The 72089-nt window shown below is 36.3% G+C and overlaps 1 pseudogene across 1 annotated transcript; it reads right to left on the reverse strand.

Annotated features, from left to right (window-relative positions):
• Positions 1-23600: 23600 nt before the first annotated feature.
• Positions 23601-26525, reverse strand: LOC308635027 (holocytochrome c-type synthase-like; annotated as a pseudogene). Its single transcript has 2 exons — positions 26496-26525; positions 23601-24289 (listed from the first exon to the last, which is right to left on the reverse strand). The product of its transcript is annotated as a holocytochrome c-type synthase-like (transcript).
• Positions 26526-72089: the final 45564 nt, after the last annotated feature.

Genomic DNA, 72089 nt, shown 5'->3' on the forward strand with positions numbered 1-72089 from the left:
TTCCTCTGCTAAAGTTCCTTCCTATCATCTATTAATTTATATTTGATTGGCTCCTTATGTAATCTTTTTTTGAGGGGGGTCTACCTGGGAACTGAATTCAGGAGCACTCCATCGCTGAGCCACATCCCCAGCCCTATTTTGTATTTTATTTAGAGACAGAGTCTCACTGAATTGCTTAGTGCCTCACTTTTTGTAAAAAAAGATAATATACAGAACAAACTGCGTCTATCCCTATAAATCAAACCTAGCTTTGAACCCTCGATTCTCCTGCCTTGACATCCTGAGCTGCTGAGAATACAGGTGTGCTCCACTGTCCTGGTTCTTTATGTAATCTTGTCCTTCTTTCACCTTTCCTTTATTTTACTCTAGCTTCTACATGTAGGAGAAAAACATTTGACCTTTGAGTTTCTGAGTTTGGCTAATTTCACTTAGCATGATATTCTCCATTTCTATCCATATACTGGAAAATGCCATAATTTCATTTCTTTTAATGGCTGATTAGAACTCCAATGTATGTATATACCACAATTTCTTAATCCATTCATCTATTGACAGGCATCTGGTTTGATTCCATCATTTGGCTATTATGAATTTTGCTGCTATAAACATTGAGGTGGCTGTGTCACTCTAGTATGCTGATTTTAGATCTTTTGGGAAAATACTCAGGAGTGACATGGCTGGGTTATATGGTGGTTCCATCTCTAGTTTTTTGAGGAATCTCCAAACTAATTTCCAGAGGGTTGCACTATTCTGCAATCCCATTAACAATGTACAACTGTGCTTTTTTCCCCCACAACCTCACCAGCATTTATTTTTGTCATATTCTTGATCTTTGCCATTCTGACTAGAGTGAGATGGAATCTTAGTGTAGTTTTGATTTGTATTTCCTTGAATGCTAGAGATGTTGAACATTTTTTCCTTGTATTTATTGTTCTTTCATGTTTCTTCTATTGAGAAGTTTCTGTTTAATTCTTTTGCCCATATATTGATTGGGTTATTTGTTTTTTGAGTTCTTTGTGTATTCTGGATATTAATCCCCTCTCAGAGGAGTAGCTGGCCAAGATTTTCTTCTGTTCTTTAGGCTTTCTCTTCACTCTCTTAATCATTTTTTTAGCTATGTAAAAGCTTTTTAGTTTAATGGCATCCCACTTATTGATGGTTCATTTTATTTATTGTGCTTTTGGGGTCTTGTTAAGGCAGTCTGTGCCAGCACCTACACGATGGAGTGTTTACCCTATGTTTTCTTCTAGCAATTGGAATTTTCTGGCCAAATCAGTGACTTTCATAAAAATATACTGTGGAAAGAAGTAAGAAATAAGAAATAGGAAGGAGGGGAAGAAAAGATAATTTACAGAACAAACTTCATTCATCCCTATAAATCAGTAGATCATGTACCCACAGGTCAGACTGCTACAGCGGAATTTGGCCTCATTTTGCTCATCTTGGAGATGGTGACAATTTTTCGGACTGATGCCATGTTATGCATTTGGAAGAATGATTGCATTATAAAACCCATTCCAAGCTTCCCACTGCTCCAACAACATAAATAGTGAAGAATGTTTAGACTGATTTAAAATGTGAATGATGGAATTCCAATATAATTGAAGTCCTCTACCACTCAAACATCCCCCAAGTAGTGGTCATCTGCCTAATTAACCTCTTTATGTTAGGTTAAAAAAAAGAACCACTTTTCTTTATAAAACTATGCAGTATTCAACTTAGGGCACTATAGAAACTCTAGGCTTAGCATCTGACCAAGGCTTTAGTACTCCATTTCCAGAGAGATATGGCTGACAGTATACTCTGAATGATCCTCTGAACTAAAAATTAAAACCCAGATTAACATTGAAAACACTCCCACTGATTTAAATGCATTACTGAGCTGGCTCTAAATTAAGGCATGTGCAGAACCCCACAGGAATCCTGGGTGGTAGGAGAATACCAAATCCCACTTATGTCCTCAAGGTGTGGCTGAACCTGGTGATGTTATTTCTGCTCTGATAACTGCACAAGGTTCAGAGGACAGAAGATAAAGCTGAGGTCTACCCCTGAGGGGACAGTCTAGTAAGAGGACCCCTAGTATCTGGAACCCTAAAGGCTATAGTCCTAAGGTAAGGAGGAAGGAGGTGCAAACCCTGATATTCAAGAATCAGAAATGAAACTTACCTGTCTCCACTTTGAACTGAGGGCAGGAAACATAAATCCTTGTCCTCCCCTGGAGAATTTGTAAGCACAAGTCTAAATTCATCCTTACCTGGTACAGAGTACCTGAAAAATTTGGGCTGAAACTTTAGTTGACAGTGGCTGCAGTTTGGTGACACTGAAAAAAGCAGGGACAAATCTCTAGGGGATTTCAACTTCTACTCAGTCCTCAAAGAATTCCCACACAGTTAACTTTCCAGAACAATCAGGCAAAACTCCCAAAACACTCAAGAAAAGACATCATGGGTGAAATTCACCAGAAACATAAACAGACACAAACTCATAAATACTTCAGATGTAGAAAATATCAGACACAGAATAACTCATGTAACATATTTGAAGTGAATATAATAATTGAAATAAAAAAACTCTACTATATTTTTGGTAGCAGATTAGACATGTCTGGTGATGGAAAAAAAACTAAATGGAAGACAAATCCAAAGAAATGAATAAAGAAAGAAGAAAAGAAAAATGGGGAAATGAAAAAAAAAGGATGAGAAATGTGAAGAGGCTCAGAGGCAAGGGGTAGGGGGGTGAAGAAAGAAGGTTTGACATGTGCCGATCTGAATTTCAGGGAGAGATAATATAGAGAACATGGAAGAGGCACTACTCAAACAAAGAGCCATTGAGAGACATCAACTTTAGATACTGGAAGCCAAATGAAGTTCAAACCGGATAAATTTTTGAAAACTCACATTAAAACCAAGGAAAAAATTGAGTATCTTAAAAGCAGCCAAAGGAAAAAGATAGATCATTTACAAAAGAAGTGTCCTTAAACTGGCTGCTGATTTCTGAACACTGGTAACCTGATTTTCATCAGTATAGACTGGTTTTGCCTGTACTTGAACTTAATATAAATGGCATCACGTAACATGCCATCTTTGGTTTGTTTCTTTCTCTCAACTTTAGGCCAGTGAAATGCATACGTGTTATTACATATAACAATAGTTTTGTTTTATTTCTGTGGAGTATTCTATCTCATTAATATCCCATAATTTTTATTTAGTGCTCTGCTGATGGGCATTTGAGTTATTTCCAAGTTTTTGCTACTATGAAGAATATGCTGCTATGACTCTGGTCTTTTTCCTTCTTAAAAAAAAAGTAATTCTTAGGTGTCCAGTAATGTTGTGAACTTTCTCTCTATGGGAAACTAATAAAGATTAAAATGTAAATAAAACATAAAGCTCATAACTGACTTTATTTCACATCCACAAAGTTCCAACACTTAATGAAATCTTCACTGCACTTTTGCTATGGATTTTATAATTATTTTTTTAAAAAAAACTATTATTCCCTTGAAATTTTTGGCAAAAAAATTAATATAAGGTTTTTATCCCATGTGATTCCAGCTCCATTTATCCAGAGGTGTGTGAAAAATCCTAATTTACTGGAATGATAGCATTGTGTCACATTAAAAAAAAACAAACAGTGATCAACTTTAGATCCTTCTCAGAGGAAATTTAAAAGTGTACAAATGCACATGAGACAAGTGGTTAGTGTTTGCTGGTTAAGAGAACACAGAAGAAAAAAGATATGTGTCATACTTCTAAGGTAAGGTATTTTGTAAATATCCAGTTTTATAAACTCACTACTGTATGTTCTACTATATTTGCAAACTATTTCTTGTTATATGGTGTTTTTTTTTTCCTCATCATGGTCTCTGAAAGTGTAGTTCACTTGTCAATAGGGAGCCTTTGATGGGTGTACTTGGGGTGCCCCAGACTCAAAAAGGCCACTATGCAGTAACCTGTGAAGAGAAAGCAGGAGTTGGGCACAAATTAGTGACTCAGTAAATCTGAGATAAATTTGAGGTACTATACATCCACATCATATGGGTTTTTCTGGATTAAGAGTTAGAGCAACACACAACAGGCACATTGTGCTCAATCAAGGTGAACAACTTTAAATACCCATTTTAGTGAATATTTTTTGAGATTCCTTTCAAAACTAACTTTACCTGTCTTGCCAGTGCTTTCCTAGCCTTGTGTGTTGGGCCGGGACAGTTTCCAGGTGCAGCATTTCATGCTGTCCTGACACCATTTCTCAATTGTTCTCTGCCTGAGAACCAACTCCCTAACCCCCATAGTAAATATAATGGTTAGCCCTGCAGACTCTTGTTAGTTCCTCCCAATGTGCCAATCAGTTTGCAATTAAAATTATCAGGTGACTAGTATGTGATTAGAAGAGAGGGAAAGCTGATCTGAATCAAGAATTTCCAGGCTGCAACATAATGCATCTCCTTAGGAGCTTGCAATAAACAAATGTCTTAGGAAATTTTTTCAGGTCCAAAAGAGTGATTCTACTTCAAATGTTTTGTATATACAAACAATCTTACAGGCAGTAGTCTAAATAATCAGCTAAAATGCCCCCATACATGACATATTCCATCATGGCAAGTTCCTGCCAGCCATGTAATTTTATTATTTCTTGGTAATGCCTTGAAAATTGAAGTTTATGTGTCAAGTCTGACACAGTATTAACCACACTGTAGGAAGAATAGCACATTAAGTATCTAGAACCTGGCAAACGTCAGTGGTTCACTCGTGCCATTAGAGATCAGCATATCTCCTCATTTTTTTTAGGAGACTAAAACTGGAAACTTTTTGCATTAATAAAGGAAGAATAGTAACCATAGAAACACAGCATTGATCAATTTCCATGGTAAAGAAAGTGACTCTTTCCATGGAATGATCTGAGGTGTTCTAGCAAGTTCTTTTACCTAAAGATCTCTCTCCTACAGGTCTGAACTATTTAAAGCAATTGTAATTCTCTAAAAATAATAGGCAACCTATTAATAAAAAAAAGCATGGTAATTTTGATTAAAAGTTTAAATATACTTACTACAAAGAAATGCAAAAAGTGTGATGGCAAGAGACCAAGCCATCCATAATAAAAAGGGAGAACAGCAAGGGACAAAATCAATCTTAAAATTGGAAATGAGAGGAAACTGACATTTATTGAAAATTTACTCTTTGCCAAGCACTTACACTTTATTTCATTTAACTGTCATGGTCATTCTGTGTGGTGAGCCGCTTCTGCGGACTGTGGTCGCCATTACAAGATGGCGCTGGCCTCGTGGTGGTCTGTGACAAACAACTCCGTATTTGGGAGAGTTGGCGCATGGTTCTTTAACACCCTATGAGAAAGTTCCACGTGGCAGCTTTGCATTGGGGCTTTAGATACTTTATTAAGGCTGGGAGGGGTTTCCGGGGAGTAGTAGAAGAAAGTTCGAGGATCCGAATAAACGGCTGAAAGAAGATTCCTGGTGTTGCGTCTTCCTTGCGGGCAAGGGGGTCGCGACAAGTGGTGCCGAAACCCGGGAAAAACTAGGACTCTCAGTCGTCAGGAGTGGTGCACCAGATCGTCCCGGTGAGTGGGACCCCATCGTCTCGGAGAGCGAGACCCCATCGTCTCGGAGAGCGAGACCCCATCGTCCCGGAGAGCGGGACCTCATAGTCCCGGTGAGCGGGACCCGCGACCAAAGCGGAATCAGCTCCTCTACTAAGAAAGAGAGAGCCTCATATTTTATTGCAGCTGCACTGTGTACTTTCATTTTTGTTTTCTGTGTGCTTTCATTTTTGTTTTCTGTGTCTGTTTTGTTGTTGTGTCATGGGTGTCACATCTTCAAGTCCACTTCTTCTGGCCCTAGACGGCCTGTTACGCTCCAAGGGCCTGAAAGTGAAACATAGCACTTTACAGAGATTTTTACAGAAGGTAGATATTGCTGCACCGTGGTTTGCATATTCGGGCAGTCTTACTATACCTAGTTGGGATAAATTAGGCAAAGATCTTGATTTTGCTTCTGAGCAGGGCATATTAGAGGGTGGGGTGATACCCCTTTGGAAAATAGTCCGTAGTTGCCTCACAGATGATAGATGTCATGACGCACTTACTAAAGGACAGGAAGTTCTAGAACAATTACATGAGGAGAAATCAGAGACGGCAGGAAGTGAGGTATCTCAGGGGGACGGGAGCGTGCGGAGCGTGAAACAGGGGAGGAGACGATTGTCTCCGGCAAAAGGTGAAGTATCTCGGGAGGATGGAAGTGTGTGGAGCGAGAAGCAGGGGAAGAAACGCTTGTATCCAGATCTCAGTGCGCTGCGCACGCCCCCATGTGAAAGTGGGTCAGAGGAAGAGGAGGATGAGGAGAAGGAGCTTGGGAGGCTGTCTCGCCAGCTAGGGAGTTTAGCTGTAGGAGAAGGAAACAAAGATAGACAGGGGCTCAAGAAATGTGACCCTCCGGATCCACCGCCGTATGGTGGGGGTGTTTCGGGGAGAGCTTTCCATGCTCAAACATGGAAGGCTGTTAACGCTGAGATGGGTCTTGCTTATCCAGTTTTTCAGGATGAGAATAGGGGAAGATTTCAGGAGCCTTTAGATTTCAAAATTGTGAAGACCCTGGCAGAGTCTGTGCGCACTTATGGGGTAGATGCCGCCTTCACACTAACTCAGGTGGAGAGTCTGTCTAGATACTGTATGACTCCCTCTGATTGGGCTAGCCTTGTTCGGGCTTGTGTTTCTCCAGGTAAATATTTGGACTGGAGAGCATTTGTGCTAGAGGGCGCAATAGAGCAAGCCGCCCAAAACCATGCGGCAGGACATCCTCATTGGGACAAGGACATGCTTTTGGGGCAAGGTAGATTTGCTAATCAACAGACAGGATTCCCTCCTGAGGTATATGATCAAATTAATAACATTTGCATTCGGGCATGGAAGTCACTTCCAAATAGAGGAGAGGTATCTGGTAATTTGACCAAGATTTTGCAAGGCCCTACAGAACCCTTTTCAGATTTTGTAGCAAGGATGGTGGATGCTGCTGGAAAGATTTTTGGGGATCCTGATAGAGCCATGCCCCTTGTCAAGCAATTAGTCTTTGAGCAATGCACCAAGGAATGTAAAGCAGCAATCGCTCCTTATAAGAACAAAGGCATAGAAGCATGGATGAAGGTGTGTAGAGAGATTGGAGGACCTTTAACTAATGCAGGTCTTGCAGCTGCTGTCCTTCGAATTGCAAAAGGGGGCGGTCCTGCCGCCGGAACGTGCTTCCAGTGCGGGCAACCCGGTCATGTCAGACGTGAGTGTCCCAAACTAAACAATTTTACTGGACCTCCTCATGGTGGCAATTTTACTGGACCTCCTCATGGTGGCCCTTCCAATGGCCTTCGTCCACCGGGATTGTGTCCAAAATGCAAAAAGGGGAGGCATTGGGCAAGAGAGTGTACATCAGTGAGGGACATCCATGGACAGCCTGTTTCAGCTGGGCCAAAAAACGGCCGACGGGGCCCCCGACCCCAGGGCCCGCAAATATATGGGGCAGTGGAGAATGTCACACCCGAACCCGAGACATGGCCATCTCTACGCCATCCCATGCAACGCGGAGAGCCACTACAGGTGCCGCGGGATTGGACCTCTGTTCCACCTCCAGACTCGTGTTAACACCTAAGATGGGAGTTCAATTGGTGGAAACTGAATTCAAAGGGCCTCTACCACCTGGCACTGTAGGTTTGCTAATTGGACGTGCATCCTCTATTTTACAAGGTCTTCATGTTTTCCCCGGAGTCATAAGTCCTGATACTGTAGGGATAGTAAAGGTTATGGTGGAAGCTCCAAGGGGCATTGTGTCCATCTCCCCAGGGGATCGGATTGCTCAATTACTAATTTTGCCTAGTTTACATGATCATTTCCCTGCAGACTCAAGGTCACGGACGGGGAATGAGATTGGCACCACCGGAGGGAATTGTGCTTATTTGTCATTAGACATGAGCAATCGCCCTACTTTGGAATTAAGTATAGAGGGTAAATCTATTGTGGGCTTACTTGATACAGGGGCAGACCGTAGCATTATTGCACTTAAGGACTGGTCTAAGGGATGGCCAGTGCAGACTTCTGATCAGTCTCTGAGGGGACTTGGATATGCCCAAGCTCCTCAGATTAGCTGCAGGCATCTATGCTGGAAAGACCCGGAAGGACATAATGGTACTTTTCAGCCTTATGTGCTTGATTTACCTATTTCTCTATGGGGCCGTGACCTGATGAAAGACATGGGGTTTACTCTTAGTAATGACTATTCCCCAGTGTCCCAACAGATTATGCAAAATATGGGGTATAGGCCAGGTCTAGGTCTAGGAAAACATTTACAGGGACGTAAGCATCCTGTACAAGGTCATCAAAAGCTTGACAGATTTGGTCTGGGTTTTTCCTAGGGGCCGCTGAGGCTCAAATACCCATAACGTGGCTTACCGAGGAGCCTGTTTGGGTGCCTCAGTGGCCTCTCCCCTCGGTCAAATTGGCAGCAGCCCATGCTCTAGTTAAGGAACAACTTGACTTGGGTTACATCCAACCTTCTACTTCCCCATGGAATACTCCCATATTTGTCATTAAGAAAAAATCAGGGAAGTGGCGCCTACTGCATGATCTACGAGCAGTTAATGCTCAAATGCAACTTATGGGGCCCATTCAAAGAGGGCTGCCTCTGCTTTCCTCTGTTCCTCAAGGCTGGCACATTATTGTTATTGACATTAAAGACTGTTTCTTTTCTATTCCTTTGCATCCAAAAGATTCACAGCGTTTTGCCTTCACCCTTCCCTCGTGTAACCACGAGGAGCCAGATCAAAGGTACGAGTGGGTAGTGTTGCCGCAGGGAATGGCTAATAGTCCCACGATGTGTCAGATGTATGTGGGGAAGACACTCGCACCTCTCAGGCACAAGTATTCCTCCATCAAGATCATTCATTATATGGATGATGTATTATTGGCTGCTAAATCAGAGCAGACAGTTCATGAGGCCTATAAAGACCTAGTGAAGTTGTTGGCTCAATATGGACTGCATATTGCACCTGAAAAGGTTCAAACAGGGGACTCTATTAAATATTTGGGAGCAACAATTGGGTGTGACAAATTACGACCACAAAAAATCACCATACGAACTCAGGATCTCCAAACTCTAAATGATTTTCAAAAACTGCTGGGAGATATTAATTGGATACGAGGATATTTACATATTTCTAATGTTATGCTGCAGCCTTTGTATGCTACTCTTAGGGGTGATCCAGATCTTACTTCCCCTCGTAGCCTCACCAAAGAGGCTAGAGCAGCCCTTATGTCAGTAGAAGAGGCTATACAACATGCAACTTTATGCAGGCTCCAGAGTGATAAACCTTTCCAGCTATGTGTGCTTGCCACTATGCGGCAACCTACTGGGGTACTATGGCAAGAGGGACCTTTGCTATGGATACACCCACATGTATCCCCAGGAAAATCCTTAGAATATTATCCTGATGCTGTTGCAGCATTAGCACTTAAAGGGATTCAACAAAGTATTCAATTTTTCGGACAATCACCTTCTTCTCTTATTATACCCTATACTAAAGCTCAACTTAGTGTTTTGTGTGCTACTCTAGATAACTGGGCTATTCTATGTTGCTCGTTTCAAGGGGACATTGATAATCATTACCCTTCTCATCCGTTACTCCATTTTGTTAAAGAACATCCTATCATTTTCCCTAAAGTAACTTCATCCAGTCCGATTCCAGGGGCTGTTAACATTTTTACTGATGGTTCCAAGTCTGGAATGGGAGCTTATGTGATTAATGATTCTCCCCCTGTTCAGCATCAATTTGCTCCTGGAAATCCACAATGGGTAGAACTGCAAATTGTTATTGAGGTTTTTAAACAGTGTTCTTTTCCTTTTAATCTCATTTCGGATTCCATCTATGTAGTGCAAGCACTAAAAATCTTGGAGGTTGTGGGAGCTATTAGTGATACCCGTAATGTATCTGCTTACTTTAATCAGCTTCAACAGCTTATCTGTAGCCGCACTGCTCCTTTTTATCCAGTACACATCCGGGCCCACACCTCTCTCCCTGGTCCGTTATCGCAGGGTAATGCCTGTGCAGACTTAGCCACTAGAGGTCAGTTGATCTGTTTGGCTTCCTCCTTAGAGGAGGCTAAATTGTTTCACCAAAATTTCCATGTTAATGCTTTAACACTGCGCAGGCGTTTTTCCATTTCAAGAGCAGATGCTCGGCAGATAGTATTACACTGTCCCCATTGTGTCACATTTCTTCATCCCCCTACTTATGGAGTGAACCCACGGGGATTGAAACCATTGGTTGTCTGACAAATGGATGTGACACACATACCTGACTTTGGTAACCTCAAGTATGTCCATGTTTCTGTTGACACGTACTCCGGAATTATTCATGCTTCTGCTTTATCAGGAGAAAAGGCACGTAATGTCATTACTCATTGCCTGGAGGCCTGGGCGGCGTGGGGTGCGCCCACGTCCCTTAAGACTGATAATGGACCTGCTTATACTGGCAGACAATTCACATCCTTTTGTTCTGCTATGGGAGTACAACTTACTCATGGTTTGCCTTACAACCCTCAAGGGCAAGGCATTGTTGAGCGTGCTCATCGCACCTTAAAGGAAACTTTACAAAAACAAAAAGGGGGAATAGGAGCTGAACATACTCCTAAAGAACGCCTGTCCTTAGCTCTCTTTACCATTAATTTTTTGAATTTGGATATTCATGGTCGTTCTGCGGCCGATAGACATGTGTCCCCTCAGCCCTCTGTGATTGGCTATGTTAAGTGGAAAGATGTTCTTATGGGCCAATGGAATGGCCCTGACCCCGTGCTGACATGGGCACGAGGATCTGTATGTGTTTTTCCCCAGGATCGCACGGAACCGTTGTGGGTCCCGGAACGCCTGACAAGAAGAGTCTTGGCGCCAGCTACTCAGCAACAAGAATTACCACGGCAATCCCGCGATGAGGATCTTCATTCTGCTGAGTGCCCTGGCTCTGGTGCTGATGCCGATGACGCAGACGACGCCAATGCAGTGGTGGGCAGTGGCACGGGCTTGGCCAATGCCGATGCCGGTTCATGATTTAATGATTCCAGGAATGCCTCCCGTATCATTGGCGAATACTTAGCCGGAAATTGGTCCATGGCAGCGGAAGACCTGATCCAGTCTCAACTAACCCAGATAGCTGTCTTGAATAGTACCCACGTCGATCCCATAACTTTGGGTCAATTCACCGATTGGATATCTTCTGCTTTTTCCTTTTTTAAAGAGTGGGTGGGGGTAGGCATTTTTGGTGCAATGTGTTGCTTCGGTATGGTTCTCTGCTTGTGGTTTCTCTGTCGCCTCAAGGCCCGCAATGCTCATGATAAGGCTATGATCATTCAAGCTCTTGCAGCTTTAGAAACTGGCAACTCACCTCAAGTTTGGCTTGCGCAAATTAAACAGTAAATCTTTGACATGGTCGTTGCACCCCAAGTTTTACGGACATTGCACTGGGAACGACATGTCTCTTCTTGCTATTCTCTTAGTGTTGGACAGCCCTTGCACTCTGCCGGCTTTACTGCCATTGCACGCAGATGGGTTTCCACACTAGTGCTTTTCTATCGCCTTAAGACCCGTGCCTTTCTTTTAGGGTGTTACCAACTTGTTTATCGTTGTATTTCTATACAGCCACAGTTCTGCCTCAGAGACCTAATTATGACTGGCTGAGTAGATACCATTAAACGCCTTGGCAACAACGAGCTGATCTTGTAGTACCCAGAGACGGGCAACTTTCACGCTTGCACTGCAACCTAAGACAGGGGAATGGGGCCTCCCCAAAGACGGGTAAGCAGTGTAAGGGCAGTGAACGACCTAAGACAGGGGCTACTTGATTCCCTTTGACGTGCAACAAACAATAGGAAAAAACTGCTGGCAGTGGATTCCCCCCGGCCCCCAGGGCTTGGATCCAGCCCTGAATTTTATGCACGTCAAGGAGGCCAGCTCACAAGGCCTTGTAAGATTTGTGGTGTCTGTTTTCATATTCAGCCAATAACGGTCATGTGGGAACGTCCTGACCTGCTTGGGTCTGATAAGGTTCCTGGTTAAAGGCTTAGTATGAGTAATGACACTTCACCTCTACTCTCGCCTGTCTTGTTTTTAGAAAACAGAAGGGGGAACTGTGGTGAGCCGCTTCTGCGGACTGTGGTCGCCATTACAAGATGGCGCTGGCCTCGTGGTGGTCTGTGACAAACAACTCCGTATTTGGGAGAGTTGGCGCATGGTTCTTTAACACCCTATGAGAAAGTTCCACGTGGCAGCTTTGCATTGGGGCTTTAGATACTTTATTAAGGCTGGGAGGGGTTTCCGGGGAGTAGTAGAAGAAAGTTCGAGGATCCGAATAAACGGCTGAAAGAAGATTCCTGGTGTTGCGTCTTCCTTGCGGGCAAGGGGGTCGCGACAATTCTGTAAGTCTACATACATATATGCATATTTGCATCTTTTTCTAATTGCTAAAGTATATATACTTGTTAAGGATTGGATGTGAATGTCCCCCAGAAGCTCCTATGTTAATAAACGCAGGACTGTTTAGAGTTAAAATAATTGGATTGTGAGAGCTGTAACCTAATGAGTTCATCCTAGTTTGAATGGACTAATTAGGTAGTAACTGTAGGCAAGTGGGGCGTGGCTGGAGGAGTGTTCTGGAAGGATTCGTCTTCTTTGGGGCCTCTTCTCCCTTCCCTCTCTCTACTTCCTGGCCACCAGCCACCTCATTCTGCCATGATGTTCTGAAGCCTCCCCTCAGTCCCAGAGCCATGGCCTCTGCCAACCATGGACTAAACCTACAAAACCATAAGCCCACATTGACTTTCCTTCTCTTCCTCAGGTATTTTAGTCACAGTAATGAAAAGCCCATGATAGAAAAGTTGGAAAATACTAAGTACCAGGAGGAAAAGTAATATCAACCAACTCACCCTGTAGAGAAATACACTGTTAAAACTTGTTATACTGGTATATCAGGGTTTATGTACTTGATATATCTCTTTGCATACTGTTTTCCATAATTGAGATTATGACATACTTCTGTTTATTTTGAACCATTTCCTCCACTGTCAAATATTGTTAAAGTGTAAGTTCAATAAGAGAATGAAGTTTTGTCTGTCTGTTCATTGTTTCATCACCACTGTCTGGAAGAGTGCCAGGCTCAATAAAAGCTCAATAAATACTTGCTGAATGTGTGAGTGTGACTATTTTACTAGCCATCTCTCTCCATGTTTAGACATTTTGTTTTAAATATATAAATCTTTGTTAATAATTTCTGATTTTTGCCTGTAAGACCAATTTCCAGACATGAAATTGCTAGTTTAAAAGTTACAGACCTTTCTGAGGTTATAATGCATATTGACAATTGCTTCCTAAGAATTTTCAAGTTGATGCCGACCATCCTTATGTGAAGGTACTAGATTCAAACCTCGTGGTTTCTATTTAAACATTCTCTTAAATTTTACAGATAAAACAACCTGTAATTTATGTTGTATTATTAATTCACATTAATATATTAACAAATCATCAGCTTTTCCCTTATTACTATAACTATTTCCCCACAATTACTTATTTCCCTTTAGCCCAATTTAGATTGGCTTTTGCCAATAGCAAGGCTTTCCATTTTTATATTGTCAAATATTTCCTTTGAAACCTTTTTTTATATCTTCTATGCTTGAAAGCTTCTTCAAGAAGAAATAAGAAAACACATTTGTTTACTTCTAGTTTTCATGGTTTCATTGTTACCTTTATTTCATTAATCACCTGGATTTGAGATCAAAGTAAGTCTATCCTAGCAGATAAAAGGTGTTCCAGCATTTATTTTAAAATTCCTTCTTTTCTAAATTGTTGTTTGATGTCTTTTATTTTCATATGTGAGATTTTGACATAAGTTAGGTTCTTTTATTTCTTTCTCCATTTATTCTCATGAAAATTCAATGTTTTTTTTTATTTTATTGTAATATAATTGTAATATTTAATATTCATAATAGAGAAAGTGTTAATATTAAAAATTTATAGTCCCTCACCCGCTGCTCCCTTCTCTCTATTGATCTTTCTGCCATTTAGGGAAAGGGAAGGTGAAGGAAAGGTACTGGTGTCTGAACTAAAAGATGATATATTCCATGGTTTTATTATTAAGTCAAAACAGATTCTACTGTCATATATAACTGAAAAGAACCAATATAAGGGGCTGGAGTTGTGGCTCAGTGGTAGGCACTTGCCTGGCATGTGTGAGGCCCTGAGTTTGGTCCTCAGCACCAATATAAATAAATAAATTAAATATAAGATCCATTTACAACTAAAAATTTTTAAAAAAAGAACCAATACAAAATAGTCCTCCAATATTTCCTTTCCTACCTATAGTCGTATTCATCAGAAACAAATAATTTTAACCATTTCTGGTTTTTTTTTTTTTTGGATTAACTCTAACTCACCATATAATAAAGTAAGGTCTTACTCATTGAACTTCTTACTCCATTGAACTACTGCTATGACGAATGATGAATTAGCTCATTTATACCATTTGATCTCCTTTTCCTCCTTTCTAGGTATTTGATAGTTTTAAAGTTGTTTTTGTTCCTCCTTTTTTATTACCTTTCTGAATTAAAACACTATTACTAAACTTCCATTTCCTGTTCCATCAACTTTCAACAGTGTGTCTTGATTTTCTACTATGTAACATGAATATATTGTCTCTACCATCTCCCATGATTTATAACTCCTACCTTTGATAGATCTTATTTTACATTGTCAAACCTAGTGAGATGCACATTATCTCCAGCCATACTTAAGTATTTCAAGGTTTGCTTATGGATTGATTCCAACATTGTAGATCAATGAACAGTGTTCATATTATAATGGCTACATAATTATTTTTCATTTTAGAATCCAATTTCTTCTCCCTATTCCAAGGTCACAGTGTCATCTGCCTTAAAAGGAAATGATGTAGCACCAAATAAGTCAAATATATTCTTTCTTAATCCTGTCAGTTGCTCAAAATAAAAAAAATGTTTGATAGAATTTACTGGTGATGCTATGTAGACTCAAGAGTTTTTTTTTTGTGTGTGTGTGTGTGTGTGTGGAAGTTTTAAATTAAAGATTCAACAGCTTCATTAGTTATAGGACTATTCTGATGTTCTGCTTCTTCTGATGTGAATTTGAAAAGTTATGGTGTTTTTAGAAATGTTCCCATCTGATCTAAGTTTTCAAAAATTTTGTTATAAGATTTTTTCACAATGAAATAGCTTCTGAAATAGCTTAAGTGATATTTTCTTTTTCTTATGATATGGCTCAAGTCCATTTTATTACTCTTGCTAGGCATTATCATCTCAATCTTTTCAAGAGGTGAAATTACTGGATCATGATTTACTCTGCTTTTATTGTTACACCATTTGATATAGTCCTATTTATCAAAAAAAAGTGACTGTTACTGATTTACACACTCACTAGCAGTATATGAGTCTGCAACCTTGCTAAAATCTAGTATTAGTTTTACTTCAGCCATTCTGGCAGATATGTAGTGGTTACTTATTCATTAAAAGATAACTAATTAACTTTGAGCATCTGTGCAATGTCTATTTGCCATCTTCTTATGTGAAGTTCCTATTTATGTATTTTGCCATGTATATATTGGCCATCTCTCTCTTTTTTAAGAGTTTTTCTTTTTTAGATTATTTGTGTTGCAAAAGTCATTTTCTTGGCTTGTTTTTTCACACTCTTAATCCTATTAAACCCACAGTTTCTTAATTTTATATAGTCATATTTATCAATTGTGATTTGTTTGCTTGTTTGCTTATTTAGTATGTTTTATTTCTCAGTTTATCTCTTATTGTGAAAATAACATGTAATTAATTACTATCATCTTGTAATTAGTATTAACAGACAGTAGTATAAGTTATTCAAGTTAGCTTTTATTCAAGAATATCTTGGACATTTCTGGAATTTTGTATTTTCATATAAATTTTAGAGTCAGCTTTTTTATTTTCACTTCCCTCCCCAGAAAAAAAAACTGCTGATATTGTGATTGAGATTATATTTAGCTTATAGATTAATTTTTAAAGACTTTAAATCTTAATAATATTAGTCTTGCAATCTATGACTATAGCATACATTTATTTAGCTCTTCTTCAATTTATTTCCATGTTTTGTAATTTTCTGCATAGAAGTTTTGTACATTTTTCATGAGATGCAATACTACATACTGATAATATATGATGTTATTATATATGGTATATTTTATTTTTTATTTTAAAGTTATTTTGCTAGTATTATATATACATAAAAAGATCTCCTTTCTATTTCTTTTTATCTCTTTTTCTTGTTTGCAATACTGGGAGTTGAACCCAGGGCCACATATTAGCTAGATAATTATTCTACCACTGAGCAACACCCCTAACTTCCAAAGATATTTGTATTGAACTTTTATCTAATGCCCTTATTAAATTCATTTACTTATGAACCAATAATGCCTTTTTTAAAACCGATGTTAGTTATATTTTAAAATACAAACATTTCTGACTTCCACAAACATACAATTTAAAAATGCATTCTAGTAAGATTTTTGGCATAGAGGAATTTTAACACACTCCATTGTAGCAGGAACCTGACTTAAATGTGATTATAGCATAAATGAGAATAGTTTATACATTATTTTGAATTCTGTAAGTATAATTACAGTTTCTTTCTTTATAACCATTCTTTCTTTTTTCTTGTCTTATTGTAATGGCTAGGACTTCTACTACAATATTCAGTAATAGTGGAAATTAATTAGAGATCTTTGTTTCATTCTTGATCTAAGAAGGAAAACCAAGGGGGGTAATGTAGGCTCCAAGAATCCTAAATTTTAAAAAAATGAGTATTTTTATTCTCAACTTCTCTGATAGTTTCTGAAATCCAATTTCTCTCTCTGTCTCTCTGTCTCTCTCTTCTGTCTCTCTCTCTCTCTCTCTCTCTCTCTCTCTCTCTCTCTCTCCATGAGACTGTCAAAAATTCCACTGTGTTTTAGATTAGTTTCCTAGCTTTTGTCTTTCATGGCCCAAGATTCTCTAAATGGTTTACAGAGAAACTTAATGATAAATTTTCTTCAATATACTTTTTCTCTGTGATATTGGTTGTTAATATTTGTTGAGTTGATAATATTTGTTAAAAATTGGTGTCAATTTGGAAGATTCAAATTTTTAAAAATCAATTCCTTCAATTCTCAGATGCTTCAGTGGGAGCGTCATTCAGCTACAGAAGTAAAATTTTACTCTAAGTTTTGAAAATAAACTCTAAAACTTGTAGAATAATTTTTCTACTTATTAATACATTTCTAGTTCCATCCTTACAATGTTCTGCAAACTCAAGGTCCTTTTTAACTCTAGAACATAGTTTTTTTTAAAGTTAGTGTATTTATCTATCTATCTTAGGCATGATGAATTTCACTAGACGATCTATGGTTATACCAAGTGTTAGCTTGGATTTAAAATGATTTTACTAAATTGTTTTTTTTCATTGACTATTTATGGCTAATTCACTTCCTATTAGTATCCATTTAGTAGTACAGCTTTAGATGGTTGTGGAATTGGGAACAAAAGGCTTGGAGCAGCTTTAGATTCTCCCAAAGCAATTATTTCATAATCTCCATACTACCTGAATTTATTTTATAATAAATTCCTTTTAAAAATTAAGCTTTAAAATAGCTACAGGAGAAAAATAGTTAACTTTTAAGCAATCCTTCTTGCAGATTAAAACTCAAACCTTAAAGTCAGAGACAGTTTCCCCCTGAAGAGTTGTTTATATTTGTTAAAAATTGGTGTGCATCTGGAGACTCAAATTTTTAAAAATCAACACAAAAATGTTAGCCTACCAGGGAAGAAACATGCATAAGACTCTGAGCTAAGATTTTTTTGTCTTGAAGATATATAATTTAGAGTTTATTATATAGAACCTTTTTTGAAATGTAGGATTTTACCAATATTCTCTTTTAATGAGTTTCAGTGTATTATTTATCAACTGCTAAGTCTTGGACCATTTTGTTCCTCTGTGTCCTACCATATAAAATTATTTTAGAAAGAAATTTGATAAAAACCAAATGTGCCTGAGTAACAAATGAATTCATTATATTGAAAGTGAATACATGTCTGTATTTTAGAGTAGATAATTTAAACCAAACATGACAGTATTAGAATTAACATTTGTTTTTTCTCAATCCTGGGAAATAGAATAGTATTCTCAGGTCTTATTTCCGAGTTACAATAACATGAATAGATATTGATGTAGCCTATTATCTCAGCAATAATGCATATTACAACAAGCCTATTATTTATTAGCAGTAAAATGTTTCTCCAGGGCTTAATTTAGAATGCCTGAAATGAAATAACAAAAATCTCACTCTTAGAAGTGATCCTCTGTACAGTTATTGTTTAGGGAAATTTTTACTACATCACAGCAGTTTAAGATCTTTAATTGGGAGTTCTTTGAAATGCAGGCATACGAGATAGCACCAAGGTTTTGGAAGGTTGATGTGAATGAACACACATTGTACTGGAAGCCAAGCTTTTGGGGATGGTTGGTAGGTTTCAGTTCAGAGGCAGAAATGGGGATCTCTTTCATACTCAGTGATATTTCTAAGATTTCTGTAAATGCTGCTACCCTAGCAGCTGTCATCCATCCCATGATTCTATCTTCAGATGGAGATGTTGGACATGAATGAGTTAATCCACTCAACTCTATTCTCTCAAGATCAGATCTGAGCAGACTGAATTGCGAAACATGGCTGATGCAATGAATTAGAGAGGAGTTCCCTAGAGAACTTCAGCAGTGAGTGAGCTAAATTAACTTTACACTCGAAAAGCAACAGAGGTGCCTGATGTTTGCAAGTTCTTGTGATAGCAAGGCTAGCTTCTAGTTCTGAAAACAATGTGCAAGAGTAAGGGATGGATGCAGGTCTGGAACTTCTGGGTCACAAGGTGAGACTTGACTGAAAAGAATAAGGTAAGAATACACTTACCAGACTCAGGAGTCATGATCAAAGTAGGCACTACAACAGAGCTGACTCCATGCTGAAGCTCCACATGGACACCTAAAGTCTTCCTACATTCTCCCTGGGCCAAAATGGAATTGATCATAGAGCCTGGGACAGAGGTGAGTCTCGAGGTAGTCACTAGGTGGTTCTAGCCATGGGACAAAAGGCCTTTAGAAGCATGGAATTTCTAGGTCACTACATCGTCTATACTTCAAGAACTTTTATTCTGAGCCTTAATTTTCTAAGAGCCTCAATTTTGGAGATTGACCAAGATCTAGAGGCATTTTTTGCCATGAATATCAGGTATCATTCTTGTGATTTCTAATAGATGCTCAAAATAGTTGGAGCAGGGGCCCGAGTTTCCTTTTCCCTAGGATTTTCCTTCTGAATTTCCTTTGAACCTGCTGACTGAAGTGAATCTGAGGACTGAATAATGGCTGGATGTGCCATGACTGAACTAAAATCTTCACACATCCAAAACACTAAAATGAATCTCCTTAATGGAACTGCTGGCTGGAGGGAAAGCATCTATAGACTTCTAACTTGGACTTCTCTCCAAAGCTTTTGCTGTGATTCCCACTGCAGGCTCTCAGTAGACTTCTCAATTATTTGAAAAGGTGCTGACCGAGCAGGTAGGCTCACTCAGCCCAGAACTAACCACACTGCAGTGGAGTGTTATCTTCACATAAGCATTGACTCCTTCTGGCCTCCTTAATCCAGAATCTCAGGGTTGTGGCTTTGAAAGTAAAGGTACTGGAAAGCTGGGAGAGCCTGAGATGCCACAGCCAGGGACATGCAAAACAGAGAAGTGTGTTCTTATGGACAGGGGGTGTGGGGCTGTGGGGGAGGTTGGTGAGCTGATTCAATTGCAGAAAACTCTAGCAAAAGAGAAGATCTGGAGTAATAGACCCCAAATATAGACACTTGAGAGTAATAAAAATTGGGAAAAGAATGATCTTTAGGTTTTTCACAAAGCCTAAATGGTGTGTGTGAGTGTGTGTGTGTGTGTGTGTGTGTGTGTGTGTGTGTATGTATGTGTTGGAGAATGAACTCAGGACCTTATGCATGCTAAGTGGGCACTTCACTGAGATACACTTACAGACTCTTTAAGTGAAAGTTAATGTTTCCATTGATGCTTCATTAATTATTCCATCCAACATTTACTATAAAATACTATGTATCCTGGTGCTGTATTAGACATGTACCAGGCCCAGATTCCATCAGGGGAGCCAGATACTCTAAACACAGGTAGAATAGGATGAATTTTTTTGAAATTTTGCTATTTGTTAAGTATCTATTATATGTTAGACATTTCCATATTAAGGATTTAATTTAATTCATGAAATGATCCTTTAAATATTATTATCCCCAGTTCTGAAGAATGGCAAGAAAAGCACATTTCATGAATGCAAGATACAAAGGAATAAAACCAGAGCAAAAATGGGCATTCATGTGACCTATTAAGGTACAGCCTTAACCTGTGAAACGGATAATTATACCTGTCTTAGAGAAGAGTTGTAAAAGAAGAAATTGCATTAATAGTGAATATGACAGTCTGTACACAGAGTTTGACACTTGGAAAGGTTTGTTAACTGTGTGTGTTCTGTTTCCATGTGAAGTTATACAAGTAGAGGAGGCCTGGAGAGGCTGGCAAAACACAGGTATAGGAGTCTAGGCAGGATAATATACAACAATCCCTGGCTGGAAAGAGGTGACATGGGACATCCTAGCCTCAGAAATCCAGAGTTCTGCCAGCAATCTCAAGACACCTGGAAAACCAAGTCAGGAGTGAGTGGAAAGCAGGAGCTCAGTCATGAGCACCAAGCGGAAGCCCAGTCTCTCTATCTGAGGTTAGCCACCACTGGTCAGATGACAAGGGCATTGCTGATATTTTTATTCATTTTTTTCAGATAATGGGTTTTGGTTTTGTTTATACCCTCTTCTATTCCTAATCCAATCACTTATTTTTAATATATTTTATTTCTTTTTTGGGGGGAGGAGGTGTGTACCAGGGATTGAACTCAGGGGCACTTGACTGCTGAGCCACATTTCCAGCCCTATTTTGTATTTTATTTAGAGGCAGGGTCTCACTGAGTTGCTTAGTGCCTCACTTTTGCCAAGGCTGACTTTGAACTCTCCATCCTCCTGTCTCAGCCTCCGAAGGCACTGGGATTACAGGTATGTGCTACTGGGCCTGGCAATATATTTTATTTCTTAAAAAGGCATTTTGTGTTGTAAATTAACCTCTAACTTTAGTTGTTTCTTATGTAGTGCATTCATTGCTGTTTAGTGCTAAGTATAATTTCTAGTATGATATCTTCTTTAACAATTGAAGTTTCCAAACATGTTTCCTGACCTTTTATGGTTGATTTGAAGCTAAACTTACTCTTGTCATAAAATGTTTCTAAATGTTAACAATTCTTTAAAACTTATTGTTTTCCTTCATTATTTAATTCATGACCAATAGTTTAAGATATTTTATGGTTCTTGAAAAGAATATATATTTTCTATGAGAGCAGACATAGTCTTTTATATGAAACTATTAGATCAAGCTTATTAATTTTATGTTTTATAAGAGAAAAAAATGACTGGAACCCATTACTTGTAGGCAAGGATATATTCTATAGTATTGCAGAAGAGAACAATAGGTAACTTAAGCAACTGATTGATAAACACTCAAGCTTCCTTGGGCTGCCTGTGGATAACCCTGAGGCATGTTCTACTCAGTCTCCCAGTGTTCCACAGTGGTAGCTGGCTTGATAACACATCTCTAACTGACTTTCTTCCCTTCCTTTTATCATGTCTCCACTTCCCTGCTAGTGTTTCTTGGGATCACCTTTCAAATAAACTATCTGCCCTTGCATTGTTTTCCCAACTTGTGCTTTTGGGAAAACCAACCCAAGATGTCTAACTTTCCTTTGGTTAATAAGGTCGTATGTATCATTTCCCACTTTTCATTATAATTTTTATATATTTTCCCCTCTTCTTTTGTGAGAAGTACATAGTTCACTTTTTAAAAAATCAACCTGGAAATTTTTGTCTCTTAAAAGTTTAATCCAGAGGTTAACCAATTACTCCCATAGGCCAAATCTGGCCTGAAACCAGATTTTTATATGGCCTGCAAGCAAAGAATGGTTTTTACATTTTTAAAGGGTTGCAAAAACTGTATGTGATTTAAAATGCCTAAAATATTTATAATCAACTTTTACAGAAAAGTTGGTCCTTTGCCAGCTCCTAGTTTAATCCACACATATTTATTATGATTGCTGACATACTGTATATATTGCTAACAGTTACAATTTTAATACTGTTTCCCTTGCACTTTTCTCCTTTGCTATTTTCTGTTGGGTTGAAAAAAGTTTTTGATCTTTTTCTTCTCCTTGCCTTATCAACTAGGAAGCAATAGATGCCATTATTTTTGTTGTTATTGTATTTTTTGTGGGTTTTTTTTACGATAAATTAAATGATTTAATATTATTAACACTTACAAAAACAGTCACTTATAACATGCTGATATAATTAGAACAACCAGTTTTGGGGTTACTGATACAAGAATTTCAACAACCATCTTAGAGCCTCCTTAAAACATAAAAATTGAGACAATGAATTGATGCAAGCATACTACATCTCAGAAAATACTCTTATTGTAAATATTAATACTCAGCAAAATATAATCACTGATATTGTGTCTTGAGCCAGGTTTTTAAATTTGGGTTAGGCCAGTTGGGGTGGGGGGAGTTCCCAATGGAAGAAGGACAATGAGGAGAACTGTTTTGGGGGGGCGGAGTTATATATCAGAACAACAGAAAAATATATGTTTCAAAGCATATGCATCAGAATCCCATGGTAAGTTGAAACTTTTTTAACAAGTTCCCAGTATGAAAAATGCATATTAATGAGAATTTAGAGAGCCAAGACACATCTTAGTCTTGCTGAGTGCAAGGGTATGGCTTTGCATTTTGTTCAGTGTCATTTCTAAATTGTAGGGACTTTAGAAATGATGATCTATTTTTAAAAAAGATATTGCTTATTTAAAATAAACTATTTTAGTTAAAAGATTTGACCAAGTAACAGCTCACGGGCATCACACTGACTTTCAGGTTTTACCTCTCAAATTTCCTGAGAAATCAGTAAGAAAAACGAAGCTTTCCTCACCTCAGTTTTCTAGATGAATACACAGGCAATATTGCAGTTAAAGGACAAACTGAGGAATGCCTCTTACTTAAACCAAATGGGAAGAAAATTTAAAACAATCTGCTATAAACTGCAAGACAAAATGCACCTCAAAACTGAACAGAGCATGGCTCCTTGACTAAGTAAAGGACGAAGCGTGATTATCCACTTGAAGTTCCCATAACATCATGAGTGAAATTCAGTTTTGGGAAAATGGTTTAATGTATCTCTCAGAAACAAAATAGTTTATACTTTGCATAACAAACAAAACAGTGCTTATGATGCCCAGTGAACCTTCATTCTGTCCTATACTTCTGAAAGCAAATCCAAGGTGGGGTGGCCATCCAGGACAGTGAACGGGTAGTCCTTAATGACTTTGCCCCCCTGGTACTACTCAATACCATATGTAACTTGTATGCCCAAAACGTTGATGATCCAATCATGTCTGTCGAAAGGCAACTCATACTCCACCCAGGAACGAATTCTTGCCTTTGGTGAATAGTCTTTTGCTTTCCCTTCAAATCAGATAACAATGGACCACAAGGATACTTCAAAATCTCTCTCCACGCCTGTGCATTGTTCTGACTGTGAATTCTGATGGTATTACACATAGTTTTCTGATTAGTATCCTCATCCTTCCACTTCCACCCTTTCCTAAACTTTTCATTCCAGAGCATCAGTTAGGAAGGATAAACCCGTGTTTTCTCTAAATCTGCTCGTGGAGTGGATGACTCCTCTCTGGCGGTAGACAATGCAAAGGGCTGATCTGGAGCCAGTGTTTGGTTAGGTGGTGGCATCAGATTTGAAGGATTCATGTTCTCCTTATTCTTAGCAGCAGAGCTGGCAATGGGACACACTGTACTTACTCATATGCAGGATCTTGGAGGGCAGGCAGAGTATGTTTTGCTCTCAGAGCCTGGACCAGAGGGTTCTGTGCTCTTCCTACAGCCTTTCATTTTCCCTTCATGTATCAGCCATCCTGAATTTGAGGATGCTGTCTGAAGATCTGAATTATTTGAGATCTGAACAGGAACAATAGGAGTAGAGGGTGACAAACCCAAGATAGAAATCAATTTTGCCTCAAAAAAATTTTAAATTTCCAGCTGATTCCTCCCCATTGGCTAATTCAGGCTGCTGGCCCCGCTCCTAAGCCTCTAACCCAAGCCAGTGGACAGAGACCTGTGGCGGTCCTGCCTTCCTCTCACTGCATCACCGCTGTCTCCTAGATGTTATTTTTTTTTTTTGGCGATCACAATTAAATATTAACATAAATTCCTACCTATAAATTTTTAAGCAAAATTTAAAATTGTTCAGCATTTTAACCTCTTCCTGTTAAGCATTTCAAATTGTTATTTAGAGTTATAGTTTTTATCAATTTGATCATTCAGATTAAAGGTAATATTACACCAAAAATTATATAACAGTAGTTAATAGACTTTTATTTCTATTGATATCTATGTTCACTGTAATCTTAGATTCCATACTTTCTCTCTAGCTTCCTCCTATTTTAAAATAATTCTCCAGTGAGAACCTGTGATTGGCTAATCATTTAAGTCTGTGTAATTATGAAAATGTCTTTGTTTTGTAGTTTTGATGGGTATCGAATTTTAAATTGAAGTTAATTTCTCTGAGTTCTTGAGCACATTACTGTCCTCTTCCATCTATTGAAATAATGACAAGTCTGAGGACAATCTATTGAGGGCCCCTTTGCATAGAATCTTTATTTTGTCTCTGATAGATTTTAAGATTTTTCTGCTTGTTTCTTATATTCAGTTTCGCTATGTTATAAACTTAGTCATTCTGCATTTTACTACTGTAATTTTAATATGAGGATTCATACCATCTTACAATTCTGGAAAATCTCAACTGCAATATATTTAAACAGTGCTCCCCCATTCCCTTTTTAAATCTCTTATTCAGCATGTAATATAGAACTTCTATTAATTTATGTCAAAATACTTACTATGCACACAAGATTATGACAATAATGTCCTTCCTATTCCAAATGAGTAACTAAGATAAAATACAAATAGGAAAGCATTTATTCTTTTTTTAAAGCAAAATGTTAATTTAGGTATATACTGAATCACATTATTTTAAATCAGGAGCAATCAGACTATAAGTTAGATTATTACAAAATCACATTTATCACACAGTAAAGCTAAAAATAAAATTACACATTGAATTTGATAAACTAAAAATCAGAAAAATTTCTGAGTCCTGAAACTTGTGACATTACTTAAGTATGATTTCAAACTATTTATATGAATTCTCTAATTTTTGAATTCTGAAGTCATTAAAGAACTTATTGATACATACTCAGAGTAAAAAAACTTGTACAGTCTGTACCTATATTTTTGTGTATGTTTATACATGTATGTATATACATGCATATATGTATAAATGTATGCATGTATATGCATGCATATATGTATTTGTGTATATATGTGTGTCTGTATGAGTATGTATATCCTACATAAAATGACACTCTCCAGAGAGCCCCTTAAGTTTTCTACATAATAATCATTATAGCAATTTTCTACATAACAATCATGTGGTATATTGTTTATTTTTTTGTATTCTTCCTCTAAAATGCCCTTCCATAAAGGTAGAGACTTTTGGGTCATTACTATATTGCTTGGAATATTTCCTAGTATATAGTTTCTTAAGTATTTGTTGAGTTAATGATGGAGTTCATATATATTTTAAGTCAAACCTTAGTTTGACTTAAAATAGAGAAAAATAGATATTTCCATGAAAATTATATAAGATAGGAGAGTCAGCAGTATATGGGGGGCCCAGATGGACCACAGATATTGAGGAGCAGTATACATCTCAAACCAAGGCAAAACAAATTGGGCAATGGTACAAACAGAGGATGCAACCTGCTCTTGTTCTAGACACAGCTCAGGTTAATTGTGGAAAGATTCGAGAGTAAAGCTGGCCAAATGATTGGGGGCATACCAACTGGTTCAGGATTAAGCTTAGATGCTTAGATAAAGTATATGAAGCACCTGTAGGTGGTTGCTCTAATAGAAACATGATATGTAGGGTACATCCTTCAACAGGTGCCAATTCCATTCAGACTACTACTTAGCATGGCAGATAAGGTCTTTCATGCTCTGGTCTCCACCTGTCTTCCTCTTCCACCATCATTGTATTATTACTGTGTTATTGCTCCATTTATGAAATAATCATATTTCTCTGAACTAAATCTTCATGATTCTCGCAGACTTTGGCCCATTCTTTTTCTTCTGCACAGAGTATTTTGTCCTGTCTCCTTACCTTCTCTTCCCTCTTAGGTCTCTTAATCATCTTCTACTTTTCCTTTAGAGCTTTGCTTAACCACAGGCACTACTTGGAAGTGTTTGCTCCTCCCCAAGGTCAGGTATAGTGCCTTTCTGTTGTGTTTCCACAGCACATTCTTTTTTTAAATTGATTTTATTTTTTTTAAATACATGACAGCGGAATGCATCACAATTCTTATTACACATATATACCACAATTTTTCATATCTTTGTTTGTATATAAAGTATGTTGACACCCAATTTGTGTCTTCATACACGTACTTTGGATAATGATGTCCATCACATTCCACCATCCTTGCTAATCCCCTGCCCCCTCCTTTCCCTCCTACCCCTCTTCCCAATCTAGAATTTGTCTATTTCTCCCATGCTCCCCCTCCCTACCCCATTATGAGTAAGCCTCCTTATATCAGAGAAAGCATTTGGCTTTTGGTTTTGGGGGATTGGCTAACTTCACTTAGCATTATCTTCTCCAACGTCATCCATTTACCTGCAAATGCCATGATTTTATTCTCTTTTATTGCTGAGTAAAATTCCATTGTGTATATACGCCACATGTTTTTATCCATTCATCCACTGAAGGGCATCTAGGTTGGCTCCACAGTTTAGCTATTGTGAATTGTGCTGTTATAAACATTGATGTGGCTGTGTCCCTGTAGTATGCTGTTTTAAGTCCTTTGGATGTAGTCTGAGGAGAGGGATAGCTGGGTCAAATGGTGGTTCCATTCCCAAATTTCCAAGAAATCTCCATAGTGCTTTCCATATTGCCTACACCAATTTGCAGTCCCACCAGCAATGTATGAATGTACCTTTTCCCTCACATCCTCGCCAACACTTATTGTTGTTTGTCTTCATAATAGCTTCCATTCTAACTGGAGTGAGATGATATCTTAGAGTAATTTTGATTTGCGTTTCATTGATTGCTAGAGATGTTGAATATTTTCATATATTTGTTGATTGATTGTATATCCTTTTCTGAGAAGTGTCTGTTGAGGTCCTTGGCCCATTTGTTGATTTGGTTATTTGTTTTTTGGTACTTAGTTTTTTGAATTCTTTATATACTTTAGAGATTAGTGTTCTATCTGATGTGTGAGGGGTAAAAATTTGCTCCCAGGATGTAGGCTCTCTGTTCACCTCACAGATTGTTTCTTTTGCTGAGAAGAAACTTTTTAGTTTGATTCCATCCCATTTATTGATTCTTGGTTTTAATTCTTTCATTATAGGAGTCTTATTAAGGAAGTTGGAGCCTAATCCCACATGATGAAGATTAGGGCTTACTTTTTCTTCTATTAGACACAGAGTCTCTGGTTTAATTCCTAGGTCCTTGATCCATTTTGAGTTAAGTTTTGTGCATGGTGAGAGATAGGGATTTAATTTCATTTTGTTACATATATATTTCCAGTTTTTCCAGTACTATTTGTTGAAGATGCTGTCTTTTCTCCAGTACATGTTTTTGGCAACTTTGTCTAATATAAGATAATTGAATTTTGTGGGTTAGTCTCTGTGTCCCCTATTCTGTACCATTGGTCTACCAGTATGTTTTGGTGCTTGTACCATGCTGTTTTTGTTACTAGTGCTCTGTAGTATGGTTTAAGGTCTGGTATAGTGATGCCACCTGCTTCACTCTTCCTGCTAAGGATTGCTTTAGCTATTTAGGGTCTCTTATTTTTCCAGATGAATTTCATGCTACAGCACATACTTACTACATAAGTGCATTTACCATATATTCCTGAAGTTGCAGTATTATCCTCTGGGGTTTGTTCACAGATGAGTTCCAGCACCTAGTACAACAACTGACACACTGAAGACACTTGGTAAACACTTACTGAATAAGCGATGAGTAAAATTAGTGACTGAATGAATGTGGCAGGTCCAAGAAGACAGATGGAACACAGCAGCCTAAGAGGCATGATGATGCAATTGGCTAAGTCTCAATAGTAACAAAGAAGGGGGTGTGTTTGGTTCCACAGGTATCAGAACCTTAGAGATGAGTGGAAGACCTCAGTATCACTTCGTGGTTGTGTTAAGAAATGGTAAGTCAAAGACAGGTTAAAACCATCAAGTGGCCAGAGTTGTCATTAGAAATTCCAGCTTTACCTTTCTGGTGCTTTCACCAGTCCCTGAAAATGGCAGTGCCTTATTTTCAGTGACACCAAGCATCAAATTCCCTCCTTGTCTTTCTCCTTTCTACAACACCATCTCTATAGACATCTTATTTGTGGAATTTAAGGCACTGATTGGTATAGAAGGAGTCATGGATTATTTGAACTTCAGAACGTTCTCAGAGACTCTGGTGTTTTGACCCATAAAAGGCTACCTGCTCCTCTACAGACTAGTCTGATGGGTGTGGGTTTCATTCATTGCTAAGTGGAGAATCAAGGACCCTCCCAGGAGGATATAAGGTTAGCCTGGGAGACACACTGAGGTGTTAAAGAGGTAACTGTTTGCTATAATTTCAGTGATTGAATCTGATCTTTAATGATACACAAATATTTTTCCACCAGCCAGAATCCATTATTATTCTTTTGAGCCAGCTGTTCCCAGGGCTTTGTTCCCTATAATAGAAGGGATGCCTTGAGATTATACCTTGTCAATCCTACATCTACAGAAATCTATACTGATACTAATAAAGGGACTCAATTCTCCTACAAAAACCCCTCTGTGACAAAAGTATGTTTGGGTATTGGCTATTGCACTCATAATAAATATATACAGCCGTAAAACACAGCACGGTCCTGGTAGCCTGTTATTTGAAGTAATTGTAGATTGCAAGTGGACATTTTAAAGAGAAGCTTACAAGTTAGTTGTACTTTCTGGTAGTAATTACCTCCCACAAACATGACTCACTTAAGCACCTTAAATGCAAGAGTTGGGTGTCCCAAAATCAACGGTCTTATAAATAAATCTCTGAATCATGAACTGAAGGCATAAATGTTTAAATATTTCTCCCTGATCTCAAAAACAGCTTCAGAGTTGAGATTTAAAAAAAATGCATTAAAATATCAAGGTAAAAAATAAAATCAAAAAGCAAGAAAGACCATGGGAGTCTCTGTATACTGTGGTGAGGCTCTCTTCACTTTGGAAGTCAACATCCTTTCCATAAGACTCACACTCCAGCAAGCAGAGTGTATGTGCATTTTCTTCAACTCAGATGGGGAGAGCTGCTATTTGTTTAAATGAAGCCCGTTTGTTTTTTTTGGAAATTGTACTCACAGGGTAGACTTTTATGGTAATGTAGCAACATGAATGTTTTGGATGGGACTTCCCAGGAGTCTCACGGGTAAGAGAACATATAACTGAAGAATTGTGGCTGTGTCAACTAGGAATGCTGAAGAGAGAACAATCCATGCCAGAAGGAGACGTTCATTTTTTTGGAATGCTTACTCAAAGACTTCGTGTATCCCAGTGAGCTTTGGTCTTCCAATTGGTGAAACTTATTGTTAAAAAAATATGAAAAAAGTACACTCTGAAATTATTAACAGAAATTTAGATGCTGACATCATCCACCCACTAGGTTCATTTTTTTTTTTTTTTGAGCAAGAAGTCCTAAAGTTTTATTTGTGGTTCATCATGAAGGAGCTAAGTTAGATGACTATTCTTTTCTTGATATATCCATATATTTTAAACTATAGTATCAATTACCTGCTTGGATCTGAGGGTAAAACAGAGAGAATTCTATCATCCGTGTTTAAAATCTGAAATCACACGTCCACCTACCTCTGATTTTTCTGCCTGTTCAAAATAGCCATGTGGTAGCCAACTTATCACTGAATTCTACAGAATGTTCAGGGTCAAAAGAAAACTGCTTTTACAGGAAGACTTTTACAGTATTTTTTTCTGAATCTGTGTCTATTTTGTTCCCAGTTATTTTCATATGCCCAGCTGCTGCTGTTGCATTCTCATCTCTTGGAAGAATCCAGAAAAATCAGGGTTCTTCTGTGGCCAAGTAGAGAAATGCCTGCCAAGAATGCTGAACTCCTGATGAAGGTCACTAAATACTATAAAACAGACTGAGTACAGCAAATAATATTGTTGGTGCACACAAATGAATAGCCAATTGCAATGGCAATTCATGGAGAAATTTGATATCATATAACAATAGGAGTATATCTAGGTAGAAGATCAGAGTAAGATACCTCCAAAGGTATGGTACCTCCAAAGGGCACATAGCAACTCTGTTAGTTAGACAAGGACCAACCTGAAGCTCAGTGTGTCCCAGAATAATCTTCATGACAAATAACTGGAATCTTGGGTTACACATATTAGAACCCCTGTGTACAGCTCAGCATCACAGGCCAGAAACTTGGTTCCCAATAAAAGCCCTTTGAGCAGGAAAGGAAAACTAAGCCCATAGAGACCATCCTCTTCAGTGCAAAATGACCATTTATAACTAACTTTCGGAATCAGAGCATGTCAAAATATGGGGCAAATTAGTTTTCTATGTTTCACTGGAATTGCTTAAAGCAGTGCCTATAAATTTTAGGGAGTGGGGAGGAAAATGGTGTAGTTCGGAAGAGTCCATTCTCAATCTATTTTTTGAATAAGAACTCTAAGGAAGGAATTCTAAGGGATCTTAATAAGCATCAAGAAGAATAGAAGCTGCCTTGAGGCTGATCAGAAGGGACTTTTGGTTTAAATCAGCCAAAGGAGGGTGACTAACCCTCTAATCCCCAAGTGTCTTTGCCGAGGAATGAATGAGCTCTCTCCTTTAAAGAGAGCAGCAAATCTTTTGTCTTAAAAAATGGTATCAAATCATCTGCATTTTCCCTTTAACTGGGTTAAGCTACCTCACAAAGACTGGTGGTAACATTGGGAGACGGTATTTCTTCATTAAGTTGATGGTTCTTGCCCTCCCTTCTTCATAATACACATTTTTTTTCTAATTTATTCCTAAGGGAAGCAAACCAAAGAGAATGTAAACAGCATGTTTTTAGGAGTAAATGGCATAACTCCCTCTGCACATGTTATCACTATGTTCCACAATGTAAAACTGCATAATGTAAAGATGTGAACTTATTCCAAGCAGGTGAGAGGCTCTCAGTTTCACCTGTCTGGCTCCAGTTCCAGCTCTGCAGACTGTCCTGCACTGGCTCTGCCTGGAATCTGTCTAGAGCTCTGCCTGATACCCAGGAATGACACACCATGGGACAGACACATTAGGCACTGAGTCATGTGGAGTGGCACCCCAGTGGGATGAAACTTTACCCCATGAAGGCCAGTGGGTAAAATCCCTCCACTTCCACCATCGGGATTGACTCCTTATGATGCTGTTCATACACATTCTCAGAGAACAGTCTTGTAGAACAGATGTATAAGCTGCATAAAGCATAAAGCAGCAGCCAACTAGGTAATACCTGCCTAGACTGGCTGTCTCTGCTCCCTGCTGTGTGTGATCTTGCCTCTGACTGTGCCCACTGCTTCGGGTGTATACCCTGATGAGCTTAAATCTTTTGTCTTGCCTCTGCTTTCTGGAGAAGCCAGGCTAAGACACATTTTCACAAGAATAATTTACACTCTACTTCACCTGGGAGAATAGCCTTCTTCTCCAAACAGTGTTTAATTTTATTATCACAAGAAAGTTTGATAATGTGGGTCCTTGTGATTTCATCAATGGTTACAAATGTATCACTCTGGTGGGAGATGTTGATAATGGGGGAGGCTGTGCATAGGTGAGGGTAGGAGGATGTGGAAAATCTCTGCACCTCTCCATTTTTCTGTGAAACTGAAACTTCTCTAAAAATAAAGTTTTTTAAAACAAAAAGGAATACTGACAAATGACTAGGTAAAATATTAAGGCATTGAATTAGTCAGCTTTTTGTCACTGTGACCAAAATACCTGACACAAACAACTTGGAGGAGGAAAGATAGTTCAGGCTCATGGCCTGAGGTTTCAGTCCAGGGTCAGCTGGCTCCATTGCTTTGGGCCTGAGATGTGGCAGAAGAGCATGGCAGAAGGTGTGATGGAATGGTGGAGGAAAGCTGCTCAGCTTACGGGAGCCAAGAATCAGCAGGCAGGTAGGGGCCATAGGAAGGTAGAGTCCCCAAGGCCACACCACCGGTGGTCCACATCCTCCAGCCATGCCCCATTCATCTACAGCTTCCATCACCTCCCAGTTGTCCATCCAAGTATCAATGGATTAATCCACTGATGTGGTCAAAGCCTTCATGATCCAATTACAAAAGTCCCACCTAGGAACATTGCTGCACTGGGGACAAATCTTAACACATGAGCTTCTGGGAGGACATTCCAGGTCCAAACCACAGCAAACATTATAAAACTCTAGTGATTAAATCAGTCAGTGCCTACTGTGTTAGGCCCTACACTATGCAATGTGGTGAATAATCACCAGTCTTCAAAATGGCTCTGTTTTGTAGATATCATTTGCATGGTCATTTTATAATTAAAAACAAACAAATCTAAGGACTAGAAACACCCCCAAATTTGCCCAACTTGATATGCTGCAGAGATAGGAGCTGAATTTTTTAATGACAGAAAAAATATATAGTACTATTTAGTAAAAAATAAGGATATAAATTATAATATGATCCATATATGATAAAAATTTTAAAATAATAAAGAAATTAGAAAACAAATGAATTTAATTCTTAATAGTTTCCATCTAGAGCCTAAAGACAAATGTTTTATTTTTAGTTTTCAATAATTTTTGAATTGTGGGCACAATATTCACTAACCATTTACAATGCTATATATTCACTAACCATTTCGCTCTTACTCTGGCACACAAGAAGACTAAAATTACAAGTGTCTCTTGAAATGTGATAATTTGACCCATTCTGCCCATTGAAATATGAGTACAGTAGTCTTCACTTAAAACCAATTTCTGTAGTTTGGGGTGGAAGTAGACTCCCACCAACTTAGACACACTCACTTAGGGATTGTTATAGAGGAACTAGATACACGTCTGTCTGATTTAAGCAACTGCATTTTGCATCTCTGTTATAACTGCAAAGTAATTAACATAACAAATATGTTATACATAAAGCAGGGGCTATGTTTTATTTGTTTATGTAAACCCACTATGACTTAGCCCAGTGGTTTATATTGAATAAGTTTTCAGTGGCTGTTTATTAAATCAATATTGAATAAATGAATTTCATATATGTATAATGTTATTCTTGAGATAAATATTTTTTATTAATTTTTATTCTGTTTTAAAGACATATTGCCCAGGCTAGCCTTGAATTCCAGGGCTCAAATAATTCTTCTGCTTTAACCTCCCAACCATCTGGGACTACAAATATACATGAGTGCGCCCAGCTCTGAGAGAAATATTTTAAAACTTAAAATCCCATATAATTTTTATTTTTTAAGTGGCATCAAATTAAATATGTTTTACCAGTTTGATGTAGACACATTATAATGTGTCTAAAATTAAGTTGATAATATAAAAAGCACAAAAAAGAATGATTTTTAAAGGTGGTTTATAAAAACAAATACATAATGCTTTACTTATTTTTAGTTTTCTTATTATAGAATCATAAAATAATGCAATTAAAGATGAATTGTGGATGAACCATTTAAACAAATGGTATCCAAATGTATACTTCTTTCTTTCCAAGAAAAGTTATTAACTTCCAAATAAGCTAAAACATAGCTATAGAAATTAACTGGAAATATATGTTTCATGTAAGTTAACCAATAGAAATCATATTTAAAAGTACAGAAACTACAAATAAATATAGTATAGAGTCTAGATATCGATATGTGAACTTTGACTTTTACTGCTGCTATAATTTTTATCTTAAATGTCCCCCAAAGGTCCATGTGTTGAAGGCTTGGTCCCCAAGTGATGCTCCAGGGAGGAACCTTTGAGATGTGGAATCTAGTAGGAGTCCCTTTGGTCACTGAGAGCATGACCTGGAAGGGGACTGTGGGACCCAGGTTTCTTCTTCTTCCTCTCACTTGGTTCCCAGCTCATGAGGTGAGTGATTTGGTCTGACATGTGCTCCTGCCATGGTGTGCTGCTTTGTCACAGGACTAAAGCAAAGTGCCAAAATAAGTCTTTTTCCTTTAGGTATTTTATTACGGTGATGGAGATCTGACTAACACGAGGACTTGCACTATGAGGAAGCATCTTGGTCTTGTTTATGCAGGGGAGATAAGCAATTGCCAGTCTACCCACTGAGAACTCCTAAAAAAAGAGTTATTTCTTAAGGTCAAACTAATCATCTGAAGTTATACTTGTATGTTCTCACCCCTAATGGACTTATTTTTAACACTAAAATATATATTTTTTATCTTAGCAAATCAATTTATTTTTCCCATGGGCGTTGTTTAAATATATTAATTGATTAGCATCCTTTTAGTTTAATAAACTGTAAATGTTATGCCTGCATTGCACTTACATCAATATCTTCAACTACTCACCATTTAGGATAATGAAAATCACTTATGGCCATTTACATAACTGGCATGTAAATCTAAAGTAGCTATCCATCACTACAGGATTACATGGAATTATTAAAATGGCATTTCATTGTACTTAAAATTGTTGTCCTAGTGTGAATTTTAAGTAGAGTAAGTTAAATACATTTCCCAAATAATTTCTTCAAAAAAGACTTAGCATGATTGTTATCTGAAGCAGAATTTCAACAAATAACAATTATTTGCTCTACAATAAAAACTAGAATGACTGTTTGACATTTAATAATTGAAAATGGAAAGTTCTTTTTATCCCCCCTGCCTACCTTAGGGATTGCATTTTTCTTCATATTTTATTTTTCTGTTAGGAATTCAGCCAGTTTTCCTGACCTGGGGTCACAGGGACTTGGAAAACTATTGTGTAATGTAATAAATCACAGTGAAAAGGAATTGCTGGAGGGTCTTCCTCTATTTGCCTTTGATTCTACTTGCCTCTTGGATGAGGAAGAGTAAGAGGAGTCACAGTTGGAAGGGATAGGAATGGAGACATGCCAGAAAGGGAGCAATAAGGTCAAGGTGAAAACATCCATCCCCCATGTCTTCCAAGGCAGTGCCGCTCTTGAACTGGCTGCGAGGGACAGATTGTCCTGGGGGGGAGAACACGCCACCTGGAACTGACAAAAGAGATTAAGAGCAATGATGGGTGGCTGCTGGCTCTCAGGATGTCGCCTGTATATCTTTGTAGAACAAGATGCTTTCTTGGATGCACCAGATTAATTCCAGGCCCAAGGAGCAAAAGAGTCCTAGAACAGAGTAATAAGATGTGAAGAGTGAAAGCAACTATGGTTGTTACTGCCCTGATGTTTGGAAGCTCAGATAGTTCACATGCCATGCCTGGCTATCATAAAGCCAGGAGCTAAGCTAGGAATCCAAGTCCCATGACCCCAAGTCCACATCTGCGTGAGACACAGTGTTCCTAATCAGGTCCCAATTGCAGCGTGGTCTTGCTCTACATTCATGCAAGCACAACAGGGCCCCAGTGGGGAGGTGAATTCTTTGCTTCCTGGCTCAGGCCATCTGAGAAAGCTTGTTCTGGACTTTTAAGCTCTTGTCTTTCTTTCCCCAAATCTCCTACTTCCTTTCCTCTTTACTGTCCCTCACACAGGCTAGCAAGGCAGTGGATGGAGAGAAATCTCCAGCTCCATGAAAAAGATGGTGCGTAAAGATTACAGCCATTGAATGGCTTTAGAATTATTCACCTAGGTGTGTTGGCAAATTAATTAATTAATTAGTTCAATTATTAAAATTTTTCTCCCAGTTAGAAGCCTAAATTCCTACACTGCCACTACAGTCGGTCCTTATATATGTGGCATTTATGGAGTCCTTTTCCCCCCCACAACTTCCACTATAGTGGCGGTGTCTTATTGAGGCCTGCAATGGACTTACTGCCAACAATGCTGCCCACATTTCAAGTTTTCAAGTTTTTTGAAATCTATGTCATTTCTCTTTAATAAATATACATGGCAACCAATCATATTTAAAATGAAATGACTAAAAAAATGAGACTGTCTCACACCAGTGTTCCAATATCTACTCTCCCTAAGTCATCTTTTAGTACCTCTCTCCCTATGTGCAAATTTTAGAAATTACTTTTGTTCATTGACTACCTCCCTGTGCAGGCATTATTTAAAATATTTTTCATGTAAAACTCACTTATAACTTGCAATAAGGTTCTGAGGTGAGCTATGATTTGCTCCCATCTGACAATGGAAGAAACTTAGAAACAGAGGTTAAGTTCAATTATTGGTCCACCGCCCCACACGTAGTAACTAACAGAACCAGAGTCTGAATTGGGTCTGTGTCTATTTCTTTCTCATGACTTTATACTACCTCTCTGAAGCCAGCCAGTCTGCATCAGGGGCATACATGTGCGTCTTTCCTTGTGTGTATGGTATGGTATAGTAAAAACAGTATAGATGCAAAAGTCACCTCAAGAGTAAGTTTTATTCTAGCTTGTCCCCTATGCTACGTAGCCTTTGGCAAGTCTTAAATGACTTGTTTTCCTCACCAATAAAATGAGAACAAAAATGAATCTGTCACTGAGTTTGAAGAATTAAAGGAAAGCATCTGGAAAGGGCCTAGGTGTGTGAGATTCATTGTAGGCACCCAATCTGAGTTATCACCTTCTCTTCCCTCTGGATCTGACTCAATCACTTAATCTGACTGATCTGAACAGTATATTTGCATTAATGTAAATCCTAAGGGACAAGAAGAGTTAGAATACACCATGGGAAGTGATAGAACTTTTTTTGTTGGTTGTTTGATTCTGTGGTTTCCTGACTCAGCTGTATACTGGTCTCAAAAACACAAAAGTAGTCCTGAGGAACTATATTTTCAAAGACAAAGGGATGAGATAGAAGAAAAAGATGAAAGAAGAAAGAGATGGCCAGTATTTTAAGTTTTTGTGGTGTATTTTTGCTTCATTCTATTTCCATACTCTCAAAATCTTAAAATGTTTGTCCGGGGTGTCTTCCTTTCCATGACATATGCTCAGGGCCAGGAGACTAACACAGTCCACCAACTTCCTCGATGCTTCTTCTTTTGTCCATTTATCAAAAAAATTTAAAAGATTTAAAATGGTAAAAAAAAATACCAATTAGCTTTCTATTCAAACTAATCTGTGTTATTATTTCTAGTTTAAATGTTGTCTGTATTGGACCTATCCAAAGTGTGTCCAAGATTGTCAAAAAAAAAAGAGCATATTGCAGTTCCAAAATCAGAGGTGAAACCTATTATATCAGCTCTGTCCAGCATTCACACTCCTCAGCAGGAGAAGAAGCTGGTTCTTTCAAGGTGAGGTCTGAGGAACTGGAAGGTATTTGGCACTTACAGCTCTTGGTCACCATGTGAGGACATTTCAAGAGAGCTGCAAGTGACAGAACTTTGTGTGGCTGATAGGCAAAATGTATTTCCTGCCTGTATAATCACATACAAAACTGTTTCTCTTGGGAAAATGTCCTAAAGCACACAGATAGCCAATCTGTTTACTTTTTCTGGCAAAGACAACATGTCTTGCTTGTTTCAACACATGCCGCATATGTCAATTAGCAATGCTTTCCCCATACCACTGACTGAAAGCCACCACAGCTTTCATTTAGCCAAACTCTGATCTTTCCATGAAGCCATGAATTAACATAGGTTGAAAATATATTGTTCCAGTCTCTGTTTCCATACAGCAAGTATTCAACTTACTCAGGGCAGCGTATTTTCTATGTGCTTTTTTTTTCCTTCAAGTAAGTCCATGATGTCCTATATTGAGGCAATCCTGTGTTGACTATACACACTATTGTCCTTTGGGGGAAAAATGGCATGGCAAGAAAGACAGAACCACCCTCACTAGTGGTAGAAAGAGCATGTTCTTCAGTTAGAAAAGCCATTCCAGCTCTGCTACCTATTTGCTAGCTGTATCACCTTACAGATAAATTTAGTCTCTTTGGGCCTCAATTTCCTCATCTCTAAAATGAGGACAATACTAGTCCCACAAAATGGGACTAATATGAGATCATAAATAGTAATAAAAATAACTATGATTTATTCAACACTGATTATATGCAGTATATATATCACATAAATACTATATAGTGTATATCATGATATTATTTGCTCCCAATGCTTTGTGCTACGCTTATTTAATATTCAAAATAATACTAAGAGACAACTTCTATCGTGATCCTGATTTTACAATAAAGATCTTGACCCACAGTGACAGCTGTACTAGGAGCTGTTATTAATAACCAATTTCATTAATATTGTTGCAATTTAAAACTATTAACAGCTATAAAAAGGAAGTAAAACCAACAGGAATTTCCTCACTTACAAACATTATAAAAGCAAGATTTATATAGGAAAACACTGAGTAGAGGTAAGATGATTCATTGTTTGAGTTGGTTTCTTCCTCCAGGCTTCTCTCTCCATAAAGATAAGTAATCAAGAAAACTATTCACCTTAAATGAGCCTTCTGATCTAAACAGCTCTATAAAGATATGAAAAGAAGCTGAAATTATTTTCAAGGCCTAGAGAGAAGAGAGAAAATGGACAGAGGAAAGAATAAATAAATGTATTTTTTCAAATGCTAAAATTCAAGGATATGTTTCCAGATAGAAAGAGGCTACTACATTGAACAAGGAAAAACTCGTGCCAGGACACATCAACAGTGAAGTTTAGGAACACCAAAAAGAATGGAACATCCTGAAAACTTCCCAAAGGGAACAGACTAGCAAAGAAAAACTGCTAACACACACACACACACACACACACACACACACACACACACACACATACACACACACATGACAAAAGCATCAAACTTCCCAAAAGCAATACAGGAAACTACAAGGCAACAGACAAGCATCTTTGAAATGTTAAAACTAAGTCATTTTGAATGTAAAATATCAAACCCAGACATGTTATCAATTCATTTTAATATTCTATCATATTCAAAGGCTCAAAAAATCACCTCCTCTGAATACTGTTTCTCAGGAAACTACTAGAGAAGGTGCTTCACTAAAAAGAGGAAGTTTTTAAAGAAAAAGGAAGTCTCAAGATACAGGAAACTGAAGCTGTAGGAGACAAAGGAAATTCTCAGGATACAGTGAAAGAACGTTCCAGAATGACAGCTGTTCAGTATCCCTGGATAGCAAGTCTAGAGTTGAGCAAGAGGATTGCTGTGGGAGAGAACTCTCCAAAGACAAGGAAAATGGAATGGGTTGATTTGCTGTACTTAGCTTTTATTACTTTTAGTTGTATGACAGATACGTTCCAGCATTCAGAAAAAAATTCAGTGAGAGAGAATATAACTATAAAGAAGACAATTATTAATTCTAGGAGGAAAGAAAAATTGTGCCAAAAAAGGAAATGAAGTATACTATCTGAATGAGCAATGAAAGCTGTATAAAGTCCAAATTGCAATGACTTCAAATTTAGCCAAATGTTAAGAACTAATTATCGGGCAAATAGGAATGGGGAATAAAGACACCAACAGCCTAACCCACCCTAATACCAAGTTGAAATTGTTAAAATTCATAAACCAAGAAACAGTATTTTAAATATTATTTAAAATATGGTGAGACAGCTAAAACAGTTGAACTTGCCTCTGGGTAGTCAGTTTTAGGGGTGAAAAGGGATAGGCAGGGTATCATTTTAACAATAAGACTTAGGTTTTTTTAATTTCCAAATGTATGAATAGATTTATGTAATACTTTATGTAATAAAAATTTTAAAAATCACATTTTTTAAAAGGCTCATCTTGAGTAGGTAACTTCATCAGAGGTACTTCTAAGTTTAAGAAACTGGTTTTAGAACCACATTAAGTGATTCCAATCTTAAGGTTTAAAGAGTAGAATTTGCTCTTCAAAAACAAACCACCTGGGGCTGGGGTTATAGCTCAGGGTTAGAGTGCTTGCCTAGCACTTGTGAGGTACTGGGTTCGATCCTCAGCACCACATAAAAAATGAATAAGTAAAATTAATAAAGATATTTTTAAAAACCACCTAATGTTCTCATTCCCAAAAGCAAAAGAACTAAGCAGGAATATTAAAGATGAGATATTCACAAAGAGGGTGAAAAGGAAAGAGGGCAAAGCTAAAGAAAAACCAAAAAGTTCAATGAAAACCAGGGAATCATGGAGAAGTTCATTAATTCTGTAGGAAAGGGGAGGAAGATGGACTCAAGAGACTTTGCTGGCCATCCACGTGCACAAACCCAGGCCACAGGAAAAGAAGAGTCTCAAGGCAGGCAACCAGCCAATTGTTAAAAAAAAAAATACTGGTAAAGGAAAGGAACCAAGGAGCAGGAAGTGGGTAAGGAAGGGGAAAGTGCTGGGGAGTGATACTGGCCAAATTATATTGTTACATTGTGTATTATGTACATGTATAAATATGTAACCACAAATCCCATCAGTATGTACAAGTATAATGCACCAATAAAAAAGGTGGAAAAAAGTAAATACAAAAAAAAATTACCAGTGATTGATATGAAACTGGCTACTTAAAAATATTTTATTTTTTCTCTTTTGAGCCTTAGATAGGAAATTGATGAAAATACATATTTAAAAGAACAGAACAATACTGGTGGGGGAGGGGTCATTTTCAGAGTCTGAGAGCTCTTTCCTCATGTGTAACAGGATTCCCAAGCTGGACACTGTCTTCTGTGGGATAGTGCAGAACCAGGGCAATTAAAAAACTGGGGGAAAGGCCATTCGGAAGTCGAGGGTTCTATGTTTTCCTAATTGCAAACAAGTTTGACTTTAAATTAATATCCTTTCCTTCTTCTATACTTTAATGCTACTTGTGTCACATATATTTCCAACTGTTCTATGTTTCTGGAAAACAAATATATATATAGCCTCATTTCCATTTGTCTAATGCATTGTGAAATTTGAAAGTTTGTGCATCCCTGTGGAAACTGTAGATTGCAGGTAGATCCTGCTGAGGCTACACTTGCCATTTGGATATCACCAATGTTTATGGTACTAGAAGTTTGTAGTTCCTTAAACTGAAAAGAGAAAAAATGTACTAGCTTTTCTAAAAGGCTAGTAAAGACATTGACTGCCTATTCCACAATTCATATTGGATTTATTTTTAAAGCATTTCTAATTACAGTCACAAGAATTCTGGGATTAACATAGCTCACGTCTGGAGTATTCTTTTACCATAAGTTCTGGAACCAACGTACAGCTTCGTCCTCTGAAAAGAAAGGGCAAGACAAGAGTCATTCCCAGAGTCCCTAGCTGCTCTCTTCACTTGGCTTTTGTCTTGCCAATGCTTTTCACCAGCTGGCTACCAGGCTCAGATAGCTCCTGTCTGCCAACAACCTGGTGGGGGCTGATTATTGCAAAAAAGTACCACATGAATTAACTGCTTTTATTTGGTTTGATTGCAAACAAACATGAACATAGAAAGTGCATAAAATGTCTTTCCCCTAGATACACATCCATGTTCTGTGGAATGGATACTTGCATTAGGAAACCCCTGGTTACGAGAGGAGAAGCTAGACCAATTTTTGTATATTTAGTTTAGCATATAATCTAGATGATTGAGTTATTACTAAGATCTAGCTCATGTTCTGCTAAAAATAGGTTTTTACTTAAACAGTCAATGGTCCTTGTTTGTCATAGAGGACATTGCTCAGGCAATTCAATCAATTTTATTCCCTCTCTTTCACCATGGGGAGACCTTGCTAATAAAATGATTGAAAAAGTACATGTATTCAACAAGTTCTTGTTAAGCACCATCTCGTAGGTCAGAATATCCAGACAGCTCTACCCTCATGAAAACTTTGGTTGTAAAATACTGAGAAAAGGAAAGTTGATGTTAAAGTGGATTTCTTTTTAGAGAAACGTGCTGGTCAGCCAATTTTGCAAAGTTTTTCTAAAAATAAAATGCAGGAAATTTACATTTGATTTTTAAAATGTTTCTTGATTCAGAAAACTTCAGGTTGGAGGTAGGTTAATTTAAGTAGCTAAAATTTCATGAAAGCATCATGAAATTCAGTTAGTCAGAAACTCAACAATATCATATATTTCATTGTGGATCAAACACATATAGTGGTTGTATCTAACTTCCTATACCACAGAGAGCCAGAAATAAAGAGTTATCTTATACTCCAATGTCTATATTATAACAAAGGAATCAGTTCTAGTTAGTTGTAACCAGATATCTATCTATCTACCCCTCTCTCTCTCCCCACAGTTTTTATATAATTTCAGTGCTAATATTTGAGATAAATCTATTAATATCAGTTTTAGGAGATGTCAATTACTACATGAAAATTATCCACTTATTTTTACATGGCAACATTAACAACAATAACAATGAAAAGGACAGTAAACCCAGAGTCAGGACAATCGTTCAGATACTAAAAGGGGGTAAAGAGTTAGGAAGGGCTGGGCAAAGAATCACCCAATTAATCCAGTTAGTTTATTATACACAAGCTTACTACTGTACTTCCTCTTGCAATGCAAATGAAAACAAGGATAAGAGGGTGAAAGAGGGGGTTGTCAGGGAGTGACTATCAATATGGGAGAGCCCCCCACATGACAAATTTGGAAATCTATGTTCCTTCTGAGTTCCTCATTAATTGAGGATTAAGACAGCTAGTAGAATAAGGTAATGCTTTTTTTTTGTCTTTAATCAAGCTAGCAAATAGAGGAATTACTAATGGTATAGCACTAAATAAAAGACCAAGGAGTGAGGTTGTGCTTCTTAAACTTTGATGTGGTTTAAATCACCCAGAGGGCTTGTTAAAATAGATTGCCAGGCTTCCAGAATTTCCAACATAAGAGACCTGGAGTGGAGCCTGAGAATTTATATTTCAGATGATGCTGATGCTGATAGTTCAGGGATCACACTTTGGCTATCATTTCAGTAAGACATACAAAAAAGGCACAAAAAAGGGAGAAGGCTATAACAGGCAGAATTCTAAAATGGTTCCCATTATCTTTGGGTCCTTCCCTTGAGTATAGGCAAAACTAATCACAATTAAGATGTTGACTTTGCATAATCAAAACAGAGATTATTGCCAAATGTTTTCTCTGATACAAGGAGGCTGACTCATAGTGGGGCATGGAGGGGGAGCATGGGAGGAAAAGATGAATTCTAGACAGGGCAGAAGAATGGAAGGGGAAGGGAGGGAGCAGGGGATCAGCAAGGATGGTTCGATGTGATGGACATTATTATCCAAAGTACATGTATGAAGACACGAATTGGGTGTCAACATACTTTATATACAACCAGAGCCATGAAAAATTGTGGTATATATGTGTATTAAGAATTGTAATGTTAAAAAACTAACAAAGTACATGTATAAAGGCATGAATTGGCATGAACGTTCATACTTTATATACAAAGATATGAGAAATTGTGCTCTATATGTGTAATAAGAATTGTAAAGCATTCCACTACTGTCGTGTATTTAAAAAAAAATCAAGAAAAGATAAAAGAAAACAAAAAACAGAGATTATCTTAAGTGAAAATATATGTGATACTTCAATACACATATACATTGTTTATAATACTTAAGTCAGAAAATCTATATCCTTAAAAAATATCATTTTTTAATTTTTTGGAAATATATAGTACATTATCATTATCTATAGTCTTTCTACTATGCAGATTCTAGATAAGAGAGAGATCATGTGAAACTTGTCTTTCTATGATGGTTTATTTCATTTAATATAATGACCTTCAGTTCTATTCATGTTGTTGCAAATACTATGATTTCATATTTTTTATGACTGAATAGTATTCCATGTGTAAATATATATTTTCTTTATCCATGCATCAGTTGGTGAACACTTAGATTGTTTCTATTCCTTGGCTATTGTGAATGGTGTTGCAATAAACAAGAGAGAGAAGATGCTTCCTTGGTATGTATACCTAGTAGTGAAATTGGTGGATCATATGGTGTATTTATTTTTAATTTTTAGGCACCTCCATACTGTTTTCCATAATGGCTGTACTAATTTACATTATCACTACCAGTATGTAAGTGTTCCCTTTTTATATTCTCTTTAGCACTATCTTTTGCCTTTTTGACAATAGCAATATCTAGAAAGAAGTGTTAGATATTTCATTGAGGTTTTAATTTGAATTGCCTTGACTATTAGTGATGGTGAGGATTTTTTCATATATTTGTAAGTCATTTTCATGTCTTCTTTTGAGAAATATCTATTTATATCTACTGTCTATTTTTCAGATTTGGATTTTTCACTATTGATTCATTTGATCCTATTTATTCTGAATATTACCCCTTGTCAGATTTATAGTTGCAAAGTTTTGTTTTGTTTTTTTTTTCTTTGCAAATGAGTGTTTAAAGAAAGGTGAAAGTTCAAGGGATATGGCCTCGAAGAAAATAGATATCCATGTTATAAAACTGCCTATGGGAGCCACATATCATTTATATAATTGAATATGTGTTTATTAACTGAAGAGCATTTGCAAGATTTTTGGTGAGCCCCGCTGTGGGTTTAAAAAAGTCACAGTTATATTCCTTAAAGAACTGACTGTCTAATAAGAGGGATAATACAAGAACACAAACAAATTTTCTTCAAAGCAGATTATACTAAAAATCTTGAGAGAGAGAAATAGGCAAAGTGTTACAGCAGTTTAAATGAAGAACAGGTCAAATCTGGCTGGGATTGGAAATATTTAATAGGGAAGGAAGCATGGGAGATGCTAAAAATAAGTAAGATTACCATAAACAGAAAGATAGGGAAAAGAAGAGCAAAGGGGCAGGATAAAATAAGATATAGTCCAAGGAGAAAGACACCAAATAAACAAAGGCATGGAGATATATATATATCACATTTTTTAGAATTGAAAGGGTAGTTGTTCCTTAGTATCTTCTGGGGATTGGTTCCAGGAAGCCCTGCAGATAAAATCCACATGTACTCAAGTCCCTTATATAAAGTGGCATGGTATTTGCCTATAACTTATGCACATCCTCCTGTTCACTTTAAATTATCTCTAATTACCCATAATAATTAAAACAATGTAAATGCTCTTTAAATAGTTGTTATACTCTATTATTTAGAGAATAATGATAAGAAAAAACCACCTGCACATGTTCAGTACAGATGCAACTTTTTTTTTTTTTTTTTTTTTTTAGTATTTTCGGTCTGTGGCTGGGTGAATCTGTGGGTAAGAACCTGTGGATATGGAGGGCCACGTACAGGTCAGTATGGGCTGGAGTTTGAGCAGTATCAGAGGAGCTGGGGAAGGATAGATCCAGGAAAGGAAGTCGTAAAGGCTTCTGAATGTTAAAGAAGGATCCATGACTGGAAGAGGCACGTGGCAGTGAGTGACAGGAGCGTCAGAGTGGGACTTCAGCTCACTGACTGGATATCAGGTTGATGAATCACCAACCTCATATTCCTTCTTTTCTGCTAACAGGCCCAGGATTGTTCCAGAGCCTTAATTACCTTGACTTTAAATATAAATGTGTGAGGGCTGCAGTAAATGTGTGCTTAACTTGTGCAAGGATCTGGGTTTTATTTCTGGTACCAAAAAAAAAAAGAGTAAAATGATATTATTGTGTGTTTGGGGTATTAAGAACAGGAGTTTATGAGTCATGGTACTCCATTATATTTAGATAAACTTCTTGACAAATTGGAAATTTCCCATGTATTTCTCCAGCTGCTGACGTGTACTAAAACCAGCTTATTCTAACCTTTAATACCTACACTTAAGTCCTAGCTTGATATCTATATTCAGGAACTTAGCTTCACTGAAAATTTGGTCTTGCAATATAGACAGATTTTAATTTTTTTGGCTCCCCCTTAATAAGGACAGCAAAGTCTCATATTGCATTTTCTGTACTGGTCATTAGAAATACAACTATCCCTATGAGTCAGCCGACTTCTTTATCTTTCTGCAACTGGTCAGATGTTTCCCTGTTCCTAAGCCTAGGAGGTACTACGTGGTGGAAAAGAGAGAACATGTTTTCTGTATATTGAGCAGCATCTGCTTCCTGTAACATAAAGAGATTATCTTACATGATTTATAATTTCAAAAACATTTTTAAAAGGACTTGTTTGGATTTAACATATATATGTGAATATACACATAATTTTATAAATGTAACTATATGAAGGAATATATCAGTTCATATTTATTTATATAAAAATATATAATAATGTAATTGTATATAGCTTATATTTTATACAGATACATACACACATAAACAAAGATAACAATTGAAAAATAGAATGGGAAACAGTTTATGTGGAAATTTCCACATTTCTTTGGAGTTAAGTTAATATAAATCTGATGTCTATTATGATAAATTTGTGTGTGTGTGTGTGTGTGTGTGTATGTGTATATATATATATATATATATATATATATATATGGTAACCATGGGCAACCTCTAAGAAAATAATTTTTTAAATATAATGGAAATCAAAGGGTTAAAACAGCATTATATTAAGATTGAGTATTTTCTCAAAGAAATGTATATCCAGGTTTTGGTTACCATTCTATTCTTATACACAATATTTACTTTAAAGATTTAAATAGAATGAGACACAGTGTTAATGTTTTTAAAGTATTGATTTTGTTTCCAAATATTTTAATACTCATATGATGTTTTTGTACTTAACATATTTAGTGCTACACTATTAATTGTACGTAAAACTGATTCTGTTGCCACCAGGTATGGGTTCCTCCACAGGTTCCCTACCATAAAGTTTCATTTGAGTTGATCCTGCTGCATAGCTTCTATATCCAGGTAGAATCTGAACAAGGTACAACTGATCAAATGGTCTTTGAACCCTTGTGCATCTGAGGATGTTTAAGGTTGTTGTGGTTGTGATGTGGCAGTTTTCTTTTTGTTTTCCATGAATGACCTTCACAAGCTGCTACTGGATAGCTATTTTCTGCATCACTAACTTGTAAATATTAATTTTTAGGACATTCAACTTTATATAAGTAAAAGGCAAGTATGAATTTATTTTCTCTTCTCTTTTTGAATATAATATACTGCTTCTGGCTGAGGACTTAGGTAATTTTTCTATTATTTTGTAGTTTCACGACCTTCAGAACTTTATCAATAACTTTAAGAATGTTTTATCATTTTTTTCTAAAATATGGTAAGCATTTGGTACAGACTTTTTAAAGTTTTCTTTAATTTTATAACATTATAATTTTTTGACTGTCTTGGTCAGAGACACAGAAACCCAATATTTGCATATATTTTTTTTGGCTTCACCAGCAAACTTCTGACTGCATCTTGATTTGGCTACTTTGTTTGCACATCTTTAATAATCTCATATTGGTATCCAGGATTTTTTTGTTGTTTGGTTATATTCCATCATGTTAATTCTGGGTTTTGCTTTTTTTTCTTTTCAAATTGAAGTGAAATTTGCATAAAATTAAATACAAAGATCATTAATTTGTAACTTACTAAGTTTTAACAAATATATGCCTTGGTATAACAAAATACCAACAAAGATATGTTTTCCATTATCTCAGAACTTGTTTTTCAAAACTTTGCGATTTATAAAAACTCAATCATTGTCTTGGTCCTACCACTATAGATTATGTGGCCTCTCTTTGGACTTCATTTACATAGGCTCATACTATCAGTTTTCTTAAATATCTGGATTGTTTTCATGCCACATTTTTTTTAAGATTCCTTGATGGTGGTCCATGTATCAGAAGTCTAGTCTTAAAAAACTGTGACTATTGTCCATTTTTTCAATAACCTAACATTTGTGTCACTTCTCAAATGGATTTACATTTTTTCACTATCATAAATAATAGTGCTTGACATCTATTTTACAAGTTTTTGTTGTTGTTGTTGTTGTTGTTGTTGTTGTTGTTTTGTACCAGGGATTGAACCCAGGGGTGCTTAACCCTTGATCAACATCTCCAGTCTTCTTTGAGTTTTATTTTGCGACAGTGTCACTCTTCTTGTCATAGAGTCAACTCTGTCTGATTAATCTAGCCAAACACTTTTTCATAGTTTTTTGCATGACATTTTTTTCTATAATTCTAATTTTAGTCAGTCTTTTTTGCCTATTTAAACAGTATCTTATATAAACAGCACAGAGTAGGATATTGCTTCTTTACCCAACCTGATAACCTCTGCCCTTTTAACATGAGTGCTATGGATCAAATTGTGTTCCACCAAATTCATACTTTGAAGTCACAACCACCAACGTGATGCTCTTAGAGGTGGGGCTGGTCATTGGTGCTAGAGCACTCAGGATGAGTTGAATGGCTAGTGAAAGGAAGCAGAGCAACCCGGCCTCTCTGTTATACAAGGACACAGAAGAAGGCAGCTGCCATCTTCACAGCTCTCATCAGGAATGAATTGGTCAGCCAACCACGAGTGGAAATGTCCTTTCAATTGCCTAGTCTCTGGTATTCTTTTCTGCCCACCTAGCCAGACCAAGACACAGTTTAGTCCATTAATTCATTAATTACATATTTAGCACCATTGACTTGTATTCAGTTTGACACAGTATTTGCTATTTGGTTTGTTTCTTCCTTTGTTCTTCCTTTCCTGCATTCTTTTGGGTTGAAACAATTTAAAAATCATTATTGTATATTCTCATTTGCTTTATCTCTTCTTATTATATATTGATTTTGTTTAGGAATCATGATATGCATACTTAAGACATTGTAACTAGAATTAATATTGTGATTTTCCTCGAAAAATATAATTATGTTACAACAAAGAATACAGTTCTATTTCACACACTCGTTATGTTATTATAGTTATGCAATTTACTTCTAAATAATGTTATAAATATCACAAAATATTATAGGTTTTGTTTTAGGTAATGTGGATAAATAAAATGTAAATATACTCAATGGAATATTACCTAGACTTAAAAAAGTATAAAATAATAATTTGCAGGAAAATGGATAAGGCTGGAGAATACCATGCTAAGTGAAATAAACCAATCCCAAAAGAACCAAAATCCAAATGTTTTCTCTGATAAGAGGATGCTGATCCATAGTTGTGGAGGGATAGGAAAGTATGAAAGAAATTTGGATTGTGCAGAGGGTAGTGAAAGAAGGGTTGGTGCTGTGGGGATGGGAAGGACAGTATAACGAGACAGACATTATTACCCTATTTACTTGTATGATTACACTACTGGTGTGACTCTGCACCATGTACAGCCAGAGGAATAAGAAGTTGTGCTCCATTTGTGTACAATGTGTCACAATGCATTCTACTGTCACATATGACTAATTAGAACAAATTTAAAAAATTATTTAATTGCCGGATTAATGTCCATTAATTCACCTATCCTTTCACTAATGTATCATTTCTGTGTACTTATCTATCACTTATTGTATATTATGGGTTATATAAAAGGGAAACAAGATCTAAGGAAGAAATAACTCCTGAATAGAAAGATGGTAGTTTTATGTGGGCTAGCAACATTAATAAAAAAAGAACAGTACTCATGTTAGACTTTATCAGTGCAGAATTGAAGGAGAAAGACCACTGGACTTATGAGAGGTTGACTTATTTCAAAGAATGATTGACTTAGGACAAGAGAGTATTCCTCACTGAGTAATTATTGATGTTAGACATAAAGAATAAAAGAAATAAATAGTTATGAAGATGAGGGCACCTCATAAGTGCTTTTCTGGTTCTGCAGCTTGCTAAGCAGATTCCGGGAGCTCTCGGTGTCCATACCCAAGTTTGCTGTTTCATAGCATCATTCTCTGTATATCATGCTAGTTATGTTGTCTGCAGAATCCTGAATAATACATACCTTATGAAAACACACTTTCTTCACAGAAAAATAATATATATATATATTTGTTTATAAAAAGTGTTTTTCTTTCAACCTTTTTAAATTAAAAAAGCCCTGAGTTTTTTTATTAATATACACTCTCAATACAATGCTATATTGAAACATAGAAATTAAGTATGAAATTCTTCACCCCAAAATTAACCTTCCAATTCAATATATGATCCTAACTTACTTTATTTTGCCTTGATTTAATTTCCTTCAATGTGTTTTGTCATACTATACTACCTCAAGAGCCATGTCATCATTCTATCTACCCTAGTGTTGTTCCATCTGTAAATCTCTTTAATTTACTCTTCTTCCTTCATCTATCCACTCACCCATCCACCATTTCTCTCTCCCACCATCTCTCTCTCTCTCCCTCTCTCTCTCTCTCTCTCTCTCTCCAGACACACACATATATACACACATAGTCATTTATCACTGCCGAAAAATGTACCAATTATCAATTTTGTTATCGTGCAACCTCCAAACATCATATAGTCCATTTACACATAGATGGCTTCTAGATGCAACCAAGAAACACAATATTTATGAGGCTTTTGAGGCTGCTGCTGATATAGTTTACCTGGCATACTTTTACAGTAATTTTTTTTGTTTGTAATGAATAACAGCACATTCTAAAGTAACAATAAAAAGTATAGTATAGCTAAATCATGAATGAGTAATACATTTATTTATTATCAAATATCATGGACTGTCCGTGACTGTGCGATGTTTATTCAGTTTCCTCCGAACTCAGGCTGATGAGCAGATCGGAGAAAAGACAAACTGGCTCAAATACAGAGAAAATGGGATTTGGTGGACCAGCCAAACTCCTTATGGGAAAAGACTGGCCACCAGCAGCTCTGCATGTTATATAGGTTTAAACATCAAAAGGATTTACTGAGACATCTTCTTCAAGATAAACAAAACAAAGTTGTGAGCAAAACAGCCCAATCAAAGCTTCTCAGCTTGATCCCATATCTCTTCTTCCTTTGGACACCTGGCATTTGAACTAAAGGCTACTGAATTACAAATTCAGTGACAGGCACAGAAGTTTCTCTCTTAATAGGGGACACCATCAGATGGGCAATTTTCTTCAGAGCTCTGCACTGAGAAATCCCCAAGAGAGGTGTTACCGCTGTCCAGGGCAGTTCAAACTAATCGTTCTTTCACCACTCCCAACAAGCTTCTGTCCATGATTTTATGTTCTATGCTTTTATACAATGGTCAGCAGAGTGCTCTTGTCCACACCATCTTCACCACAAAGTCTGTAATACGGTTTGATATTCTGGTGATGCTATGGTAGCTATTACATTACTAGGAAAATGGAATTTTTCAGTTCTGTTTTAATACTAGGGGATCCATGTGGATTATGTGGTCTGTCATTGACCAAAATGATGTTAGGTGGTGAATAATTATATGTGTGTTTACATGCATCTGTGTGAATATAAATGTGAATATATAAATATATGTATAGACATCTGTGCTTATGTGCATATATATAAAAATCCACCTACATGTATTCACGTATGTACATATATATGCACATAAATACAGAAATACACACACCCAGACACACACACACACACACACACACACACACACACACATATATATATATATATATATATATATATATATATATATACATATACATATTTATTTGCAATACCACTACACTGAATGAAGTACTTCTCTACTGTCATCAACAATATGCTGTGAAGTCAGAGTAAAACCATCTAAAAAATACTTCATTCTCTCTAATACCAAAAAAAAAAAAAAAAATTATTCCGGTCCAGTGGTTATAACATCAGATAAAATGATTCTTTTTCTTTTTGATACTTTAGCAAATCATAATTTCCTTAACTTCCTGAGGCTAAAGAGTTATATTACCATAAACCATAACAGGATCATTTTTCCATAATAACTATATCAAAATGCAGCAGCTCTGAAAAAGAGTCTAATGCAGCCTTTTAAAGGTGAAGTGAGAAATCTGATTGTGGAGGAGCTCATGCCACAGTTGATTTCATGTCAGTTTTCTGTTTGATCTTTAACCCTGGGGTAAAAGAACAAGAAGAATCAGAGCATGGCTTCTGCTGCCATAGTCCCTTCCCGGGCACTAATTCTGGTCGTGTGTGACTTGAAATAGATCTAGAAGGTAAGTATTGGAACATGAAGAAATGAGCAAGCATATGGAATACTCATTAAAGATGAAGTTGCAAATACAGGAATAAATGCAGCCTTTAAATAAAAAGCAGATTTTTAGTGCAATCCAAGTCTGCCAGTCAAAGAGGAGGGTTAGAGATCAGGAGAGGACGGGCCATAAGCAGTACCGTGAAGTCGGAACCCTCTAGTGGGATAATACCTCTACAGTTTGTTGGAGCCTAAACTTTAAGCCTATATTACTTTGAGTAGAAATATGTATACTCTCCCAACACTGGAAAAGAAGATCAGATTTGGCAATGCCCAGTTGGCAAAAGGCTAGTGAACTTGGTTGCCAAAATAAACTGAGAAACAAGGCAGATTCTTTAAAGATCGGAGAAGCTCCACAGCACAGTTGATTGTTTTCTGACACCTAGACCTTCTTTTCCTTTGTACGTTCATCAGAGGCTCAGTGGTCACCTCCCAGGTCCCACAGCATCCTGCCTTCCTCACACAGAGGCTGTTTTTATGTCTTCTATGACAATTACTTTGTTTCTCCTGTATCCTTTCTCCTGGTGGCTTCACTAGTTTAGTAGGATGACAAATGTTACAATCCCAAGTCTGCATATGAGCTGAAATACATGTAAATGCAGATGATCCCTTTGGTACATATTTTCCATTGTCTATCTGCACATTATGAAATGCTAGTTGGTCCCCCAACACTAAACAATCTCCCTGCTAAAACTATCACTTTGGGGGAGTGTCAGCCTGAGCACCTTGATGCTTATCTTTTACACGAGCTTGTGCCTGCCATTGCTCTCCTGGACACTGACCACACTGCTCATTCACTGCAGTACTGAATCCCTCCGTTACGTTCCCGTGGGCCTCTACCTGGAGGGAGAGCAGTGAGTTCCCTCAGAGAGGAAAACATGCCTGTCAAGCTTAAGGGTGAAGAAAAAGTCGTGTTTTCTTCTCTGGTCCCAATGTAATCTTTTTATTCAGTTACAATTTCCTAAAAAATTATACTACAGCATGTATAAGTACCTTGTCTTAGAAAATCCCACATATACTCAATAAAGTGCCCCATGTACAGTCATTCTTTGACTCAGCCTTCCTTAGTCTTTAGCTGTTGTAAATGTTGGAAAGCCCAGACAGCATAGGTTGAATGTGAATTACATGGTAAAACTTTCAGATATTATGAGGTTTCCTAATTTATTTTTTATTCAATTTCCTTATGATTTACATTTCATAATTGTTTGTGCTTTGCTGTGATGCCTGATGGTCCAGTGTCAAAATTTTTGAAAATGAGATAAATTAGAAAGAGAAAGATTCTAAGCCAAGGTCTGCAGAAAATTCTGACAAGGTTATTGATGAGCAATTACATCTTCTGAGTCACTTCTTTAGGTCAAAAAGGGATGCACACACACACACACACACACACACACACACAAATACACCTGATATATGCCTTTGCAATGAAAAATGGTTATTACAGCTAGGTAATGCAGAGTGCTAGTACAAATTATTTTATACTACTGTGTGAAAAAGAAAGCACAGTTACCTGAAATCACAGAATTTGATGAGTAAATGTATTGAAGGTTACCTGTGACTGTTGGAATCTCATTTAAAGAATCATCTTCAATGAAAAGTCTCAAGGAACAAATATCTTGGCAGAACATATTACCCGAGAAGGATAAAGCGTGGACTTCATCAGAATCTAACACTGTGGGCAGATAAAATCAGAGTGGGCAAAAGGCTAGGACAAGATGACAAATTTTTCCTCTGTATACCTAGGGCACTTAGCTGAATGAATTTACTAAATAATTTCAATGTATACTGCAGGATGTATAAACAGTATTTATTTTAGTGACCTTGACTTTAGTGACTTCTATGAAGCCATTTTTTCATATTCCACCATCTAAAGACTTATTCTTTTTATTTTCATAGACTTATTTCCTTAAATTTTGTATTGCTTAAAGTTTAATAATACCATTTTAACCATTTAAGTGATGTCATAATTTTTGGCATTTCAAGAATGTTGTGCAAACATCAACCTAACAAAATTCCAAAATAGTTCCATAAACCCCAAAAAACCTCATACCCACCAAAAGAAAAGGAGTGAGTTCCAACTGTTGCCTACTCTCATCTGTCATCCACCACAACGTTTTTTCTCTATCTGCAGATTTGTCTGTTTTGAACATTTTCATAAATAGAATCAAATAATATGTGGTCTTTTATGCCTACATTCTTTAACAAATATATTCAAGAGTTATCTGTGCTGTAGAATGTATCAATATTTCTTTTTTTCTGGATGAATAATATTCTATTGTATGGATCTATAACACCATTTTATTTGTTCATCAGTTGAAGAAAAGTTGTTTTATTTCTATTTTTGGCTACTACAAACAATGTAGCTATGAACATTTTACTGTATTTTTGGTAGGTTTTCACACATGTTTTTAAATTATCTTGAGTAAATATCTGGGAGTGGAGTTGCTGGGTAATGTGATAATTTTTTATTTAAGTTTTGAGGAATTTCTAGATTGCTTTTTGAAGTGGCTATTCCATTTCACATTATCACCAGCAATGCTTGAGTGTCCACTTTCTTCATATCCTGGCCAACATTCATTATTATCTTTTTTAATAGCAATCCAAGTGGATAAAAAGTAGCATCTCAATGTGCTTTAGACATGTTTTTGACTACAAACTAACAAGTTTTAATATTTTTTTCACATGCTTTATTGGCATCTGTATATCATTTTTAGAGAAATACTTATTTGAATTCTTTGCCCAGTACTTAATTTTATTATTCCTGGTTTTCACTATTGAGTTGCCCAAGCTCTAGTGTATTCTAGATAAAAGACCTTTGTAAGATATATGATTTTCAAAGTTTTCTCCTGTTATATGGGTCATCTTTTCACTTTCTTCATATTATCCTTTGATGAACAAACTTTTTTCTTTAATATGGAGGAAGTAAAATCTATCTATTTTCCTGATGTTAATTGTGCCTTAGATTATTTTTGTAAGAAAGTATTATTTGATCTAAGTTCTCAAAGATTTAAATATTTGTTTCCTTCTAAGATCTATCCCTTACAATCAATTATTAGATCCATGGTGACCTACTTTTGTATGTTTTTGAAAAAAAAAGAACATTTTTTTTCCTAATTGAATTGTCTTGGCCCCTCTGTGTCAGGGTGGGAAGCCAAGGTTAAAAGAAGAAGAGGTCACTGGGATGTCTTTGAAAGAATGCTGAAATTGAGAAGAGGAGTGAAGGGCCACCATGGTAAGCATGAGATCTTCCCATGCCCATGGGGTTTTCTACCTTCAGTTCTGCTCAACTGCTCCAAGTCTATTCCTGTACCAGCACCATGTTGTTCTGATTACTGCAGGTTTCAGGAAATTTTAGTTTCAGAAGTGCGATCCTTTTTACTTTGTTCTTTCTCAAGGTTGTCTTAGCTTTCCATGTGACTTTAGGCTCAGCTTGTCCATTGGTACCAAAATAAAACAAAACAAAAAAAAAAAAGAAGTTGGAATTTAGACAGTGATTACATTCTATGTGTAGATTAATTTGAATAATATTATAATATAAGCACTAGTTTTACTATTATTTACTCCAATTCCTAGCCAGGGATCTCTTCCTCTTTATTTGAAGCTTCTTCAATTTTGTTCAGCATTTTGAAATTTTCAGTCCACAAGTTTTGAACCTACTCTGTTAAAAATATTCCTAAGTACTATTTTTTTTGAAGCTAAGGTAACATAAAATGTCTTCTTAATATCATTTTCATAGTGGTCGCACTACTTCATAAATGAAGGTTATTTTCATGGTACTCATTTGTCCTTCGACTTTTTGGAATTCAGTATTTTGTGCATCTTAATGAGACTACATATATAATATCATGCAATCTGCGAAGTGATGCAGGTTGACTTCTTTCTATTCCACATGTCTTTATTTGGCTTCTTGGGTAATTGCCTGGCTGGAATGTCCAGTACTACATTCAACAGAGGTGTCAAGAGCAGACATCTTGCTTCCGATTTTAGTGGGAAGGTGACATATTTCATTCACCTTCAATATAAAGTCAGCAGTGGGGGTTTACTTGATGCCCCAAGTCAGGTTGAGAAGCATCCCTTCCTTCCTGACTGTTGAGCATTTGTGTGAATATAACAATATTTTCTTGTGACTCTTGGTTTTGGTGTCCACGTAAGCCTATCCTTATAGAATCTGTTAGGAAGTTTCCATCCTCTTTCATGTTTTTGAGCAATAGAAAAGCATTGAGCTCTTCTTTAATACCTTGGTGGAATTTGCCTGTGAATCCATCTGGTGTGGACTGTGCTCTGTTGGCAGTGCTCTGGTTACTGGGTCAATCACTTTTCCTCTACGTCTATTCATATTTATCTTTCCTCTTGACCAAATATGGGTAGTTTAAGCGTTTCTAGAATTATATCCATTTCATGAAGGTTATCAGATTTGGGGGCGATACGATTTTCATGTTTTTTTTTCTATAACCCTTTTTATTTCTATAAGACCAATAATAATATGAATGACTTCATTCTATTTTAATAATCTTAGCTACTTTTATTTATTTTTGTTTAGGGCAATGAAAGGTTTGATAATTTTTTTTTCATATTTTCACAAAACCAAAGTTTGTTTTGTTGATTTTTTCTTAATTTCCTACTCTCTATTTTATTTATCTCTGTTCTTACCTTTATTATTTCCTTTCTACTTCTTGCTCTAGGTTAGAATAATATTTATTTCTTGTTTCTCATGGTGAAAAATTAGGTTATTGATTTGAGATTTACTTTATTTTTATGAAGTCATTTATAGCTATAAAATTTCATCTGAATACTGCTTTTACTGCATCCATAAGTCTTTTTATGTTGTGGTTTTATTTCATTAATCTCAAATATTTTCTAAGTTTTTTTTTCATTTGTTACTTGTTCCCTTTAGGTATACGTGACAGTAGGAGTTATTCTGGCATATTATATATACATGAAGCATATTTTAATTCTAAATAGGATCCTAGGCTTGTGTACATGACTCACAGTTACACTTATCGTGTATTCAGTTACAAAGAAAGTTATGTGTAATTAATTCTACTCCTTTTCCCTATTTTCCTCTCCTCCCCTTGCCTTCATTCCCCTTTGTCTAATCTGTGGACTTCTATTCTTCCCCTCCCACCATCCCTTGTTGTGGGTTAGCATCCACATATCAAAGAGAACATTTGGCCTTTTTTTTTTTTTTTGTGGGGATTGGCTTATTTCATAATATTCTTCAGTTCCATCCATTTACCAACAAATGTCATAATAATTCCATTCTTCTTCATGTCTGAGTAATATTCCATTGTAATATACCTCATTTTCTTTATCCAATCATCTGTTCAAGGATAACTAAGTTGTCCATAGCTTAGCTATTGTGAATTAAGCTGTTATAAACACTGATATGGCTGTGTCACAGTAGTATGCTATTTTAAGTAATGTGGATATAGACTAAGGAGTGGGAAAACTGAGTCAAATGATGGTTCCAATTCCAAATTTTCTGAAGATTCTCCATACTGTTTTCTCACCATCAATGTATAAGAATATCTTTCTCCCCATGTGTTTGTCAACTTTTATTGTAACTTGTATTCTTGGTAGTTGCCATTTCTAACTAGAGTGTGGTGTAATCACAGTGTAGTTTTAATTTGTATTTCTCTAATTGTTAGAGATGTTAAACATTATTTTAATACATTTGTTGACTGAGAATATTTCTTCTTCTGTGAAGTGTCTGTTCTGTTTCTTTGCCCAATTATTGATTGGGTTAATTGGATTTTTCTGGCATTAAGTTTTTGAGTTTTTAGAAAATATATCCTGGAGATTAATATTCTATCTGAGGTGCAGGTGGTAAATATTTTCTCCCATGTTGTGGGCTCTTTGTTCATATTCTTGATTATCTCCTTTGCAGTGAAGAAACTTTATATCTTTTTTTTTGGTGGTGCTGGAGATTGAACCCAAGGCCTTGTGTGTGCAAGGCAAGCAATCTACTGAGAGAACTGTAGCCCAAGAAGCTTTATATCAATAATGTATCAGCTGAAAGATAAATCAGGAAAACTATCCCATTCACACAATACCCTAATATATATATATATATATATATATATATATACACACACACACACACACACACACACACACACACACACTTGGGGATCAATCTCACAAAAGAGGTTAAAGATCTCAACAATGAAAACTACAGAACAATAAAAAAAGATATTGAAGAAGACCTCAGAAAATTGAAAGATCTCTCATGATCTTGGATGGGCAGAATTAATATTGTCAAATGGCCATACAACAAAAGCTCTATACAGATTTAATGCAATTAGTACTAACATTGCAATAATGTTCTTCATAGAAATAGAAAAGACAGTCATGAAATTCATCTGGAAAAGTAAGAGTCCCAGAATAGCCAAAGCAAACCTCGGCAAGAAAAGTGAAGCAGGAGGCATCATAATATACAAGATCTTAAATTACACTACAGATCTACAGTAACAAAAACAGCATGGTATTGGCACAAAAACAGAAACAAAGACCAATGGAACAGAATAGAAGACACAGAGACACACTCTCTAAAATACAGTTATATCATACTAAAGAAAGGCACCATAAACATACATTGGAGAAAAGATAGCCTCTTCAACAAATGATGCTGGGAAAACTGGAAATCCATATTCAGTAGAATAAAATTGAACTCATATCTCTCACCCTGCAAAAAACTCAGCTCAATGTAGATCAAGGACCTAGTCATTAGGCCAGAGACTCTGAGTTTACTAGGTGAAAATGTAGGCACAAATCTCCATTATGTTGACCTAGGAACTGTCTTCCTCAATAAGACTCCTCAAGTGCAAGAAGTTAAATCAAAAATCAGTAAATCAAATATTTGATAAGTTAACTTGGGTTAATATTTGACCATTTGGTTATTTAATAATGTGTCATTTTTTACACAATTATGAATTTGCAAATATTTTTTTAAATTTATTTTTAATTCCATTCCACCGTGGTCAAAGGACATACTTTGTGATATTTTAATATTTTCAATTTTATTGATACATATTTTGTACCCAAAAGATAGAGATGATCTATTTCAGAGATATTCATGTGTACATGAGAAGAATGTGATTTCTATTCCTGTTAGGATGATATGTTTTTTAGATATAATTGTTCAAATCTTTTATTTCTTTGAATTTCTTCTCTTGATTTCTATTCATTTTTAAAAGTAAATTATTACAGTACCCATATAATATTTTTTAACTATTTTTCCTTCAGTTTGTTCAATTAATTTTTTAAGTGTGTTATATTTTATTAATGAATTGAACTTTTTCTCATTATATAATTTTCTGTCTTTTATATTTTCTCCTAAAATTTATTTGGTCTGACATTAGAGCACATACTCATGTTCTCTTTCAATTTTTGTTTGCAAAGACTATATTTTTGCATTCCTTTACTTTCAACAAAAAGTTGTGGCTTTGAATACAAAATGAGTCTTTTTCAGACTACATGTATTTGCATATTTTTAAAAAAAATCTCTCTGCTGATCTCTTCTGCTTCTTTGGGGACTTTAGTCCAGTTATACTTAATATATCCAACAATAAGGAAGGACTTAGCTGCCATCTTCTATGTGTTTCCTATATGTCTTTTCTATAGTCCTATGCCTTCTGTGTTGCTTGCTTCATAGCTGCCTTTTGTGTGTGAAGTAGTTAATTTTTAGGGTACTCTATTTGTTCTCCAGTAATTGTTTCTTTGTGTTAATTGTTTTTAGTTTCTTCAAGATTGCTATAAAGATTTCAATAAACAATTTAACTCATAACAATGTATTTCAGATTGATACCAACTTCAATTCAAACATTCAAAATATACATTCCTTTACTTCTTTGAAGTCTACTATCAGAAACTACATATTTTTAAATTTAGTTCTTTCAATATATATTCATAATTGTTGCTTTATGAATATAGGAATTCAAATACAAGCAAAAAGAAGAATAAATAAAAACTACAGAAATACTTTTTTTTTACTTTTACCTATGTTTTAATTATCTACTTATATCTTCATTGGCTTTCTAATTTATTTTCTAATTTCCTGAAATTTCACTCTGAAGGAGTCCCTTTAGCATTTTTTCGTTTTATCAACACACTTTTGTTTTATCTATTTTGAATCCAGAAATGTAGTAAATTAGACTTCATTGTTGGTGGGTTTTTTTTAAGTGTTTGAAAGGTTCTTTTACTTAATATATAAAACATACAAAATAAGTGAAAAGGAGGAAGCAGAGGATGATTTTCTGGTATTTATGATGCAAACATACAACTTTCCCTCATCAGTAATAATTCCATATATGTCCATTTTACTCATGGTAAAACATGAAAGGCTGAGAGATCACAACTTTCACATAAATAAAAACACACTCAAGCCATGGAATTTCAATGTGTTTCTTCCCATACTGCAAACTCATTCTACTTTGACTACAATAAACATAAATAAAAATCATATCTCAAAAATATTTTTACACCCTTACCTTAGAGTATAACATAAATTCTTCCATCAATTGAGAAGAAAAGAACACCTTTTGTAGCAATTCTATAAAACAATTTTCAATTCCACACCACCTGTCTACTAGTAAAACCAGCAACCCTTATGGAGGGTATGGGCCTTCATATTTGGCCCCTCTGAGGTATAAACGCAGCTATATTTGCACCGAGTAGATAATCTATAAGGTATGCTAATGGTCTGCAAGTTTGCATAAAATTGGGAGCTATGTCATCCTGACTGATTTAAAACTTATTTTTATAATAAAAAAAAGAACAAAGAGGGGCCAGTATTGGTTGTATATTGGAAGGGCACATCCAAGCATCACAAATGTTAGCTCAATTGCTCCTCCAAAGGACAAACTAATCAAAGCTTTGACGCCCGCCATGGTGGTGATGTCGCTCTTGGCCCCACAACCCGAGGAGGCAACAGCCTAGACTTCATTTTTGAGAGGCAGTCATTACATACATAAAACTTATATTTCCTAGATATTTCTTTTCTTTCCAAGGTTTGAATAGGGCACTCAAGAGACTTTTCTCTTCCCTCATTTCTCCTGAGCAGCTGATGTCAATCTGACTACCAAAGCTTTATTTGAGAGGAGTTTTTTCTTTCTGGATCCTTTTGTTTATGTATTTCAGAAGTTTCATCATAATGTGTTTAGGCATTTATTTATTCCACTTTGGGTTTATTGATATTGTTCTATGTACAAATTTGTCCCAGTAAATTTTTAAATTTTGGTTTTTGCTATTTGCTTTTCACTACCATTTCTTTCTGATATGTTCTATCCCTTTCTTTCTCCCATCCTTCAGGGACCCTCATTGTTCCTATTTGTGATGTTGATGATATCCCACTGCCTTTGAGGCTTTGCATTTTTTCTTCCCTCTATTTCTCCCAAATTGAACAATCTCAACTGATTTCTCAATTAATATTTTGAGATATGATTCTTTCTTTGGCATGCTCACCTTTGTTGCTTTGCCCTTCTAGAAGATTTTTAAGTTCATTTGTACTTTCAAATCTATGATTTCTGCTTTGTTCTTCATAATTTTTTATGTCTTTATTAACATTCTGGATTCAGCAATGTAATATTTTAATTATTTCATTTAGTATTTTAGCCAAGGCTTGCTTCAGATCTTTGAACATATTTCAAATAGACTGTTTTAAATTTTTCTTTAGTAAATTCAATGCCTGTTTTCTTTATTTGTTTTGAGCAATGCTCTTATGGTGTATGGGTAATACTTGTTCCTTTTCTTGACTCATATTTTTTGTTGAATTCTGGACATTTTGAATATTTTATTATTATAAACTTGGAAATCAGATTTTTTGAGGTCAGTCAGATGTGACAAGTTGTTTTTAGATCTTTCCTACAATGAAAATGTATGTGTACTTGTATTTTCCTAGAAAAACATCAATGTTCTTCAAAACTCTTATTCCCCAGTGCATTTTAGTCTCAAAGCTTTTGAGCTGTTATTATTTTCCCCAACCATCAACCAAGGCTTCAACATCAGTGACTATATATTTGCCCTGAAATGTTTTTAACAAATGTCCCTGAGTAGCAGCTTTCATGATAGGTAGGTAAATTCCAGGAAGGTGAGATAAGGCAAGGCTTTGAATGGGTGTTCCAGGGATCCAAGAGTCAGATCAACCAAGGACAATTTGTGTATGAGGTGAGGTTCTTTCTGTCCTTTCTTATATCGGCACAGTTATATGACCTTTAATTTCTCAAGAATACCACTGAGCTGGGACGCACCAAATGGATCTAAGGTAAGTTAAAGCACTTCAGGACTCACTGTTCTTAATGGTATTCAGTGGTTTCTTTTCCTAAGTGCTTCTTATATTGTGAAAAGCTTTTGGTCAGTTTCCAGAACTCTAATAATGTTGATTTTGACTTTTTTTTTAGCTTCTTCATTAGTTTGATGAATGGGATGGCTTTGGGGGTTTCCTACTCAAAGCAGAGATTTTGCTGACATCGCTCAAGTTGTGAGGACTTCTCTTCTTAGTGCACCTTTAGAAGAAGTACTTAAAATGAAGGTCATTGACTCTTAGGGTTGTTTTTTCTACCAAACTTTTATTTTTCCCTTGTATTACATATTTTTGCTGAAATTACGTGGAACATTTAAACTATTCTTTGATTGTTAATATTAACTATGAATAGCCCTTTATATACTTGATTCCTTTCATGGACTCTGGGTCAAAGTGAATTTTCTTTTTCTTGCTCTCTATAATTTGACTCAATTTATTTTCAAACTGCTTTGGGGACAAACAGGTCTACCATAGTAAGGCTGTGACATTTGCATTTGTGATGATTATCCAAAAAAGAGTGCTGCTGCCCCAGGCTGCCAAGCACTGCATTTATGTAGGAGATTCTACCTTAAGTGACTGTGCTCCCAATGTTGAAGAATAATATGAAATGAATGTTCAGAGTTATGCAGACAGAAATAATACATTTTTAAATCAAGGAATCTTTAGAAATATTATTCAGGGTCTAAGAAAATACAATTAATTTCAAGAACTCTATGCTTCATACTATGAAGAAGATAAAAAAATCATATTTTAAATATTTTTATGGAATTTCAGTAATAACAAATCATCGTGTATTTAGCAGAAAGCTATGTACAATGACTTATTAAACTTTTGAAGAAACAGCCACAAATTACTTCAAGGATATTCTCTTAAAGTTAATTTATCAGTTACTAAAAAACATCACCATCAACATAAATTATGTGTGTAATACTTTGTGTTTTCAACCTGTATTCATTTGATATCCATTGATTTTCCTAAAAATTCTTTGATATTGGCAAGCAATCATTTGGTTATTATTTCCAATTAAGTTTTTAAAATACAAAGTATATGCTTAAAATTACATGACTAGACAATGAAGACAGAACTAGAAATTTGTTCTAACACTAAGTTTCAGATTAGTTAAATATACTACAGTGCACTCATATTTCTAAATTTATATTACTGTGTAAAATGGCTCATGAAAACATCTGTTTATGTGCTGAATTGTATGGAGAAGGAAGGAAGCAAGTTCCACTTAGAGATTATAGCATGAGCACTTCTATGGGACTATGGGATGTATGAACCACTTCTGGCACATTGTGGACTTTCAGGAACTCATTTAATTTCCTTCTTTTTCCAGTATTTCCAACTGTGAAATGGATTTGTTCCTAACTTCAAAACAACTTTCCCTGAGAACAATTTTTCCCCACTTAATCTTAATTTCTTTGAGATGTCCCCACAAAGAGTATCTTGGGAAAGATACATCATCTTTTCAAGAGATGTTGACACACTTTTTTTATCTTAAACACTAAACCACAGCTTATAGCTGCAAAACATGAGCGTCATGATGTTCATTACTGATGATGAAATTTACAATATTGAATGAAGATGTAGATGTGCATTCACTCTCAAGAATACTCTAAAAGGAGTTGAAGAAAGGGGAAGTTCTGGGGACTGGCTTAGAGCAAGTCATATTTCATGCTTGTATAATTATGTCAAAATGAACCCTAATATTTTCTATAAATGAAACGAAACTAAAAATGATGATTTCCAAAATAATACTACAAAGAGGAACACTACTAAATTTTGGTATTTACATACATTGTTTATTGAAACACAAATTTCAGTAGAATTTGGATTGTTGAAAATATTTTTAAAAAGATAAAAGTGAAAGCATTACTCATCATTCACTTATGTTTTAATGGTAATAAATTTTCCTTGAATTCTGAAACATGGGATAACTCAAAAAACAATAATTTTTTGAATTAAAATTTTGAAAAACCATTTAAATGAAGAGCTCCATCTAGAAAGAAATCCTTATTAACAGTTTGTTTAGGATGACACATTGTAATTCACACACCTTTCTACAGGAGAGCAAAGTAGAATAATTAGCTATATTTGCAGTGGGGGAAGAAGCTGTAAATTTTAACTTATTCTATAAAGAAAAAAAAATAGGGGTACTCAGAAGTAAAAAAGCTGCTCCAGTGAAAAGGAATCTTATCACACTTATTGTCTTAAAAGGACAGATAAGAGTAAAGGTCTATTTTCTCAGTCCACAGATAAGTGCTCTCCTGGTGATTCAAGGGTGAGAATGCTAAAGTTTGATAATGACTACTACCATATATGGCAATTCCAATATATTTCTGGGACTTACTCTAGCAGTATAAAAAGTTGCTGGGATATCAGAGAAGTTTCCAATCTAGCACAAGACAATAATATGTTTGCCGAATTATCAAAACCAAAGTTGCACAGTGGTTACCAATGAAGGGTGCTTAGTACCAATGCAGGATCCCTGTTCTAGGATCTTGTATAACATTTAAAGGCAGTTGTAGTAACATTTCTGTCTCAGTTTACACACCAATATAGTGAGGAAAGATGATGTCCTAGTGAAAGCAAGGTTCTAAGATGAACTTGATCCCCAGCTTGGGCTAGTGGGTGGGGTGTGCACAAAGCTACAGGTCCCTGCACAGGAGACTCTCTGCAGCTCTTAATGGCTGACCACGTCCTCCAATACTACAGCAGACCCCAGCAGCTTACCGTCAATTTCTTCTTCTTTGTAGGTCCAGGTTCTTGTCTCCTGAATTTGAAGAATGAAATACACGTTCCAGGATGATTGACTGTAGGTGTAGGATTTACTGAAGAGTAGAAAAAGGAACAGATATCTTGCCCAGCAAAAGGGAACCCATAACAAATTTTCATCAGCCCAGTGGGCTTACATAGCATGTGTTCAAACTTATGCTAATTAGGGTTTGAAAAAAAAAGTAGAAATGCTATGGGTCCAAATTTATGCTAATGAGGGTTTGGAAACACACTAACACGATTTGTTAGCCTGAATCCCATTGAGATTTGTCTTTAATTCCATTTTCTCCCCACTTCAGGGGAGAGATTGAAGTCCTTGTGAGGGGTGGGGAGGTCCTGGAGCTGTAGTGCTACCAGCATCCAGTGCTGGCACTGGGTGGGTCCCAGGTGTGGAGGAATGACAGGTCTGTGCACCTGGACTTGCCTGTGGCCCTGGCCCTTCAGACACAGGCGCTGTGCCTCAGGTCTCCTGGTCCACTGTCCACTTCATGGCTTCCCGGCAGAGAGAAGTGGGCCTGCTGTGCAGCTTGGCAGCCAGGGAGCCAAGTATCTCACTAGTACTTCCATATATATTAACTAAATTAGAGTCTGTGCCTGGTTTAGAATGATTCCATTTTTAATGAAGACAAGAAGTTTTAGCCAAGAATAGTTTCTGAAATCCTATGAACTCTGTAACTTTAAAGAACTATTTCTCTATTTTTATGTTTGTAATTATTACCAAACTCTATTTTTTGAAACCCATTTAAATTTCTCTTTAAAAAAATTATTTTAGAGGGTTTTCCTCTCTGATCAGCATCCTTTCATATAAATCCATGTATTATCTCTTGCTTATTGGCTAGAATGTGTATACAGCCTTTTACTTTCTTTTACTGGCCAACAACACCCTAAAACTATGAGGCTTAGTAGAAAACCCAGTAGGTTGTGCCTGGTGGTGGAGATGCAATCCCTCAGAGTGAAATATCAAAGTGCCAGTAAGATAAGGAAGAGAAGTCAGAATCAGGGCTGCCAGGGTAAGGAATCAGAGCAGCAAAACTCAGTGTATCCAGGAGGGTGCCAACTTGAGGTTTGAGAGCCCAGGATGAGTGCAGATCTCACACACACACAGGGTTAGTATAGTGCAGGGTGTCAGAGCCAAAAGGGGAATGAAAGAACTCTAAGTGCAAAAAGAGGGTGACTATAGATAAGGAGGTGTTGATAAGGGTGGTGAGTAGAACATCCTTAAGAGAACCAAAACATGAAAAGATGATGAGAGGGTTGTTTACAGAGAATTTGATCAAATACTCAATTAAAGAGAGTGGCATCCTGCTTTCTTTTTGTTGGAAAAGGGAGTTTTCTACATACAAAGGAAGAAAACAAGAAAGTGATTAGTATGTGAACATTTTTTGCAATATATAAAGATAGATTCAAAAATAACTGTAGGCCTAACATGTAAACGTGTGCATGTGTAACATATTTACTGATTCTATTTATTAAGAAAACCTTGAACTGGAACCACTCTAGTAGTACCAAGCCCACTGAAGGCTCAAATTTTGTCTTTTAAATAACATTTCCTACTAAAAGGTACTAGGATTGCATGGAGAACTGACAAGTGTAAGCATGAGCAAGAAAATACGAGAAGCTTCTGAAAAAACCATGTTGTGTCAGAAAGCAAGCAGATAGTTAAACACAGGAAGGCGCATGTTAACAGGGCCCAGAAACCATGAAAGGAAGTCCTGCTGGTAAAGCATGAGAAAATTTGAATATCAAAATAAAGAATGATGGTGATGGATTACAATTCTCTCAATAAAGTAGGACATTATGTCTGTTCTTATATAGTTTAGTTAGCACATGAATTAATGCAGTGATGAAGAAGAGAGTGTTTATATAGCTTCAAAATACAACCCCACAAAATGCTTACGGATTACCATGAAGAAAAGATGAACTTTCTGTTGAAGAAACCTGTAAAAATCTTAAGTGACATGCAAGAGGGGAAACTATATTAAATTACAGAAAGAAACGGGGCTTTAGTTCTGCTTTTGCACTAATCTATGCCATCTCTCTGGACCTTATTTTTTGTTTTTTGTTTTTTTTACTGGAAATGTTAGATGCTACACAGAAGTGCAGTCACTAAAATAATAGTAATAATAATAATAATAATAATAATAATAATTATAATTATAATTACTATTAATCTTTGAATAGCATGCAATAGATATTTTCTATTTAGAGGTTAAAGATAAAAATAGAAGCTAGGAAATCTGACTTTGTCCCATTCTTTCCAGTGTTGCATCTGGTTAAACCAGTGAGCCCATCTATAGTTCATAATTCTGATACTCAGAACATACCCAATATGCAGAAAATACTATACTTGTAATATCATCAGAATATTTAATATATGATCCTATAAGACATAGACCATGAGACATTTATACTATTTATAATTATACTTAAGTATACTAGTACAAAAATGTAGTGTTAGTATAAAAGAAATGGATAGAAATTTATTCACTTAACATTATAAACATAAAACAGATTTTAATGCAAAAATCAGATCTTATCTTGTGAAATCACCTATTCAAATATTCACTTTATTTGCACATATCATGGCCATTCCAGAAATTTGTTGGAAATAAGGTCATTGTCACTTTGACTTAAAAAAAAAGTGATACAAAATAGCAAAAGAATCTCAGTGTTCAAGGAAAAATGCTCTTCTGGAAGATAATAAATACAGAATTCAAAGGTTTCTAAAAAGTTAAAATTGAATATTTATTTCATATGAAATATTTAAATACCATCTTATATATTAATGATATGTATTGTATTTTACACAGTGTATTTAAATATTGTATGTATTTCAATGTTAAACACCAAAATAAGAAAGCTTATTTTGTGTTCATTATGATAGACTACATTTTTTTTCAAATATAATTATCCATGGATCAAAAGATTATTTTGGTTTCAAAGGGCAGAAAACCATCCCTAGGATATTTAGCTATGTAATCCCCCCCACACACACACCACCAATATGGTCTCTTAATGCTTTGTCTGTAATATAAAGAGGGAGGAGGAAATGGTTTATGCCTTTTGATACGCTACCCCTTGTCTAGATTTTACTCATCCTTTTTGAGTCTAAATCTGTTTTTCTAGACATAGATAGAAACTGAGAAGAGATAAATGGGACTTTATCCCCACCTCAACATTGAAAACAATTTAACTTTTTAAGTGTGCAAACTTCCTAAATTAAGCTCTTCATATATTTATGAAAAGTCCTCACCAGAACAGCCAGGCAGAGCACGGACCACATCCAGCCACCTGTCAGGCCTGGCCGGCTGGGCAGCCACCAGAATCACTCTTCACACCCTGCTGCTCTCCATCCCTGAGGATCCCAGGAAATGAGATTCCAGCTGCAGCTGAATTCAGAGCAGCCTGACTGCTTATAACCACCCAGAGGACCTGGACTTGTGTTTGCCTGACAAACAGCCAAAGCATCTGACTGTTTTGCCCATTTTCTAAATTTCAACATAAAATACAGACTTCTACTCTCATCCTTTAAAACTCTTCCCACACCTCCAATTACTCTGTTATCCCTTTCCCTCAACCCAAGGCTTGAATCTTCTTGTTTGTGTAGTATGTTCTCGAAAGCTCCTTATTAAGGCATAAAACCATTTACTTCTCTAATATTTCCTTGTTCAAATGAAGGCTAGTGTTCCACTGAGGACACTGTTTCCCCAGGAATTTCTACAAGTAAAGGCTTCCCCTTGGATGACCCAAAATACTTCAAGCTGGGCTCACACCGTTTAGTTGTGCTATTCTCTATCTATAAAAGTATTTTTTGCTTACCAATAAATATAATCATATTACTAATTATAGATCATGAAAAAAGGATCACAGTATCCCTCTGTTACTCCAAAAACAAAGTGATTCCTATGAATGACCACTGAATAAGATCATGTATCATTTCCTGGGTCTGTTCATCCCTTCAGCTTTGCATCTCCCTTTACACCTGCACCCATAACTCTTAATGGCCAGTCTTCAATAGCTTCAGGACTGTCGAGAGAGTATTGCACAGTAAGGGATGATTGTAAAAACAAAACAAAACAAAACAAACAAACAAACAAACAAACAAACAAACAAAAAACCTTAAGTTTTTGTGTGGATAGAATGAGAATGTTTAGTGATGGATTAAGAAGAATTCTTAACAATAACTGAGAGGTTAAAACAATAATAAATCCAGAAGATGATAAAGACTGAGACTAGGTATAGATGGTGGTCATTTTATTTTAGATTCTGTATGTATGTCATGTAAGTGGCTGATGAATTGGTTATGAAAGGCTTAGGAAAAGATTAGTTAAGGATAAATCTAAAACTTGGAGTATAGGTGAGTATAATTCTCAGACAATTATAATAAAGATATGAAATATTGTTACAAAAGAATATGTGCTGGATGAGATTAGAAATTTGGGACATTTTGAGGCATTAATCAGTGAGTCACTGAGAGTAAATATTTAGCAAGCATTTGTAATACATAGATATAATATGTCCAGGGTATAGATGTTATTTAAAAGGTATTAGACTGAATTATAAAAGTGAGGATAGAAATCTTAAAAATTAGTTTCATGAAATGAACACTACATGATTGAAGACGAAAAATAAGCATTAAGAGAGAATGAGAAAACTTTGAGGTAACATGAGAACTTAAAGAATATGTTGTTCTGTAAGCAGAATGAAGAAAATTATTGAGGAGAACAGGATGACTTCTTGTTTAAATTTTATGAATGAGTTAGTGTTATTAGGACTTACAAATTACCATTTGATTTAACAGTTTGGTGGTCCCAGGGCATGGAGGGAAATATTTATGTTGTGAATTAGGGGAAAAATTTGAATATAATAACTTTTTTCTTTCACACTTTTTTATTGGCACATTACAGTTGTACATCAGGATGAGATTTGTTGTTACATTTCATACGTGCACACAATATCGCAAGGTTATTTGACCAATATCAATTCCTAGTACTTCCCCTTCCCTCCCTGCCTTTCTCCTGTTGGTCCTACTGATCTTTGATTTTTATGAGACCCACTCCCCTTCCCCCTCACACACACCTTTCTTGTCCTTTTTCCTCTCTAGCTTCTTCACATGAGAGAAAACATAGGACTCTTGATCTTCTGGGTTTGACTTATTTACTTAACCCAGTGGTTTCTAGTTCCATCCATTTTCCTGCAAATTCCAATTTTGTGTTTTTTTATGGCTGAGCAAAATTCATTGTGTATATAAGTCACATTTTCTTTATCCATTCAACCATTGATAGACACCTAGGCTGTTCCCGTAGTTTGGGTGTTGTGAATTATGCTCCTACCAACACGGGTCTGCATATGTCAGTGTGATGTGATGACTTTAATCTTCAGGATAAATACTGAGGAGTGATATAACTGGGTTATATGGTGGTCCATGCCTGGTCTTTTGAGGAACCTCCGTACTAATTTCCATAGTGTTGCACTGATTCACAATAGCACCGACTATAAAAGTGCCCCTTTTTCTCCACATCCTCTCTAGCATTTATTATTATTTGTCTTCTGTATGACTGCCTGAATGGAATAAAATATTCAACTGAACCGAAGGAGAGGAATCAGAGATATTGAATATAGGCAACTCTTTGTGAGAACTTTTACTCAACAGAAAAAAAAAAAGAAACAGGGTGGTACCCACTGAAGTAAAGACTGGCTATTTTATGGCCATAAAACATACTGACTGTAACTGGTTTCCAACAGCTTTAAGTGATCAAGGACACTTTGCCTCATGGAGCTTACTTTTACAAGCCATTCAATCTGTAATTGCTTCTGGATGTCCTCCAATCAAGAATGTCCCCAGTAAACTTGCCTGTAAGTCAGAACCAGTCAAGAATAACCTTCACAGAATGACACTGTCCAAATGATATGGAGCTGCTTGGCTTCCAAAACCCGATCCGATTTTGATCACCAGTTATGGTTGTGGACAAACCCAGCATTCTCTGCTTAGACATTGTGCCTTATCAGCAGGGGTGTCCATCAAGATAGTGAACAATGAATTCAGCCTTGTAAGTTTTAATTTCAGATCATCCTCTGACACCTCCTCTTCCTGATAATACATTTTCATTCTCTATTCATGGCCAATATACTTGAAAGAATACCACCCTTGACACTTCCATGATCTTACATCCTCTTCCACTGCTGATCCTGGATTTCATTTCCAGCTACCTCTTTTCAATTGCATTGCTGTTGTTCTTTATAAATGTTCTTTAAACTGGGATTAGAGAGAATCTTGGGGTCCAGAAAGACCTTCCAAGGAGTATATCCCAGCATGAAGAGTTTTAGGTGAATCAATTTTCAAATTTTCTACTTCTATTTGTATTTATTCTTTCCACACTTGCTTTACTTGAGACTTCTGCTTTGCTTGAGAAGTCTTTCAGGAGACTTTCCTTCACTTTCCTAAATTAACCCTTATCTCTCACTCTTCCTGAGATTCCATTTGGTATATTTCTTAAGAGATAAAGCCTTCAATAAAAAAGGACAATTTTAAACATTGATGTTGGAATAGCCTATTCATCCAAGGCAACTTAAACAACTGTTTGACTTGAATCTGTCTATGTCT

The sequence above is a fragment of the Spermophilus citellus genome (genome assembly GCF_964194105.1).
Source record: "Spermophilus citellus genome assembly, chromosome: 16".
Taxonomy (NCBI): domain Eukaryota; kingdom Metazoa; phylum Chordata; class Mammalia; order Rodentia; family Sciuridae; genus Spermophilus; species Spermophilus citellus.